This window comes from Fringilla coelebs (assembly GCF_963513975.1).
Source record: "Fringilla coelebs genome assembly, chromosome: 3".
Classification (NCBI taxonomy): domain Eukaryota; kingdom Metazoa; phylum Chordata; class Aves; order Passeriformes; family Fringillidae; genus Fringilla; species Fringilla coelebs.
Genome location: NC_140030.1, coordinates 46648 through 108216, shown reverse-complemented (window position 1 = coordinate 108216; position 61569 = coordinate 46648). Strand labels below are relative to the sequence as shown.

Below are 61569 nucleotides of genomic sequence, written 5' to 3'. Positions count from 1 at the left end.
GTTTTTTGGTTAGTTTGTTTTTTTGTTCTTTTTTTTATCCTATTGGGTTAGAGGCAGAGTTTTTTCTCTTCCAGGTTGTTTTTGGCATTTATTTCGGAGGAGTTTTTGGCGGGGTTCGCTTCTGTTCTGTTTTGCCGCCTTCCCTGCCTGCAGCCCCAAGGCGCGCGGCAGCCCCCGGCTGGGGTGGGCAGCAGTGCTGCTGCCTTGTGGGCAGAGCGTGGTATTTGAGCTGTGCAGCAGCAGGCAGCTGCAAGGCCGCCATGTTGGGAGTGGCGTGTCGCGGACTGGCTTGACCTTCTCAAGGTGGCGGCGAAAAGGGCGGAAAAAGTTTAAGCCCTCCCGGTCTAACTAGACTGCCTGCACCGCACCCCCAAGCCGGCGCGGTCCCCATGGAATTTCTGTGGCGTTTCAAGTGCCCCAGACACGGGCTGTGAGCTCAGCAGCGTGGCGGGCGGGCGTCCTTTGGCGGGTTTCTGACTGGCATCGGCGACAACGCCTCTCTCTGCCGGGATCCTCTCATGGCCGCCTGGTTGGGAGTGGCGTGTCGCGGATGTCGCGGACTCGCTTCACCTTTTCAAGGTGGTGGCAAAAAGGGCAGGAAAATCGAAGACCATGGTAAGTCTGCTGCCTTGGGGACAGAGAGCGGTATACTGTGCTCTGGGCCAGGCCTTTGGCCTCTGGGCCCTGCAGCAGCAGGGTGGGGTTGCAGCGCCAGGGCGGTGTTGGCACTGCAGCTGTCCACGGCTTCCCAGCACAGCCTTGTATTCCACACAGGCCAGGAGAATGTGTTATCTGTCTCCAAGCCTTCTGGAGCTGCTGGATGATGCAGATGGAGAGGTGGTCAGCATGACCCTCCGTGTTTTCACTAATCTGCTCCAGCACAAAGACATCTTGGTATCCAGCACCACTGCCCCAAAGCTGGCTGAGGCACTCCTGCTGCTCTTTGACCATGTAAGGCTCTACATCCTGAGCCACAGGCATCGGGTGCTTCCCAGAAACTTTGTGGCCTCTGGATTTTCAGGCCTTTGCCCAGGTTGGCCTGGAGCAGTTGATGGAGGTATTTTTCTTTCCTCTAGGACAACAGCCATGTGCAGGTGCTCTCCATTCAACTCTTCCGTAAGGTGATGGAACTGGTAGTGGATGAGGGAAAAAAGTCCCTGAACACAATTGTGAACAAGAGCCTGTATGCACTTTTAATTCACTATCATGATGAGAACTGGGATGTGGCAAAAGTGAGGTTTTCTGTGATGCTGGAGGATCTCTGGGAGGGGGCTCGGCTGCCTCTTGCTCTGTTGCCTCGCAGGCTGCAGCCTGCTCCAGGCCTTGGCACAGGGATGTGGGTCATGTGCCCTGGGCTGTGGGGCCATCTCTGGGTCTCTGCTGCTCTCCAGGCCTCCCGGGAAACGCTGCGTTGTGCGGCCGGGTTCCTGAAGAGGAGAGATCTTGAACAGCTGCTGAAGAAGGAGCTGCCGTTGAATATCGCTGAGTGCCTGGTAAGGAGGGCCTGCACGCACCAGCCTCAGCCTGGAGAAGGCCCCTGAGGGCGGCGCTCAGTATGCGGGGTGGGCAGCTGTGCCCCTGCCCGGAGCTGCACCCAGAGGCAGGCCGCGTGGGCTCTTCTCCAGGCTCCTGTGGGCCCGAGCCGGGTGCCCATGGAGCTCCCGCCCGGCGGGGCTGCGGGGCGGGCCGGCACACGCGGCTCCCTGGGCAGCAGCCGGCCCTCTGCCGCCTCCCCGCGGGAGCCCGGCGCCAGCGGCTACTGGCCGCGCCTGAGGGCTATGCGGGCAGGGGAGGCCGGGGCTGGGCGCAGGTAGCGCCCGGCCGAGGGGCAGAACCCGCACCAACCCTTCCCTCCTGCCACTCTCTCCAGCTGGTAGAGGACAGGAGCCAAGCGATCGAGAACTTGCGCCGGGCCCTGCCCAACCTGGAGAGCCCACAGGAGCCCCGGCGAGGGGCGGCCGTCAGATTCATGGGTGAGCCACGAGCCCGGGCTCCCTCCCCCGCCCCCCGCTGCTCGGCCCCAGCCCCGCCTGGTGCCCCGGCAGCGCCGCCCGGGCCCGGCGCCGTGGAGCCCAGCCCGGGCCGGGCGGCGCCGCTGCCGCCCTCTGGCAGCCGTGCCCTTGGGCGGCAGCGTGCGGCAAGGGCCTGGGCTGAGCCCTGCCGGGCTAGCAGGGCGTGCGGCCACAGCGCCGGCAGCGCCGCTGGCAGGGAGTTGTGCCGCTGGGGCCGTGACAGGCTTTGTGTTCACAGGCATGGCTGGGCGCTGCCTGAGGAGGCAGCAGGAAGAGCTCCAGCTGATCTGGAGAGGTGAGTGAGGACAGCGGGCTGACAGCGGGGGCTGGCAGCGGTGGGAGCTGCAAGCCCTGCCCCGGCTTTGGAGGGCTCCGCTCATTGTGCGGACGAGGGGTGATGTGGGCAGAGCACAGAGAGATTTCAGGGACACGTGGGGGAGTCATGGCAGGTACCTCCCAACTGATTCCAGTGTCTCCTACTCCCTTCTGCATCACATGGTCCTGTTCTGAAGGTCTTGTAGGATTCCCACAGAACCGCGCTGTTGCCATGGTTCCGTTCCTCTCTCTTTCAGCCCTTCAAGCCCGGAGGCAACGTGCCAGCCCATCCTGCTCTGACCTGGGAAAACAAGCCCAGTTTCACCAAAGATCTCAAGACTTAGGGACGTCTTCTGGATACAGTAGACCAGTGTCCCAAGAACAGAACCAGGAGACGCCAAAGAGGACATCAGTTCTCAGCCCTGCTGGAAGTCCTGGCACAGCTGATGCTGGGCACGCTTCTCATGGCTTCAGCGCTCTCCCTCCCTATTGACAGCTCCCTCCCTGCAGCCCTCAGACACTGCCCATCCCCACTTTTCCTCTCCTCTATTCCTCCCTTTAGTAGATAGCTCTGCCCCACCAGCCCTCAGACTGTCACCTTTTTTCCCCTCCACTCTTCCTCCCTATTGACAGCTCCCTCCCTGCAGCCCTCAGACAGTGCCCATCCCCTTTTCTCCCCCCCAGCTCATCCCTTTGCTTTGCCTTATATTAATAAACAGTTTGGCTTCTTCACTTTGCTTGCATCTCTGTGGAGGTGAAGCAAATCCTGGGCTCTGGGACATATGGGCCCCTGCTGCCGTTCTCTTCCACGCCGTGTTTTGTGCACAGACACAGAGGAACGAGGGCAGGTCAGGCTGGGAATGTCCCTGTGCTGAAGGTGCAGTTCCACAACACTGTGCAGTTCCAGATCTTGCAGAGCACCCTGGAGCCCCTGGATTTTGGAAGAATCAACCTGGGTTCCCTCTGAACCCAGCTGTGAGGGATCCCAGGGCAAGCGCCCACAGAGGGCAAAGGAGCTTGGAATGCTGTAAATTTTCAAGAATAGCTTCCTGAAAGCACAGCAGTGCTCCATCCCTGCACTGGATGAGGAAGAGGGCAGAACCAGAGACCATCCGGGCTTAGCAGTGAGCTTTCGGTGTGCCTAAGAGCAAATGAAGCAGCAGCACGGTGCCCGAGACTTGGACACACGACCGTGCCAGTGCCTGGAGTGCTGTCAGGTAGTGCTGGGATACTGGGTGTGGTTCTGGTTCCCACAAGTGAGGAATGGCAGCCCCAGGCTCAGACCCAGTCAGAAAGCCAACCAGGGGAGACCAGAGGGAGGGCACCCTTCCAGTCTCTCTTGGGCATGGCAGCAAAACAACCCCTACTGCTTCTTTCTCCGCCTGTGTTTGGGGTGTGCTGGTGGCAGAGCCAGCCAGGTTGTGCTCTCTGTTCCCAAGCCTGTTGGGAGTGGGCATGAAAAGCGCTGCATGCACAGCAGAGCATCCCGGAAGGTGCTGGCAAGAGCATCCTGCTGGAACAGGGCTCTGGTTCCTGGCCAGGAACAGCCTGGTTTTGGCGCCGTGAGTGCAGGCAGGAGCTGAGGCAGGTGAAAAGGCAGCGGGCAGCTTGTGTTTGTAGAGGGCCTGGGGCTGCACCTCTGAACCTCCACCTGGAAACCCACTTGGGGGAATATGAGCTACAGCTGGAGTGCCTGTCCTGAAAGGACCTGAAGTCATTCAGCTGTGCCAACATCTCTAAAGGGTGTGTGTTGGTGTTCCCCAGGAAAGCTGCACATTTGGGGAAACACCTTTGGAGGAAAGGGGCTTGCTTCTCAAGGAAAGTGCTTCCCAGGGAGCTCCCAGCGAGGAAGTTGCAGGTGTCCTCCTTTGGCCCTCTGTGCTCCTTTCAGTCCTTGAGGCCTGTTGCACTTGGCAGAGGGGCAGAAGGGAGAAGGCAGGGAAGAATGAGAAAATAATTCCAGCATGGAGTAAGAGCTTCTGACAGAGACCAAGTGTTGCCAGCAGTTGCTCCAGGTGCTCCTGCCAACAGCCACTGCAGGAAGGAGCACAGCCCCCAATGCAAGTGGGCTTTGGCTCCCTCTGGCACAGAAGCCCTCCGGGGACACAGGTCTCTGGGGCAGGAGATGGGCACCAGCGCTGCCAGGGCTCGGGGCGTGGGAAGTCTGCTTGGGCAGGGACTCTGCCACACCTGCTGATGTCAGCGCTCCCTGGGCCCCAGGGCTCAGAGCAGCATTCGTGCCCGGGCCCACCCATTCCTTATGGGTGTCACACCCGCAAGTTTAGGATGGCCACCGGCCGGGACGTGTCCCTAGGAGGCCGCGCCAGCTTCCCTGGAAGGCCCTGTGCCCTTCCCAGCGCGGCTGCGTCGGCAGCCCTGGGGGCTCCTTCTGCTGCCCTGAGCCCGCAGAGCAGGGCAGTGTTTGCTGATGCTCTCAGCCCTTCCTGTTGGGCTGGCTTAGACACCTGGGGCCACTTTGGGTGGGCTGGGGGTGGCCCCAGGGCAGGTGGCAGTGTGTGCAAGGGCCCTTTGTGACACGGTGCAGCACGGTCACCGTGGCATGGAATGGGACAGGGTATGCAAGGGCCCTTTGTGACACGTGGTGACATAGGAGCTGGTGGTGACAAGAGCGTGCCAGAGTGCTCGGAGCACACAACGGGACAGGACGGGACAGAGCGGTGCCGTGAGGAGCCCCTGCACAGCGCGCTCATTTGTGTCCGACCCGGAGCTTTTCCAAGGCGTTGTTTCCTACAGGTGACCTCGTGGCAAGACTGCGGGCCTTGGTCACCCGCGGCCTTCCCGAGGCTTCTCTTTTGCAGGTGCCTTTGAGGACTTGTTGACTTGGAGCTTTCTGGGGCCGTCCTTCTGGTGGGTGCCCTTGAGGCCAGACTCTGGAATGGCGGGTAGATTCCCTACCCCCTTCAGAGTTTACAGACGGAGAAAAAAGAGAAGGCCTGAAACTGCCCCCGCACAACAGCGTGAAAAACTGGAGCAGTTCCAGCCACAGCAGGATGGTGAGTGGCAGAGCTGGGCCACAGGGCTGATGGGCCATGCCATCCGGTCCGGGCCCATCCCATGCCGTCCCCTGGGGACACGCCCTCAGACAGGATGGAACAGGGGCTGGGCAGACACCCCGCAGTGGCCCTGCTCCATCGCCTAGGGCATCCCAGGGCTCTCCCTGCCTGGGGAGCGCAGGCCTGGGCTGTGTTCTCCGGCCTCTCCCGCAGCCCCTCAGCTCTGGCTGCACTTGCTCTTTGCCAGATGCAGCCCTGGACAAGACACAAGAGCAGGAACCCGGCTGTGGCCACTTCTGCAACACCCTGAAGGTACCTGCAGCCACCCCCAGCTGGGCTGGGCCTGCTGTCCCTGCTCAGCCAAGCACCACCAGGCTTGGAGCACGCATGGAGCATCCCTAGCTTCCCTGTCTTTTGTTCTGCAAATGTTGATGAAATTCCTGCCCATTCAGCATAGAAAGACCAGCACCACAGCAGCTGAGGTCCCAGCCCAGCCTGAGTCCCGTCTGACCAAGTTCCAGGCAAAGTCTCATGCCAGCCCAAAATCGACAGCACACTCCAGAAACAATTCAATGAATTATCAAAGGGTGAAGCCTGTTCACATGGCAATGACTGAGAGGATGGCCGTCAGAAACACTGACGCCAGAATGATTCAGGGCATCACAAATACTGGCACCATGCCTGTTCCCACTGCGATTCCTGCTCGCACTAAGGATTTTTTTGAGGAGAGTGCTGTTCCTCCTCAGCAGCAGGTAAGCCGTTTGGGGCCAGGCCTCGAGGCCTCCCTGGATCGTGTGTCCTCTCAAGCCATGGTTACTGGGCCCCCTCAGCCTTTGAGGCCAGCAGAGTGTGGTGGGAAGGGAAGCACTTCTCGGGGAAGCTGGGGAAGTTGCTCCCTTGGACAGTGCTCCAAGTCTCCCCCCTGGCTCCTGCAGGTGCCAGCCATCATAAGGAGAATTCACCAGAGGCTGGTGTCCCACATGACTTTGGATGCCAGGCTGCAAATTGACATTGTGTGGCTGGCTGAAGAACACCCTGCTGATCTGGTGCTGACCCTCCTGCGCTGTGCCCCAACATGCGACAGGTACAGGGCCCATATGCCTGGAGAGCTCAGGGCTCACCAGCCTTTATGGCTAATGGCCCTGCACAGCCTGCGCTGTGGGGTGTGCCAGACAGGCAGAGAGGTCCAGGACCCTCCGGCCCCTCTGTTTCCCAAGCCTGCTGCCAATGCTCCCTCCCAGCCCATCAGGGCACTGGGGCACTGTCACTTGTGCCCCCACAGCTGCACAGGGCGTGGTACTGTGACTGAGATGCCCCTGACACAGATATCTGATCCCACAGAGCTGCTACCATGATATGGAGAACCATAGGATCATCAGGAGCAGCAGTGGAGAAAGTACTGCCAACACTGCTCTGCGTGATGGAGGATTGGCCACTGCACAGCACATGCACCTCTGATGGAGACAACAGGGATGTTTTTGCCCTGACTGTGAGTTTCTGGAACTGGCCTTTGCTTGCCCCTCAGTCACCTCTCCAGCAGCTCTCTGTTCTCTCCATGCTTCAGTCACTGGGCTGAAACCTGGGCTAGGGACAGGCTCAGGGGATACCAGGCCTGCTGCTCCTCCTACATCTGCCCTTGGGCCCTGCCCCACGGACACCTTGGCACTGAGTGCTGTCTTGGGCTGCTTCTTTTGCAGGCAACTCTGGTGATCCGGGTGATTGTCCAGATGCCTGAGTGCCATGAGGCCATGATCCTTTATTCCTCCCGCCTGTTTGTGGCTCTGCTTTTCCATGTTGTCATCACCACGCAGCAGATGCCACCAGTGGAAGCTAGTAACTTGTGGAGAGCATGCCAGGAAGAACACCGCCTGCCTAGCAAGCCCAACAGGTCCCAGTCCTCCTATCCTTCCCATGCCCTTGTTTCCAGAGCCAGTGCTCCCAGTGTGACCTGGGCTTTGCTATGCACACAGGTTTGCAGTGCAGACCATGAAGGCTCTGCTCTGCCGACTGCGGTGTGATAATGAGGTGATGGCTATGGAGCGCAAGCGTGGTTGGGACACGCTGCTGTGTGCCGACACCCAGCACTATGCCATGGGTCTGCTGGCCAGGTGAGACCCCCTTCTCCCCACGAGCCCCGGCATTTGTGCTCTGTGCCCCACGCAGTCCCTGTGATCATGGGCCAGAGGGCCTCATCACTGAGGGATGGCCAAGGAGACTGGAAAAGGCTGGGAGAGGAGGGGGCCCAGAAGGGGCCACCTCCCAGAGCACCCACATCCCCTCCAGGGATGCTGGGGAAAGACCAGACCATTGTGAGTCAGTCCTGGGAGAGGTTTGCCTCCCCACCTCAGGGTCTTGGTGCCTTTTTCCTCCTTCCAGGGAGATGCGCCGCAACTTGATCCCTCTGTGTTCTCGCATCGCGCACCACTTGCTCCGGCAGCTCAGCAGGAAGGACCCATACTGGGATCTGCCCTTCCTGGCATTCCTTGTGGAGGTGAGCCTCAAGGCCAGCACTGCCTCACTGAGCTGCCTTCCAACTCTCTGCCCTCTCACAGTCCCAGCTGCCTGGGCCCAGCCCTGTGCGGTTCCGGGCTCCTGCAGGCCGGGTTCCCTGTCACTGCCCTGTGCCTTTCAGGTCCTCGAGTGCCTGGACTTGAGTGAATGTGGTGGCAGTGTCCTGAAGATCTTGTCGAGGTTTCTGCACAGCAAGTGCAGGGAGCGCCGTCGCCTGGCGCTCAGAGGCCTTGTGGTGGTCAGCAAGGATCCCTTGATGGTGAGAAGGGGGCAGCAGCTGAAGCTGCGCTGAGGAAAGCAGCCCCTTGGGCTGGCAGGGCTTCAGGAGCTGAGGCAGCTGCTCCCAGCTCTCCTGCCTCACCTGCCCCAGTGCCCTGGGTCAGGCCTTTGGCCTCTGGGCCCTGCAGCAGCAGGGTGGGGTTGCAGCGCCAGGGCGGTGTTGGCACTGCAGCTGTCCACGGCTTCCCAGCACAGCCTTGTATTCCACACAGGCCAGGAGAATGTGTTATCTGTCTCCAAGCCTTCTGGAGCTGCTGGATGATGCAGATGGAGAGGTGGTCAGCATGACCCTCCGTGTTTTCACTAATCTGCTCCAGCACAAAGACATCTTGGTATCCAGCACCACTGCCCCAAAGCTGGCTGAGGCACTCCTGCTGCTCTTTGACCATGTAAGGCTCTACATCCTGAGCCACAGGCATCGGGTGCTTCCCAGAAACTTTGTGGCCTCTGGATTTTCAGGCCTTTGCCCAGGTTGGCCTGGAGCAGTTGATGGAGGTATTTTTCTTTCCTCTAGGACAACAGCCATGTGCAGGTGCTCTCCATTCAACTCTTCTGTAAGGTGATGGAACTGGTAGTGGATGAGGGAAAAAAGTCCCTGAACACAATTGTGAACAAGAGCCTGTATGCACTTTTAATTCACTATCATGATGAGAACTGGGATGTGGCAAAGGTGAGGTTTTCTGTGATGCTGGAGGATCTCTGGGAGGGGGCTCGGCTGCCTCTTGCTCTGTTGCCTCGCAGGCTGCAGCCTGCTCCAGGCCTTGGCACAGGGATGTGGGTCATGTGCCCTGGGCTGTGGGGCCATCTCTGGGTCTCTGCTGCTCTCCAGGCCTCCCGGGAAACGCTGCGTTGTGCGGCCGGGTTCCTGAAGAGGAGAGATCTTGAACAGCTGCTGAAGAAGGAGCTGCCGTTGAATATCGCTGAGTGCCTGGTAAGGAGGGCCTGCACGCACCAGCCTCAGCCTGGAGAAGGCCCCTGAGGGCGGCGCTCAGTATGCGGGGTGGGCAGCTGTGCCCCTGCCCGGAGCTGCACCCAGAGGCAGGCCGCGTGGGCTCTTCTCCAGGCTCCTGTGGGCCCGAGCCGGGTGCCCATGGAGCTCCCGCCCGGCGGGGCTGCGGGGCGGGCCGGCACACGCGGCTCCCTGGGCAGCATCCGGCCCTCTGCCGCCTCCCCGCGGGAGCCCGGCGCCAGCGGCTACTGGCCGCGCCTGAGGGCTATGCGGGCAGGGGAGGCCGGGGCTGGGCGCAGGCAGCGCCCGGCCGAGGGGCAGAACCCGCACCAACCCTTCCCTCCTGCCACTCTCTCCAGCTGGTAGAGGACAGGAGCCAAGCGATCGAGAACTTGCGCCGGGCCCTGCCCAACCTGGAGAGCCCACAGGAGCCCCGGCGAGGGGCGGCCGTCAGATTCATGGGTGAGCCACGAGCCCGGGCTCCCTCCCCCGCCCCCCGCTGCTCGGCCCCAGCCCCGCCTGGTGCCCCGGCAGCGCCGCCCGGGCCCGGCGCCGTGGAGCCCAGCCCGGGCCCGGGCGGCGCCGCTGCCGCCCTCTGGCAGCCGTGCCCTTGGGCGGCAGCGTGCGGCAAGGGCCTGGGCTGAGCCCTGCCGGGCTAGCAGGGCGTGCGGCCACAGCGCCGGCAGCGCCGCTGGCAGGGAGTTGTGCCGCTGGGGCCGTGACAGGCTTTGTGTTCACAGGCATGGCTGGGCGCTGCCTGAGGAGGCAGCAGGAAGAGCTCCAGCTGATCTGGAGAGGTGAGTGAGGGCAGCGGGCTGACAGCGGGGGCTGGCAGCGGTGGGAGCTGCAAGCCCTGCCCCGGCTTTGGAGGGCTCCGCTCATTGTGCGGACGAGGGGTGATGTGGGCAGAGCACAGAGAGATTTCAGGGACACGTGGGGGAGTCATGGCAGGTACCTCCCAACTGATTCCAGTGTCTCCTACTCCCTTCTGCATCACATGGTCCTGTTCTGAAGGTCTTGTAGGATTCCCACAGAACCGCGCTGTTGCCATGGTTCCGTTCCTCTCTCTTTCAGCCCTTCAAGCCCGGAGGCAACGTGCCAGCCCAGTGTCCCAAGAACAGAACCAGGAGACGCCAAAGAGGACATCAGTTCTCAGCCCTGCTGGAAGTCCTGGCACAGCTGATGCTGGGCACGCTTCTCATGGCTTCAGCGCTCTCCCTCCCTATTGACAGCTCCCTCCCTGCAGCCCTCAGACACTGCCCATCCCCACTTTTCCGCTCCTCTATTCCTCCCTTTAGTAGATAGCTCTGCCCCACCAGCCCTCAGACTGTCACCTTTTTTCCCCTCCACTCTTCCTCCCTATTGACAGCTCCCTCCCTGCAGCCCTCAGACAGTGCCCATCCCCTTTTCTCCCCCCCAGCTCATCCCTTTGCTTTGCCTTATATTAATAAACAGTTTGGCTTCTTCACTTTGCTTGCATCTCTGTGGAAGTGAAGCAAATCCGGGGCCCTGGGACATATGGGCCCCTGCTGCCGTTCTCTTCCACGCCGTGTTTTGTGCACAGACACAGAGGAACGAGGGCAGGTCAGGCTGGGAATGTCCCTGTGCTGAAGGTGCAGTTCCACAACACTGTGCAGTTCCAGATCTTGCAGAGCACCCTGGAGCCCCTGGATTTTGGAAGAATCAACCTGGGTTCCCTCTGAACCCGGCTGTGAGGGATCCCAGGGCAAGCGCCCACAGAGGGCAAAGGAGCTTGGAATGCTGTAAATTTTCAAGAATAGCTTCCTGAAAGCACAGCAGTGCTCCATCCCTGCACTGGATGAGGAAGAGGGCAGAACCAGAGACCATCCGGGCTTAGCAGTGAGCTTTCGGTGTGCCTAAGAGCAAATGAAGCAGCAGCACGGTGCCCGAGACTTGGACACACGACCGTGCCAGTGCCTGGAGTGCTGTCAGGTAGTGCTGGGATACTGGGTGTGGTTCTGGTTCCCACAAGTGAGGAATGGCAGCCCCAGGCTCAGACCCAGTCAGAAAGCCAACCAGGGGAGACCAGAGGGAGGGCACCCTTCCAGTCTCTCTTGGGCATGGCAGCAAAACAACCCCTACTGCTTCTTTCTCCGCCTGTGTTTGGGGTGTGCTGGTGGCAGAGCCAGCCAGGTTGTGCTCTCTGTTCCCAAGCCTGTTGGGAGTGGGCATGAAAAGCGCTGCATGCACAGCAGAGCATCCCGGAAGGTGCTGGCAAGAGCATCCTGCTGGAACAGGGCTCTGGTTCCTGTCCAGGAACAGCCTGGTTTTGGCGCCGTGAGTGCAGGCAGGAGCTGAGGCAGGTGAAAAGGCAGCGGGCAGCTTGTGTTTGTAGAGGGCCTGGGGCTGCACCTCTGAACCTCCACCTGGAAACCCACTTGGGGGAATATGAACTACAGCTGGAGTGCCTGTCCTGAAAGGACCTGAAGTCATTCAGCTGTGCCAACATCTCTAAAGGGTGTGTGTTGGTGTTCCCCAGGAAAGCTGCACATTTGGGGAAACACCTTTGGAGGAAAGGGGCTTGCTTCTCAAGGAAAGTGCTTCCCAGGGAGCTCCCAGCGAGGAAGTTGCAGGTGTCCTCCTTTGGCCCTCTGTGCTCCTTTCAGTCCTTGAGGCCTGTTGCACTTGGCAGAGGGGCAGAAGGGAGAAGGCAGGGAAGAATGAGAAAATAATTCCAGCATGGAGTAAGAGCTTCTGACAGAGACCAAGTGTTGCCAGCAGTTGCTCCAGGTGCTCCTGCCAACAGCCACTGCAGGAAGGAGCACAGCCCCCAATGCAAGTGGGCTTTGGCTCCCTCTGGCACAGAAGCCCTCCGGGGGCACAGGTCTCTGGGGCAGGAGATGGGCACCAGCACTGCCAGGGCTCGGGGCGTGGGAAGTCTGCTTGGGCAGGGACTCTGCCACACCTGCTGATGTCAGTGCTCCCTGGGCCCCAGGGCTCAGAGCAGCATTCGTGCCCGGGCCCACCCATTCCTTATGGGTGTCACACCCGCAAGTTTAGGATGGCCACCGGCCGGGACGTGTCCCTAGGAGGCCGCGCCAGCTTCCCTGGAAGGCCCTGTGCCCTTCCCAGTGCGGCTGCGTCGGCAGCCTTGGGGGCTCCTTCTGCTGCCCTGAGCCCGCAGAGCAGGGCAGCGTTTGCTGATGCTCTCAGCCCTTCCTGTTGGGCTGGCTTAGACACCTGGGGCCACTTTGGGTGGGCTGGGGGTGGCTCCAGGGCAGGTGGCAGTGTGTGCAAGGGCCCTTTGTGACACGGTGCAGCACGGTCACCGTGGCATGGAATGGGACAGGGTATGCAAGGGCCCTTTGTGACACGTGTTGACATAGGAGCTGGTGGTGACAAGAGCGTGCCAGAGTGCTCGGAGCACACAACGGGACAGGACGGGACAGAGCGGTGCCGTGAGGAGCCCCTGCACAGCGCGCTCATTTGTGTCCGACCCGGAGCTTTTCCAAGGCGTTGTTTCCTACAGGTGACCTCGTGGCAAGACTGCGGGCCTTGGTCACCCGCGGCCTTCCCGAGGCTTCTCTTTTGCAGGTGCCTTTGAGGACTTGTTGACTTGGAGCTTTCTGGGGCCGTCCTTCTGGTGGGTGCCCTTGAGGCCAGACTCTGGAATGGCGGGTAGATTCCCTACCCCCTTCAGAGTTTACAGACGGAGAAAAAAGAGAAGGCCTGAAACTGCCCCCGCACAACAGCGTGAAAAACTGGAGCAGTTCCAGCCACAGCAGGATGGTGAGTGGCAGAGCTGGGCCACAGGGCTGATGGGCCATGCCATCCGGTCCGGGCCCATCCCATGCCGTCCCCTGGGGACACGCCCTCAGACAGGATGGAACAGGGGCTGGGCAGACACCCCGCAGTGGCCCTGCTCCATCGCCTAGGGCATCCCAGGGCTCTCCCTGCCTGGGGAGCGCAGGCCTGGGCTGTGTTCTCCGGCCTCTCCCGCAGCCCCTCAGCTCTGGCTGCACTTGCTCTTTGCCAGATGCAGCCCTGGACAAGACACAAGAGCAGGAACCCGGCTGTGGCCACTTCTGCAACACCCTGAAGGTACCTGCAGCCACCCCCAGCTGGGCTGGGCCTGCTGTCCCTGCTCAGCCAAGCACCACCAGGCTTGGAGCACGCATGGAGCATCCCTAGCTTCCCTGTCTTTTGTTCTGCAAATGTTGATGAAATTCCTGCCCATTCAGCATAGAAAGACCAGCACCACAGCAGCTGAGGTCCCAGCCCAGCCTGAGTCCCATCTGACCAAGTTCCAGGCAAAGTCTCATGCCAGCCCAAAATCGACAGCACACTCCAGAAACAATTCAATGAATTATCAAAGGGTGAAGCCTGTTCACATGGCAATGACTGAGAGGATGGCCGTCAGAAACACTGACGCCAGAATGATTCAGGGCATCACAAATACTGGCACCATGCCTGTTCCCACTGCGATTCCTGCTCGCACTAAGGATTTTTTTGAGGAGAGTGCTGTTCCTCCTCAGCAGCAGGTAAGCCGTTTGGGGCCAGGCCTCGAGGCCTCCCTGGATCGTGTGTCCTCTCAAGCCATGGTTACTGGGCCCCCTCAGCCTTTGAGGCCAGCAGAGTGTGGTGGGAAGGGAAGCACTTCTCGGGGAAGCTGGGGAAGTTGCTCCCTTGGACAGTGCTCCAAGTCTCCCCCCTGGCTCCTGCAGGTGCCAGCCATCATAAGGAGAATTCACCAGAGGCTGGTGTCCCACATGACTTTGGATGCCAGGCTGCAAATTGACATTGTGTGGCTGGCTGAAGAACACCCTGCTGATCTGGTGCTGACCCTCCTGCGCTGTGCCCCAACATGCGACAGGTACAGGGCCCATATGCCTGGAGAGCTCAGGGCTCACCAGCCTTTATGGCTAATGGCCCTGCACAGCCTGCGCTGTGGGGTGTGCCAGACAGGCAGAGAGGTCCAGGACCCTCCGGCCCCTCTGTTTCCCAAGCCTGCTGCCAATGCTCCCTCCCAGCCCATCAGGGCACTGGGGCACTGTCACTTGTGCCCCCACAGCTGCACAGGGCGTGGTACTGTGACTGAGATGCCCCTGACACAGATATCTGATCCCACAGAGCTGCTACCATGATATGGAGAACCATAGGATCATCAGGAGCAGCAGTGGAGAAAGTACTGCCAACACTGCTCTGCGTGATGGAGGATTGGCCACTGCACAGCACATGCACCTCTGATGGAGACAACAGGGATGTTTTTGCCCTGACTGTGAGTTTCTGGAACTGGCCTTTGCTTGCCCCTCAGTCACCTCTCCAGCAGCTCTCTGTTCTCTCCATGCTTCAGTCACTGGGCTGAAACCTGGGCTAGGGACAGGCTCAGGGGATACCAGGCCTGCTGCTCCTCCTACATCTGCCCTTGGGCCCTGCCCCACGGACACCTTGGCACTGAGTGCTGTCTTGGGCTGCTTCTTTTGCAGGCAACTCTGGTGATCCGGGTGATTGTCCAGATGCCTGAGTGCCATGAGGCCATGATCCTTTATTCCTCCCGCCTGTTTGTGGCTCTGCTTTTCCATGTTGTCATCACCACGCAGCAGATGCCACCAGTGGAAGCTAGTAACTTGTGGAGAGCATGCCAGGAAGAACACCGCCTGTCTAGCAAGCCCAACAGGTCCCAGTCCTCCTATCCTTCCCATGCCCTTGTTTCCAGAGCCAGTGCTCCCAGTGTGACCTGGGCTTTGCTATGCACACAGGTTTGCAGTGCAGACCATGAAGGCTCTGCTCTGCCGACTGCGGTGTGATAATGAGGTGATGGCTATGGAGCGCAAGCGTGGTTGGGACACGCTGCTGTGTGCCGACACCCAGCACTATGCCATGGGTCTGCTGGCCAGGTGAGACCCCCTTCTCCCCACGAGCCCCGGCATTTGTGCTCTGTGCCCCACGCAGTCCCTGTGATCATGGGCCAGAGGGCCTCATCACTGAGGGATGGCCAAGGAGACTGGAAAAGGCTGGGAGAGGAGGGGGCCCAGAAGGGGCCACCTCCCAGAGCACCCACATCCCCTCCAGGGATGCTGGGGAAAGACCAGACCATTGTGAGTCAGTCCTGGGAGAGGTTTGCCTCCCCACCTCAGGGTCTTGGTGCCTTTTTCCTCCTTCCAGGGAGATGCGCCGCAACTTGATCCCTCTGTGTTCTCGCATCGCGCACCACTTGCTCCGGCAGCTCAGCAGGAAGGACCCATACTGGGATCTGCCCTTCCTGGCATTCCTTGTGGAGGTGAGCCTCAAGGCCAGCACTGCCTCACTGAGCTGCCTTCCAACTCTCTGCCCTCTCACAGCCCCAGCTGCCTGGGCCCAGCCCTGTGCGGTTCCGGGCTCCTGCAGGCTGGGTTCCCTGTCACTGCCCTGTGCCTTTCAGGTCCTCGAGTGCCTGGACTTGAGTGAATGTGGTGGCAGTGTCCTGAAGATCTTGTCGAGGTTTCTGCACAGCAAGTGCAGGGAGCGCCGTCGCCTGGCGCTCAGAGGCCTTGTGGTGGTCAGCAAGGATCCCTTGATGGTGAGAAGGGGGCAGCAGCTGAAGCTGCGCTGAGGAAAGCAGCCCCTTGGGCTGGCAGGGCTTCAGGAGCTGAGGCAGCTGCTCCCAGCTCTCCTGCCTCACCTGCCCCAGTGCCCTGGGTCAGGCCTTTGGCCTCTGGGCCCTGCAGCAGCAGGGTGGGGTTGCAGCGCCAGGGCGGTGTTGGCACTGCAGCCATCCACGGCTTCCTAGCACAGCCTTGTATTCTACACACAGGCCAGGAGAATGTGTTATCTGTCTCCAAGCCTTCTGGAGCTGCTGGATGATGCAGATGGAGAGGTGGTCAGCATGACCCTCCGTGTTTTCACTAATCTGCTCCAGCACAAAGACATCTTGGTATCCAGCACCACTGCCCCAAAGCTGGCTGAGGCACTCCTGCTGCTCTTTGACCATGTAAGGCTCTACATCCTGAGCCACAGGCATCGGGTGCTTCCCAGAAACTTTGTGGCCTCTGGATTTTCAGGCCTTTGCCCAGGTTGGCCTGGAGCAGTTGATGGAGGTATTTTTCTTTCCTCTAGGACAACAGCCATGTGCAGGTGCTCTCCATTCAACTCTTCCGTAAGGTGATGGAACTGGTAGTGGATGAGGGAAAAAAGTCCCTGAACACAATTGTGAACAAGAGCCTGTATGCACTTTTAATTCACTATCATGATGAGAACTGGGATGTGGCAAAGGTGAGGTTTTCTGTGATGCTGGAGGATCTCTGGGAGGGGGCTCGGCTGCCTCTTGCTCTGTTGCCTCGCAGGCTGCAGCCTGCTCCAGGCCTTGGCACAGGGATGTGGGTCATGTGCCCTGGGCTGTGGGGCCATCTCTGGGTCTCTGCTGCTCTCCAGGCCTCCCGGGAAACGCTGCGTTGTGCGGCCGGGTTCCTGAAGAGGAGAGATCTTGAACAGCTGCTGAAGAAGGAGCTGCCGTTGAATATCGCTGAGTGCCTGGTAAGGAGGGCCTGCACGCACCAGCCTCAGCCTGGAGAAGGCCCCTGAGGGCGGCGCTCAGTATGCGGGGTGGGCAGCTGTGCCCCTGCCCGGAGCTGCACCCAGAGGCAGGCCGCGTGGGCTCTTCTCCAGGCTCCTGTGGGCCCGAGCCGGGTGTCCATGGAGCTCCCGCCCGGCGGGGCTGCGGGGCGGGCCGGCACACGCGGCTCCCTGGGCAGCAGCCGGCCCTCTGCCGCCTCCCCGCGGGAGCCCGGCGCCAGCGGCTACTGGCCGCGCCTGAGGGCTATGCGGACAGGGGAGGCCGGGGCTGGGCGCAGGTAGCGCCCGGCCGAGGGGCAGAACCCGCACCAACCCTTCCCTCCTGCCACTCTCTCCAGCTGGTAGAGGACAGGAGCCAAGCGATCGAGAACTTGCGCCGGGCCCTGCCCAACCTGGAGAGCCCACAGGAGCCCCGGCGAGGGGCGGCCGTCAGATTCATGGGTGAGCCACGAGCCCGGGCTCCCTCCCCCGCCCCCCGCTGCTCGGCCCCAGCCCCGCCTGGTGCCCCGGCAGCGCCGCCCGGGCCCGGCGCCGTGGAGCCCAGCCCGGGCCGGGCGGCGCCGCTGCCGCCCTCTGGCAGCCGTGCCCTTGGGCGGCAGCGTGCGGCAAGGGCCTGGGCTGAGCCCCGCCGGGCTAGCAGGGCGTGCGGCCACAGCGCCGGCAGCGCCGCTGGCAGGGAGTTGTGCCGCTGGGGCCGTGACAGGCTTTGTGTTCACAGGCATGGCTGGGCGCTGCCTGAGGAGGCAGCAGGAAGAGCTCCAGCTGATCTGGAGAGGTGAGTGAGGACAGCGGGCTGACAGCGGGGGCTGGCAGCGGTGGGAGCTGCAAGCCCTGCCCCGGCTTTGGAGGGCTCCGCTCATTGTGCGGACGAGGGGTGATGTGGGCAGAGCACAGAGAGATTTCAGGGACACGTGGGGGAGTCATGGCAGGTACCTCCCAACTGATTCCAGTGTCTCCTACTCCCTTCTGCATCACATGGTCCTGTTCTGAAGGTCTTGTAGGATTCCCACAGAACCGCGCTGTTGCCATGGTTCCGTTCCTCTCTCTTTCAGCCCTTCAAGCCCGGAGGCAACGTGCCAGCCCAGTGTCCCAAGAACAGAACCAGGAGACGCCAAAGAGGACATCAGTTCTCAGCCCTGCTGGAAGTCCTGGCACAGCTGATGCTGGGCACGCTTCTCATGGCTTCAGCGCTCTGCCTCCCTATTGACAGCTCCCTCCCTGCAGCCCTCAGACACTGCCCATCCCCACTTTTCCGCTCCTCTATTCCTCCCTTTAGTAGATAGCTCTGCCCCACCAGCCCTCAGACTGTCACCTTTTTTCCCCTCCACTCTTCCTCCCTATTGACAGCTCCTTCCCTGCAGCCCTCAGACAGTGCCCATCCCCTTTTCTCCCCCCCAGCTCATCCCTTTGCTTTGCCTTATATTAATAAACAGTTTGGCTTCTTCACTTTGCTTGCATCTCTGTGGAAGTGAAGCAAATCCGGGGCCCTGGGACATATGGGCCCCTGCTGCCGTTCTCTTCCACGCCGTGTTTTGTGCACAGACACAGAGGAACGAGGGCAGGTCAGGCTGGGAATGTCCCTGTGCTGAAGGTGCAGTTCCACAACACTGTGCAGTTCCAGATCTTGCAGAGTGTCGTGGGGTGACAGCTTTTATCCCAATATCGTGTGTTGTGTCTAGCATTTGCGCCTTTCCCCCTCCCTCCCCCGGCCGTCTTGCTGCGGCGGGGCGGGGAGGGAGGGGGTGAGGGTGACCGGGCACTTTAGCTTTTCGTGTAGCTGCTAGCGTAGCTGCTTGCTTGCTTGCTCCTGCTGCTTGCTTTGGCCGGCCGCTGCTCGCTTGCTTTCTGCGCTGTTTTTTTTTCCCTTTTCTTTCGTTCCCTCTTTCTTACCCTCCCCTGAAGATACTGTACCGGCTCCAGACCTGACCTGGGACGTCCAGGACTCCTGGAGTCTGCGAGAGAAGCTCAGCGCCCTCCACAGCACCGCCTGGTTTCTTTTTCTTTTCTTGTGTTGGGGAGTGTTCCTTTATTATTTGTCAATAAATAGGTTTTGTTTTCCACTTTGCTCCTCCGAGGAATTCCTTCCCGAACCCGGTATTGGAGGAGGAGTGGTTGGAGGTTTGTTTTTAGGGGACTCCCTTTTGGAGATTTCCCCTTACTTGTCCTAAACCAGGACAGTTAACTTTTTGGTGCATTGGCCGGGAAACGGAAGCCAAAGACAGTGGAAAAAAAACCTATAACAATAATATTTTGGTTTTGGTTTTTGTGGGCATATTGGTATTTCATAATGTCATTTGGGGTGGAAGCCTGCCGTTATTTCTGGTCCCTAGGGGTTTTTGAAGTGTTAATACCTTTGTGGTCCCTAGGGTTATTCCCTTACCCAAAAATAGCTCTGGTGTTATCTCTAATAAGTTATTTTTGTAGGAGAGGGGCATTAACCAGAATAGTCAGTGGGCTGGCCTTATGTGTGATGATTTGTCGGGGGTTTAAAATGCTGGACTTTATTTCAGGAATGTATAGATTGTTGTCATGGCTGTGTACTGAGGTTGTTTGGGGAGAAGAAGGGGAAGGCGCTTTTCAGCTTTCGTCTTCCTTCTTCTCCTCTGAGTTGTTGACATCTCTATTAGAAAATATTGAATTTCCCCTGAGTTTAAAAGAAACCATCTTTCTGGCATTTAATTTATTAAGCTTTTCCTATACTGTCTGGAGTGTATATAAAATGAAAGCTGAGATTTCGAGAGGGGTTAGAGAGACTCCTGATTCAGGAGTAAAACAAAGCAGGAAAAATCTTGACTGGAGTGGAAAATGGGAGGATATGGGCCAGACTTTAAAGGAATTTTCGGACCCTGTAGACTGAGACTTTCCATCTAATCAAATTCAGAACCCAGTCGAGGTGGCAAAGTATTTGAGGGAGAAGTGCCATGGTAATACTAAGGAGGAAAGGATCACTGCAGTGAGCTGAGCCTTGGCGTTTGTTTACCGTACTCTGCTAGATACTGTGGAGCAGCAGATAGCAGAAAGGGAACAGGGAGATAAGTTAGTTACTATCCCAGTGACCCAGGCTGCAGCTAACATCCCAGGCTCCAGGCTAGCAGCTGAATCAGACAATAGGCCTCAACCTATAGCTGTTGCAGCTAATACAAGAGGTAGAAAGTGTAAAAGCAAAACCGATCGAAAGGTGGAGGATGATGATGATGATGCAGGAGAAGGACCCTCACCAAAATCAGAGGCCACATCAAGGGCCACAGATTCTGGAGCTAATATTGACTCCTTTTCTCTGAAGGACCTCAGAGGCTTAAGAAAAGATTACAGACAAACCCATCCGTAGGATTGTCTTTGCTCAAAGACCAGGTTATACATAGTAGATAATGCAGAAAGATGGAACAACACGGTGTGTACCTCAAGGAGACCTGATTGTAGGATGAGACTCATGTATGAATGTCATTATTTGTTGAATGTGAGACAGAAAGAAACTGTGTCAAAGGTGTGAGTAAGTGAAATGAAAGTTTTTACTGTATGTTCACGATATGGGATAAGGGGTGGAGTGTCGTGGGGTGACAGCCTTTATCCCAATATCGTGTGTTGTGTCTAGCATTTGCGCCTTTCCCCCTCCCTCCCCCGGCCGTCTTGCTGCGGCGGGGCGGGGAGGGAGGGGGTGAGGGTGACCGGGCACCTTAGCTTTTGGTGTAGCTGCTAGCGTAGCTGCTTGCTTGCTTGCTCCTGCTGCTTGCTTTGGCCGGCCGCTGCTCGCTTGCTTTCTGCGCTGTTTTTTTTTCCCTTTTCTTTCGTTCCCTCTTTCTTACCCTCCCCTGAAGATACTGTACCGGCTCCAGACCTGACCTGGGACGTCCAGGACCCCTGGAGTCTGCGAGAGAAGCTCAGCGCCCTCCACAGCACCGCCTGGTTTCTTTTTCTTTTCTTGTGTTGGGGAGTGTTCCTTTATTATTTGTCAATAAATAGGTTTTGTTTTCCACTTTGCTCCTCCGAGGAATTCCTTCCCGAACCCGGTATTGGAGGAGGAGTGGTTGGAGGTTTGTTTTTAGGGGACTCCCTTTTGGAGATTTCCCCTTACTTGTCCTAAACCAGGACACAGAGCACCCTGGAGCCCCTGGATTTTGGAAGAATCAACCTGGGTTCCCTCTGAACCCGGCTGTGAGGGATCCCAGGGCAAGCGCCCACAGAGGGCAAAGGAGCTTGGAATGCTGTAAATTTTCAAGAATAGCTTCCTGAAAGCACAGCAGTGCTCCATCCCTGCACTGGATGAGGAAGAGGGCAGAACCAGAGACCATCCGGGCTTAGCAGTGAGCTTTCGGTGTGCCTAAGAGCAAATGAAGCAGCAGCACGGTGCCCGAGACTTGGACACACGACCGTGCCAGTGCCTGGAGTGCTGTCAGGTAGTGCTGGGATACTGGGTGTGGTTCTGGTTCCCACAAGTGAGGAATGGCAGCCCCAGGCTCAGACCCAGTCAGAAAGCCAACCAGGGGAGACCAGAGGGAGGGCACCCTTCCAGTCTCTCTTGGGCATGGCAGCAAAACAACCCCTACTGCTTCTTTCTCCGCCTGTGTTTGGGGTGTGCTGGTGGCAGAGCCAGCCAGGTTGTGCTCTCTGTTCCCAAGCCTGTTGGGAGTGGGCATGAAAAGCGCTGCATGCACAGCAGAGCATCCCGGAAGGTGCTGGCAAGAGCATCCTGCTGGAACAGGGCTCTGGTTCCTGGCCAGGAACAGCCTGGTTTTGGCGCCGTGAGTGCAGGCAGGAGCTGAGGCAGGTGAAAAGGCAGCGGGCGGCTTGTGTTTGTAGAGGGCCTGGGGCTGCACATCTGAACCTCCACCTGGAAACCCACTTGGGGGAATATGAGCTACAGCTGGAGTGCCTGTCCTGAAAGGACCTGAAGTCATTCAGCTGTGCCAACATCTCTAAAGGGTGTGTGTTGGTGTTCCCCAGGAAAGCTGCACATTTGGGGAAACACCTTTGGAGGAAAGGGGCTTGCTTCTTAAGGAAAGTGCTTCCCTAGGAGCTCCCAGCGAGGAAGTTGCAGGTGTCCTCCTTTGGCCCTCTGTGCTCCTTTCAGTCCTTGAGGCCTGTTGCACTTGGCAGAGGGGCAGAAGGGAGAAGGCAGGGAAGAATGAGAAAATAATTCCAGCATGGAGTAAGAGCTTCTGACAGAGACCAAGTGTTGCCAGCAGTTGCTCCAGGTGCTCCTGCCAACAGCCACTGCAGGAAGGAGCACAGCCCCCAATGCAAGTGGGCTTTGGCTCCCTCTGGCACAGAAGCCCTCCGGGGGCACAGGTCTCTGGGGCAGGAGATGGGCACCAGCGCTGCCAGGGCTCGGGGCGTGGGAAGTCTGCTTGGGCAGGGACTCTGCCACACCTGCTGATGTCAGCGCTCCCTGGGCCCCAGGGCTCAGAGCAGCATTCGTGCCCGGGCCCACCCATTCCTTATGGGTGTCACACCCGCAAGTTTAGGATGGCCACCGGCCGGGACGTGTCCCTAGGAGGCCGCGCCAGCTTCCCTGGAAGGCCCTGTGCCCTTCCCAGCGCGGCTGCGTCGGCAGCCTTGGGGGCTCCTTCTGCTGCCCTGAGCCCGCAGAGCAGGGCAGCGTTTGCTGATGCTCTCAGCCCTTCCTGTTGGGCTGGCTTAGACACCTGGGGCCACTTTGGGTGGGCTGGGGGTGGCTCCAGGGCAGGTGGCAGTGTGTGCAAGGGCCCTTTGTGACACGGTGCAGCACGGTCACCGTGGCATGGAATGGGACAGGGTATGCAAGGGCCCTTTGTGACACGTGGTGACATAGGAGCTGGTGGTGACAAGAGCGTGCCAGAGTGCTCGGAGCACACAACGGGACAGGACGGGACAGAGCGGTGCCGTGAGGAGCCCCTGCACAGCGCGCTCATTTGTGTCCGACCCGGAGCTTTTCCAAGGCGTTGTTTCCTACAGGTGACCTCGTGGTAAGACTGCGGGCCTTGGTCACCCGCAGCCTTCCCGAGGCTTCTCTTTTGCAGGTGCCTTTGAGGACTTGTTGACTTGGAGCTTTCTGGGGCCGTCCTTCTGGTGGGTGCCCTTGAGGCCAGACTCTGGAATGGCGGGTAGATTCCCTACCCCCTTCAGAGTTTACAGACGGAGAAAAAAGAGAAGGCCTGAAACTGCCCCCGCACAACAGCGTGAAAAACTGGAGCAGTTCCAGCCACAGCAGGATGGTGAGTGGCAGAGCTGGGCCACAGGGCTGATGGGCCATGCCATCCGGTCCGGGCCCATCCCATGCCATCCCCTGGGGACACGCCCTCAGACAGGATGGAACAGGGGCTGGGCAGACACCCCGCAGTGGCCCTGCTCCATCGCCTAGGGCATCCCAGGGCTCTCCCTGCCTGGGGAGCGCAGGCCTGGGCTGTGTTCTCCGGCCTCTCCCGCAGCCCCTCAGCTCTGGCTGCACTTGCTCTTTGCCAGATGCAGCCCTGGACAAGACACAAGAGCAGGAACCCGGCTGTGGCCACTTCTGCAACACCCTGAAGGTACCTGCAGCCACCCCCAGCTGGGCTGGGCCTGCTGTCCCTGCTCAGCCAAGCACCACCAGGCTTGGAGCACGCATGGAGCATCCCTAGCTTCCCTGTCTTTTGTTCTGCAAATGTTGATGAAATTCCTGCCCATTCAGCATAGAAAGACCAGCACCACAGCAGCTGAGGTCCCAGCCCAGCCTGAGTCCCATCTGACCAAGTTCCAGGCAAAGTCTCATGCCAGCCCAAAATCGACAGCACACTCCAGAAACAATTCAATGAATTATCAAAGGGTGAAGCCTGTTCACATGGCAATGACTGAGAGGATGGCCGTCAGAAACACTGACGCCAGAATGATTCAGGGCATCACAAATACTGGCACCATGCCTGTTCCCACTGCGATTCCTGCTCGCACTAAGGATTTTTTTGAGGAGAGTGCTGTTCCTCCTCAGCAGCAGGTAAGCCGTTTGGGGCCAGGCCTCGAGGCCTCCCTGGATCGTGTGTCCTCTCAAGCCATGGTTACTGGGCCCCCTCAGCCTTTGAGGCCAGCAGAGTGTGGTGGGAAGGGAAGCACTTCTCGGGGAAGCTGGGGAAGTTGCTCCCTTGGACAGTGCTCCAAGTCTCCCCCCTGGCTCCTGCAGGTGCCAGCCATCATAAGGAGAATTCACCAGAGGCTGGTGTCCCACATGACTTTGGATGCCAGGCTGCAAATTGACATTGTGTGGCTGGCTGAAGAACACCCTGCTGATCTGGTGCTGACCCTCCTGCGCTGTGCCCCAACATGCGACAGGTACAGGGCCCATATGCCTGGAGAGCTCAGGGCTCACCAGCCTTTATGGCTAATGGCCCTGCACAGCCTGCGCTGTGGGGTGTGCCAGACAGGCAGAGAGGTCCAGGACCCTCCGGCCCCTCTGTTTCCCAAGCCTGCTGCCAATGCTCCCTCCCAGCCCATCAGGGCACTGGGGCACTGTCACTTGTGCCCCCACAGCTGCACAGGGCGTGGTACTGTGACTGAGATGCCCCTGACACAGATATCTGATCCCACAGAGCTGCTACCATGATATGGAGAACCATAGGATCATCAGGAGCAGCAGTGGAGAAAGTACTGCCAACACTGCTCTGCGTGATGGAGGATTGGCCACTGCACAGCACATGCACCTCTGATGGAGACAACAGGGATGTTTTTGCCCTGACTGTGAGTTTCTGGAACTGGCCTTTGCTTGCCCCTCAGTCACCTCTCCAGCAGCTCTCTGTTCTCTCCATGCTTCAGTCACTGGGCTGAAACCTGGGCTAGGGACAGGCTCAGGGGATACCAGGCCTGCTGCTCCTCCTACATCTGCCCTTGGGCCCTGCCCCACGGACACCTTGGCACTGAGTGCTGTCTTGGGCTGCTTCTTTTGCAGGCAACTCTGGTGATCCGGGTGATTGTCCAGATGCCTGAGTGCCATGAGGCCATGATCCTTTATTCCTCCCGCCTGTTTGTGGCTCTGCTTTTCCATGTTGTCATCACCACGCAGCAGATGCCACCAGTGGAAGCTAGTAACTTGTGGAGAGCATGCCAGGAAGAACACCGCCTGCCTAGCAAGCCCAACAGGTCCCAGTCCTCCTATCCTTCCCATGCCCTTGTTTCCAGAGCCAGTGCTCCCAGTGTGACCTGGGCTTTGCTATGCACACAGGTTTGCAGTGCAGACCATGAAGGCTCTGCTCTGCCGACTGCGGTGTGATAATGAGGTGATGGCTATGGAGCGCAAGCGTGGTTGGGACACGCTGCTGTGTGCCGACACCCAGCACTATGCCATGGGTCTGCTGGCCAGGTGAGACCCCCTTCTCCCCACGAGCCCCGGCATTTGTGCTCTGTGCCCCACGCAGTCCCTGTGATCATGGGCCAGAGGGCCTCATCACTGAGGGATGGCCAAGGAGACTGGAAAAGGCTGGGAGAGGAGGGGGCCCAGAAGGGGCCACCTCCCAGAGCACCCACATCCCCTCCAGGGATGCTGGGGAAAGACCAGACCATTGTGAGTCAGTCCTGGGAGAGGTTTGCCTCCCCACCTCAGGGTCTTGGTGCCTTTTTCCTCCTTCCAGGGAGATGCGCAGCAACTTGATCCCTCTGTGTTCTCGCATCGCGCACCACTTGCTCCGGCAGCTCAGCAGGAAGGACCCATACTGGGATCTGCCCTTCCTGGCATTCCTTGTGGAGGTGAGCTTCAAGGCCAGCACTGCCTCACTGAGTTGCCTTCCAACTCTCTGCCCTCTCACAGCCCCAGCTGCCTGGGCCCAGCCCTGTGCGGTTCCGGGCTCCTGCAGGCCGGGTTCCCTGTCACTGCCCTGTGCCTTTCAGGTCCTCGAGTGCCTGGACTTGAGTGAATGTGGTGGCAGTGTCCTGAAGATCTTGTCGAGGTTTCTGCACAGCAAGTGCAGGGAGCGCCGTCGCCTGGCGCTCAGAGGCCTTGTGGTGGTCAGCAAGGATCCCTTGATGGTGAGAAGGGGGCAGCGGCTGAAGCTGCGCTGAGGAAAGCAGCCCCTTGGGCTGGCAGGGCTTCAGGAGCTGAGGCAGCTGCTCCCAGCTCTCCTGCCTCACCTGCCCCAGTGCCCTGGGTCAGGCCTTTGGCCTCTGGGCCCTGCAGCAGCAGGGTGGGGTTGCAGCGCCAGGGCGGTGTTGGCACTGCAGCCATCCACGGCTTCCCAGCACAGCCTTGTATTCCACACACAGGCCAGGAGAATGTGTTATCTGTCTCCAAGCCTTCTGGAGCTGCTGGATGATGCAGATGGAGAGGTGGTCAGCATGACCCTCCGTGTTTTCACTAATCTGCTCCAGCACAAAGACATCTTGGTATCCAGCACCACTGCCCCAAAGCTGGCTGAGGCACTCCTGCTGCTCTTTGACCATGTAAGGCTCTACATCCTGAGCCACAGGCATCGGGTGCTTCCCAGAAACTTTGTGGCCTCTGGATTTTCAGGCCTTTGCCCAGGTTGGCCTGGAGCAGTTGATGGAGGTATTTTTCTTTCCTCTAGGACAACAGCCATGTGCAGGTGCTCTCCATTCAACTCTTCCGTAAGGTGATGGAACTGGTAGTGGATGAGGGAAAAAAGTCCCTGAACACAATTGTGAACAAGAGCCTGTATGCACTTTTAATTCACTATCATGATGAGAACTGGGATGTGGCAAAGGTGAGGTTTTCTGTGATGCTGGAGGATCTCTGGGAGGGGGCTCGGCTGCCTCTTGCTCTGTTGCCTCGCAGGCTGCAGCCTGCTCCAGGCCTTGGCACAGGGATGTGGGTCATGTGCCCTGGGCTGTGGGGCCATCTCTGGGTCTCTGCTGCTCTCCAGGCCTCCCGGGAAACGCTGCGTTGTGCGGCCGGGTTCCTGAAGAGGAGAGATCTTGAACAGCTGCTGAAGAAGGAGCTGCCGTTGAATATCGCTGAGTGCCTGGTAAGGAGGGCCTGCACGCACCAGCCTCAGCCTGGAGAAGGCCCCTGAGGGCGGCGCTCAGTATGCGGGGTGGGCAGCTGTGCCCCTGCCCGGAGCTGCACCCAGAGGCAGGCCGCGTGGGCTCTTCTCCAGGCTCCTGTGGGCCCGAGCCGGGTGTCCATGGAGCTCCCGCCCGGCGGGGCTGCGGGGCGGGCCGGCACACGCGGCTCCCTGGGCAGCAGCCGGCCCTCTGCCGCCTCCCCGCGGGAGCCCGGCGCCAGCGGCTACTGGCCGCGCCTGAGGGCTATGCGGGCAGGGGAGGCCGGGGCTGGGCGCAGGCAGCGCCCGGCCGAGGGGCAGAACCCGCACCAACCCTTCCCTCCTGCCACTCTCTCCAGCTGGTAGAGGACAGGAGCCAAGCGATCGAGAACTTGCGCCGGGCCCTGCCCAACCTGGAGAGCCCACAGGAGCCCCGGCGAGGGGCGGCCGTCAGATTCATGGGTGAGCCACGAGCCCGGGCTCCCTCCCCCGCCCCCCGCTGCTCGGCCCCAGCCCCGCCTGGTGCCCCGGCAGCGCCGCCCGGGCCCGGCGCCGTGGAGCCCAGCCCGGGCCCGGGCGGCGCCGCTGCCGCCCTCTGGCAGCCGTGCCCTTGGGCGGCAGCGTGCGGCAAGGGCCTGGGCTGAGCCCTGCCGGGCTAGCAGGGCGTGCGGCCACAGCGCCGGCAGCGCCGCTGGCAGGGAGTTGTGCCGCTGGGGCCGTGACAGGCTTTGTGTTCACAGGCATGGCTGGGCGCTGCCTGAGGAGGCAGCAGGAAGAGCTCCAGCTGATCTGGAGAGGTGAGTGAGGGCAGCGGGCTGACAGCGGGGGCTGGCAGCGGTGGGAGCTGCAAGCCCTGCCCCGGCTTTGGAGGGCTCCGCTCATTGTGCGGACGAGGGGTGATGTGGGCAGAGCACAGAGAGATTTCAGGGACACGTGGGGGAGTCATGGCAGGTACCTCCCAACTGATTCCAGTGTCTCCTACTCCCTTCTGCATCACATGGTCCTGTTCTGAAGGTCTTGTAGGATTCCCACAGAACCGCGCTGTTGCCATGGTTCCGTTCCTCTCTCTTTCAGCCCTTCAAGCCCGGAGGCAACGTGCCAGCCCAGTGTCCCAAGAACAGAACCAGGAGACGCCAAAGAGGACATCAGTTCTCAGCCCTGCTGGAAGTCCTGGCACAGCTGATGCTGGGCACGCTTCTCATGGCTTCAGCGCTCTGCCTCCCTATTGACAGCTCCCTCCCTGCAGCCCTCAGACACTGCCCATCCCCACTTTTCCGCTCCTCTATTCCTCCCTTTAGTAGATAGCTCTGCCCCACCAGCCCTCAGACTGTCACCTTTTTCCCCTCCACTCTTCCTCCCTATTGACAGCTCCCTCCCTGCAGCCCTCAGACAGTGCCCATCCCCTTTTCTCCCCCCCAGCTCATCCCTTTGCTTTGCCTTATATTAATAAACAGTTTGGCTTCTTCACTTTGCTTGCATCTCTGTGGAAGTGAAGCAAATCCGGGGCCCTGGGACATATGGGCCCCTGCTGCCGTTCTCTTCCACGCCGTGTTTTGTGCACAGACACAGAGGAACGAGGGCAGGTCAGGCTGGGAATGTCCCTGTGCTGAGGGTGCAGTTCCACAACACTGTGCAGTTCCAGATCTTGCAGAGCACCCTGGAGCCCCTGGATTTTGGAAGAATCAACCTGGGTTCCCTCTGAACCCAGCTGTGAGGGATCCCAGGGCAAGCGCCCACAGAGGGCAAAGGAGCTTGGAATGCTGTAAATTTTCAAGAATAGCTTCCTGAAAGCACAGCAGTGCTCCATCCCTGCACTGGATGAGGAAGAGGGCAGAACCAGAGACCATCCGGGCTTAGCAGTGAGCTTTCGGTGTGCCTAAGAGCAAATGAAGCAGCAGCACGGTGCCCAAGACTTGGACACACGACCGTGCCAGTGCCTGGAGTGCTGTCAGGTAGTGCTGGGATACTGGGTGTGGTTCTGGTTCCCACAAGTGAGGAATGGCAGCCCCAGGCTCAGACCCAGTCAGAAAGCCAACCAGGGGAGACCAGAGGGAGGGCACCCTTCCAGTCTCTCTTGGGCATGGCAGCAAAACAACCCCTACTGCTTCTTTCTCCGCCTGTGTTTGGGGTGTGCTGGTGGCAGAGCCAGCCAGGTTGTGCTCTCTGTTCCCAAGCCTGTTGGGAGTGGGCATGAAAAGCGCTGCATGCACAGCAGAGCATCCCGGAAGGTGCTGGCAAGAGCATCCTGCTGGAACAGGGCTCTGGTTCCTGTCCAGGAACAGCCTGGTTTTGGCGCCGTGAGTGCAGGCAGGAGCTGAGGCAGGTGAAAAGGCAGCGGGCAGCTTGTGTTTGTAGAGGGCCTGGGGCTGCACCTCTGAACCTCCACCTGGAAACCCACTTGGGGGAATATGAGCTACAGCTGGAGTGCCTGTCCTGAAAGGACCTGAAGTCATTCAGCTGTGCCAACATCTCTAAAGGGTGTGTGTTGGTGTTCCCCAGGAAAGCTGCACATTTGGGGAAACACCTTTGGAGGAAAGGGGCTTGCTTCTTAAGGAAAGTGCTTCCCTAGGAGCTCCCAGCGAGGAAGTTGCAGGTGTCCTCCTTTGGCCCTCTGTGCTCCTTTCAGTCCTTGAGGCCTGTTGCACTTGGCAGAGGGGCAGAAGGGAGAAGGCAGGGAAGAATGAGAAAATAATTCCAGCATGGAGTAAGAGCTTCTGACAGAGACCAAGTGTTGCCAGCAGTTGCTCCAGGTGCTCCTGCCAACAGCCACTGCAGGAAGGAGCACAGCCCCCAATGCAAGTGGGCTTTGGCTCCCTCTGGCACAGAAGCCCTCCGGGGACACAGGTCTCTGGGGCAGGAGATGGGCACCAGCGCTGCCAGGGCTCGGGGCGTGGGAAGTCTGCTTGGGCAGGGACTCTGCCACACCTGCTGATGTCAGCGCTCCCTGGGCCCCAGGGCTCAGAGCAGCATTCGTGCCCGGGCCCACCCATTCCTTATGGGTGTCACACCCGCAAGTTTAGGATGGCCACCGGCCGGGACGTGTCCCTAGGAGGCCGCGCCAGCTTCCCTGGAAGGCCCTGTGCCCTTCCCAGCGCGGCTGCGTCGGCAGCCCTGGGGGCTCCTTCTGCTGCCCTGAGCCCGCAGAGCAGGGCAGCGTTTGCTGATGCTCTCAGCCCTTCCTGTTGGGCTGGCTTAGACACCTGGGGCCACTTTGGGTGGGCTGGGGGTGGCCCCAGGGCAGGTGGCAGTGTGTGCAAGGGCCCTTTGTGACACGGTGCAGCACGGTCACCGTGGCATGGAATGGGACAGGGTATGCAAGGGCCCTTTGTGACACGTGGTGACATAGGAGCTGGTGGTGACAAGAGCGTGCCAGAGTGCTCGGAGCACACAACGGGACAGGACGGGACAGAGCGGTGCCGTGAGGAGCCCCTGCACAGCGCGCTCATTTGTGTCCGACCCGGAGCTTTTCCAAGGCGTTGTTCGTGCAGCTGATCGAGCATGCCAGAGTGCTCAGAGGACATGACGGGACAGGAAGGGACAGAGCAGTGCCATGAGGAGCCCTCACACAGCACGCTCATTTGTGTCTGACCCGGAGCTTTTCCAAGGCGTTGTTCCTGCAGCTGACCTTGCAGCCAGACTGTGGGACTTGGTGGATTGTGGTCTTCCAGAGGTATTTGTCTTGCAATTAGCCATGATTCTAATCAGTGACATTAAGCAGAAACCCCCGAGAGTGCCCAAGCTGGTCTGGGTGGAGGAGCAGGAAGATGACCCTGAACCTGACCCAGGACTGGAGACTGAAGAGGTGCTGCCGTTCCAGCCACTGCAGGAGGGTGAGTGGCAGAGCTGGGCTACAGGGCTGATAAGCTGCTGCCAGCTTGGCCCCATCCCATCCCATCCCATCCCATCCCTGGTGCTCAAAGGCTGATTTTGATAGAGTTTGGATTTGAAGGTCCAAGTTTGGATTTGGTGGTGAGCAGTTGGATTTATTGGTCAAAAGTATGATTTGATGGTCAAAATTTGGATTTGATGGTCCAGGGTTGCATTTGGTGGGCAACATTGCGATGCCATGGAATAACAGCATTCCAGGCATCGGGAATTTCAAATCCTCCAGTTCCCCTCACAAATTCCCATGGAATCATGTCATTCTGGGTGTCAGGAATTTATAAAAACGGCACATTTGGTGCTCCAAAATGGACACGTGTGACGGCATCGGATACTACAGGTGGGAAGGAAAACTGGGAATGGCTCCAGCAGCTCCACAATCTCCACCAAGCTCAGCATCCTGTCTGGAGAACTCTACAAATCAGGACTACACCAAAAAACATGGAAAAATCAAGACACTCAGGTGCACATTGGAAACAAACCTTTTTTTGCTTGCTTTTTATATTTTTATATTTATATTTTTATATTTTTAAGAGATTTTCCCCTTGTTTTTCACTTTTTTCCTGCTTTTTCCCCCTTTTTTTCTTTCTCCCCACCTTTTAAAATTTTTAACACCTTTTAATTTTCAACCAGAAAAATTTCCAGCAACTCAAGGGAAGAAACCCAAAGAACCCAAGAAAGCAAAGCAGTTTTTATCTCCAGGATGACACATGGCAAAATAACATCTTTTAAATAGTAAAAGAAAACACTAAACTTTTCATCCACAAAAGAATCTGCAAAGAAGAAATTATCAGAAAATTGACAACTTACTTATTACAATTATTATTACTATTTTATTGGTAATATCAATATTAATAATATTATTAATATTTCTTCTTTTTAAAAATCCTTTTCTATTTTTTATTCTTTAATTTTTAATTCAGGAATGAAGATGGGCATAACAAGCACAGCATGAACAGGAGGCGACTTCCAGTTGATTCAGAAAGGAAAAGTAGGATTCTCTTTGAAAAAAATCCAGTAACATTCAAAGACACTCTCCAAACTGTTCCTAAATAAAATAAAAAATTTGGGCCCTCCCAGGCCCTGGTAGCCTGTTGTGTTGGAATTTCTCCTATTGTGCCTTCAGGTTATTCTTTACCAGTGGATTCATTTGGATATTTACCCTTATTTTCCCCCATTTTTCCTTCTTAAAAATTCTTTTTTTTCCAGTTCCTTTGTGCTTGTTTCTACCAAGTTCTCCTCATTTTCAGTGCTATATGGGATTTTTCCACACCTGGATTGGGTCCTGCTACCTCCTCCCATCCCAGCCCCCTGAAATCCCCAAAAATTATCCCAAAAAACCTCAGAAGACTGAATCACCACATCAGCACTGTCATTAGAGTGTTCCTAGATGAATGGGCAGAAAATTTGGGATGAACATTCCCTATCCAGCAGACCCATGAATTCCTGTAACGTGGAGGTGGAAAAAGCTGCTAAAATTGGGATCTTGCCTTTCTGGGAGCATTTTTGAACCTGGTTTTATTCATTATCCTGTTGACGTGCACCACTGTGGACCAAATATGGCAGGGCCTTAGACAGGACTTTTGTCCTGACACCCAGGCTCCTTGTTCCACTGCTGGCCTTTGTGTTCTCAGCAAGATCTGGAACTGCACAGTGTTGTGGAACTGCACCTTCCACACAGAGACCTTTCCATCCGGACCTGCCCTCGTTCCTCTGTGTCTGTGCACAAAACACGGCGTGGAAGAGAACGGCAGCAGGGCCCTATGTCCCAGGGCCCCGGATTTGCTTCAGCTCCACAGAGATGCAAGCAAAGTGAAGAAGCCAAACTGTTTATTAATGGAAGGCAAAAAAAAGGGGGGAAATGGGAGGTAAGAAAAGGGAATGGGCAGTGTCTGAGGGCTGGAGGGAAGCAACTGTCAAAAGACAAGAAGAGTGGAGGGAGGAAAAGGTGACGGACAGTCTGAGGGCTGGTGGGGCAGAGCTATAAAAAGGGAGGAAGAGTGGAGGAAAAAAAAAGGTGATGGGCAGTGTCTGAGGACTGGAGGGAGGAAACTAGCTACAGGCAGGAAGAGTGCAGCACTGAGAGGCACTGTCCTCTTCAGTGTCTCCTGGTGCTCTTCTTGGGACTCTTGATTCCCTGGGTCCAGGAGCTGACCCCGCTTCTTCAGCTCTTAGGGCTAATATAGCATGAATTTCAATGTTAGAGCAGGATGGGCTGGCATTGTTCTTTGGGGCTTCAAGTTCCTGGAACAGAGAGCAACAGAGCCATAGTCAAAGCCTGGATCTGCAGTGACCTGAGGGGACTGTCCTGCCAGGGCCACCCACCCATCTCTTGCCATGGCCAGCAGGGAGGAGTTGCCAACAGGATCAGCCAGAATGTGCTGGCCACGAATCCCCCACGTGTCCCTTAAATCTCTCTGCGCTCTGCCCATGCCACCCCTCATCCACACAGGGAGTGAAGCCCAGCGAAGCCTGTCCCTCCCTTCAGGCACCGCCCGGCCATCCCTGTGAACACAGAGCCTGTCACAGCCCCAGCGGCACAACTCCCTGCCATCGGCGCTGCCGGCGCTGTGACCACATGGCCTGCTGGCCCGGCAGGGCTCAGCCCGGGCCCTAGCCACACGCCGAGGCCTGGGTGGCGCTGCCGGGGCAGCAGGCAAGGCTGGAGCCGAGCCACGATGGGCTGGGGAGGGGTGGGGCAGGGTGGGGCAAGGTTGGATGGGGCTTTGTGAGGCTGGGTGGGGTGAGGTAGGGCTGGGCGAGACAGGGTGGGGTGGGCAGGGGATCCCAGGCTCGTGGCTCACCCGTGAACTTAATGGCCACCTCTCACAGGGGCTCCTGTGGGCTCTCCAGGTAGGGCTGCCCGTGCTGCACACTGAGCACCATGCTCAGAAGGCTTCTCCAGGCTGAGGCTGCTGCTTCAAGGCCATCCTTGCCAGGCAGTTGGCACCAGCTGCTTGAACTTCCTCCTCTTCAGGAACTGAGCCACAGGAATCAGCGTCTCCCAGGAGGACTGGAGAGCAGCAGAGACCCAGAGATGGCCCCACAGCCCAGGGCACAGGACCCACATCCCTGTGCCTGGAGGAGGCTGCAGCCTGCGAGGTGACCCGGACAGGAGGCAGCCAAGCCTCCTCCCAGAGATCCACCAGCATCACACAAAACCTCACCTTTACCATGCACTGGTTCTCATCATGGCAGGAGAAGAAGAGTGGGAGCAGGCTTTGGCTCAAAATCTTCTCAAGAGGCTTTTGTCCCCTCATCCACTACCAAGTCCATCCCCCTGAAGAAGAACTCAAGGGAGAGCAGCTGCACATAGCTGTTGTCCTGGAGGAAAGGAAGAGGATGAGGCCTTTAGACCAAATATTCCAGGCTCCCCTGGCCAACGTTTCTGGGCAGCAACCAGTGCCTGCAGCTGGGAACACAGAGCCTTACATGGTCAAAGAGCAGCAGGAGTGCCTCAGCCAGCTTTGGGGCAGTGGTGCTGGATACCAAGATGTCTTTGTGCTGGAGCAGATTAGTGAAAACACGGAGGGTCATGCTGACCACCTCTCCATCTGCATCATCCAGCAGCTCCAGAAGGCTTGGAGACAGATAACACATTCTCCTGGCCTGTGTGGAATACAAGGCTGTGCTGGGAAGCCGTGGACGGCTGCAGTGCCAACACCGCCCTGGCGCTGCAACCCCACCCTGCTGCTGCAGGGCCCAGAGGCCAAAGGCCTGACCCAGGGCACTGGGGCAGGTGAGGCAGGAGAGCTGGGAGCAGCTGCCTCAGCTCCTGAAGCCCTGCCAGCCCAAGGGGCTGCTTTCCTCAGCGCAGCTTCAGCCGCTGCCCCCTTCTCACCATCAAGGGATTCTTGCTGACCACCACAAGGCCTCTGAGCGCCAGGCGATGGCGCTCCCTGCACTTGCTGTGCAGAAACCTCGACAAGATCTTCAGGACACTGCCACCACATTCACTCAAGTCCAGGCACTCGAGGACCTGAAAGGCACAGGGCAGTGACAGGGGACCCGGCCTGCAGGAGCCCGGAACCGCACAGGGCTGGGCCCAGGCAGCAGCACAGGGCGCGGGCACCGTCCCAGGCAGCTGAGGCTGTGAGAGGGCAGAGAGCTGAGTGGCCGTCTGCCTCCTGGAATTCCGCACAGCACAGGATGCCTCCCAGACCCAAGCTGCCACCACCCACAACTCCGTCTGCTTTGACAGTGCCTCCTGCAAAGTGACATCAGGAACCTGGACTGGTGAATTTTGTTTCCCATGGGAAAGGGCTAGTGTTGGTGTTCAGGGGCCTGTGGTGATGAGTGGCTGGCTGCCTGCTAGGGTTGTGAAAACCACAAGTCCCAGAGGTCCAAGCACACTGTAGTTATAACAGGCATCCCAAGGGGAACACAGAACTGCCACAATATAGCATCCTCTCCACTGCTCCCCACTCAGGCCCACAGGCCCCTGGAGACCAACTTCCGTTGTTTTCCCTGAGAAACGATCTCACCAGCCCAGGTTCCTGATGGCAGTTTACAGGAGGCGTTTGACTCTGCCAGGGAAACTGATTTATTTTACTGCAGCTTTGGTCTGGGAGATATGGGGTTGCCCCCTCTTAACCCTTACCCCCTCCCCTCAGCCCTCTTTTGTGGGAAGATAGGGACAGGCTGTCGGAAGACTGCGTGCTGTACGGAAAGATAGGATCCCCCCTTTTACTGTGAAGTTACGTTAGCAGATGGAAGTGATGTAACCCCAAGTTATATAGTGCCGCGCAACGTGGAAATAAATGCCATTTTACCGTCCACCACATTGGTGTCTGCGAGTAATTGGCCCGAGCAGTCTGAGGTGACTGCCGTGCCATTCCCGAACCAGGTCGTCACACCTCGGAGGAGGCAACACTCTTCTCTAATGTCTCCTTCTCATTCCTCACCCCTATTTGAACTTCCAGCCCATCCCTGCCCCATCCCTCACTCTGCCCTTCACCCCTCCCCATCCCGCCCCTGCCCCATCCCTCTCTCCCCCTACCACCCACTCCCTGCAGCAGCACGTGGCGGCCTGAACATGGGGACAGTGCGGCCCTCACAACAGGACAACACCCAAATAAGACAGCAGAGGCAGAGACAACATCTGGGCTGCAGGGTGTCACCAGGGGCTGGGGGCTGAGGGGAGGGGGCTGGAGGGTGACACAGAGCATGGGGGAAGCTGAGAAGCAGAAGGGGCCTTTAGAAGATAAGGGGGGCTCCAGGGTGGCACAGAGATGCTGAGGGGCTGCAGTGGGTAACTTAAGGGTGACACAGAGAGGCTGAGGGGCAGGGGGTGCCTTGAGGGGCAAAGTGGGGGTGCCTGAGGGTGACAGGTGAACCAGCCCTCACACCACCCCTAAACTCACCCTAAAAAGCACTCCTAACCAGGTGGAGAGTGCACAGTGGAGGTCAGGGGGCCAAGGGACAGTGTTGGGGGGCTTGGGGTGACACACAGACATTGTGGGAGGGGGGGCCTTGACAGGTGGAGAGCTGACACTGAGGGTTAGGGGTAGAAAGGATACAGGGTAGCAGGTAGGGTTTGGGTACAGGTGCAACCCTGATGCTGGAACAGCCCCAGAACCCTTCCAGCAGGTGCAGGCTGTTACCCCAATTAAAGGCAGAGATGATGTTTGGAGGCTACAGAGTTGCAGGGAGGGCTTGAGCAGTTTTTTAGGGTTTTTTTTTTGTTTGTTTTTTGCAGGGATTTTTCAGGATATTTTAGGAGGTTTTTTTTGGAGGAATTTTTTAGGAATTCTCTGGGAATGTTTAAGATACCTTTAGGGCTTTTTCAGGGCTTTTGAAAGTATTTTTTAGGGTATTTTAAGGGCTGTCTTACTAATAATTGGAATTGTTAGGGTTTTTTTGGGGTATTCTTGGGGCTTTTTTAGGACTACTTAAAAGTTTTTAAGGCTTTTTGAGGAGTATTGAGGGTATATGGAGGACTTTTTTAGGACTAGGGTATTTCTAGGGTTTTTTGAGAGAATTTTTTAGGGTTTCTTTTAAGGTCTTATCAGGGCATTTTAAAGACTTTAGAGGTATTGTTAGAGCTCTTTTAGGACTCTAGGGATTTTTTAAAGGTTCTTTGGGGATTTTTAAGGGGTATTTTAGAGGCTTTTTAAAAGTAGGGCGTCGTTAGTGTGTTCTGAGGCTATTTTTAGATTTTTGTGGGGTGTTCAGGACACTTTTGAAAACTAGGGCTTTTTTAGGGAATTGATAGGGTTTTTTTAGGGTCCTTTTGGGGCATGACAAAGGCTGAGGGGCACCTAGAGGGGCACTGTAAGGGCCTGAGGGTGGCAGAGGCTGGGAGCTGAGGGAGGAGCAGGGAGAGGGGACAGTGGGTGACACACAGAGATGCTGTGGGTGGCAGGGGAAGCTGAAGGGGGACACCGAGAAGCTGGGGGAAGAGGGGCTAAGGAGAGGGCTTAAGGGTGACACACAGGAGCTAAGGGGCAGCAGAGAGGGGGCTTGAGGGGCATAGGGGGGGCTTGGGGGTGACAGACAGAGCCTGAGGGCTGGGGGGCAGAGGGAGGGCTGGAGGGGAAAAGGGAGAGGGCTTGAGGGCTGGACAGTCCTGTGGAGATCAGGGCTACAGAGTACAGCTTAGGAGGCAAGTTAGGGTACAGGTGCCTCACCCCTGAGCCCAGCTCTAACCTCAGTCTAACCAGCCCCCCTAACAACAGCCTTTTGCCCCAACAGCAGCACAACACAGCGACCCTAACAGCGAGATCACCCTGGAACCCGACCAGTGGGACAATACAGCAACCGTCACACCAGGACAATGACAGAATCCTCAGAGGCCATGACCCCCTGCAAAAAGGTAGGGACGACATCTGAGGGCTAGAGAGCAAGAGGTGGGGCTTGGAGGCTGAGCATGTCTTTTTGAGTTTTTTTCCAGGACTTTTAAAGATATTTAGTGGATTTTGGGAGGTTTCTTAGGACTTTTCTGAGATTTTTTAGGGTATTTTTGGGGCTTTTTCAAAGCCATTTTAGGATTCTTTAGCAAATTGCGACGATTATGGTCAGGGTCAGAGGAAACACCCTCTGAAAAGGCAAAGTTTTTGGACTGCAGTGGAATGCTTTAGAAAGGGGCCAGTGGTGGCACGTGGGTTGGGTCCCACACTGCCAGTCCGAAGGCTGTAAGTTTTAGACTCAGCTAAGTTGTTGTGGTTAGGATTAGATGCTCTCAGCTTTGGTCTGGGAGAACTTCTGCACAGACAAACTCACCCCCTGAGTTTCCTGAGGCCAGTTTGCAGGAGGTGCTTGGTACTGCCAGGGCAGCCCGAGTTCTCAGCGGGGGCAGCTTCGCTCCGGGAGAAATCCTGCCCTGGCCCTCTTCCCTGTAAAGCCAAACTCGCCCCTGCTGTGTGTTGGTGTCTTTTCACAGGAGGCATGTGGCACTCCAAGGGCAGCAAGAGTTCTTGGTGTTGGCAGCTGCGGTCTGTGAGAAATTGTTCTCTGTCTGCATGTTTGGAAGCAGAATCCCTGCTTTCGCCATGGGCACGCAGAGAGGAAAGACCATTTATTTCCTTGGAAAGGAAAGTCTGGCACCCCGTTGTTTAAGGGGCAGACAAAGGGCTGTGTAGGGGAGGGAACTGCCCACAGGACCTGTCTTCACCTCACCCCCCACTCTAAGGTCTAGCAGTCCCCCTCGTGTGACCAGGTGCTTTCAGAGGGCTACCCGGGCACACCTGCACAAGGAGCCACCAGTCCAGAGGGGCTAACGGGGGTATCCCAAGTGTCCCTCCAGGAGCTATGGTTGGAGCATCCAGCAGGGACTAGGGAGCAGCCAGACCCACCTGGGCACAGAGCATTGCTTTGAGGAAATGCCAAGGGAAGAACCCTCTTGCCAAGGGGCAGCTCCTGAGCGGGCTGGGCAGCATGTGGGGTTCCAGGGGAGAGCTTTCAACTTTTCCCTTTTACTGCGTCAGTCCTTCCCTAGAGCCCCAGATCTTCCACAGCACTCCCAGAAAACAGAGGGGTTATTAGGAGAAAAAGGGTTAAAAAAAAAAGGGAAAAAAGCTTCCTTTTCTATTATTTTTTGTGTTCAAATTGTGAGGGTCTCTGCTTCCCCTGCAATTTTAATGGTCTCAGTTGAAAGAATCCCTGTCTTTTCTATGCTGTTAGGGGTGCTAATTGACAGGGTGTCCACATTTTCTATTATTTTCCAGGTTAATTATAGAAGGGGAAAACCTTGATGATGTTTCTAATGGGTTTGAGTTAAGGGTAACTGCCCCGTTTTTGTTGTCCTAAGGCCTAAATTAAGGGGGAAGGCCAGCTGTCCCTCCATCTTAAGGGTTTGAATTGAGGGAAAAATCCCTCTTTTTTCATCACTGGAGAGTGATTTTCCCAATAGTTTAGGAGATTAAATTAAAGGGCAGAAGCTATTTATTTGCCAATGTATTTGTTTCAGTAGAGGTAGCTGCCCCCTTTCCTCATTTTAAGGGGTCCACTTGAAGGAAGCTCTGCCTTTTTCATCATTTCAAGGGTTTAAAACTACATTTCAGGGCACTTCTTTCTGTGCCCTAGTACCAGCTATGTCAGAGAACAGTGAGCATAGCATGTGCTTAACCCTTTCACTACCCAGGAGGCCATTATTTTTCTAATTTTTATTAAGAATGTAGATAGCCCTAATTAGAGATCCCAAGGAAACTTAGACTATTCATATCATTAGAATTCTTCTCCACCCTACTTAGTCACATGCAAAGTACTACATAGGAAGTGCTACACTAAGGAATAGCTATGTAAATTAACAGCAAATTACCCAGCTTATCTAGTTATGCTGCCTAAACATAAAGTTTTATTTCTTACCAGTTTTCTGCCCTTTTGCTCCAAGTGGTTGTAGTAAAAAAGAAAACGTTGTAATTTCCCTGAAGAGTTTTCTCCTTCATCAAGCCCTTTACTCCCCTCCAATGCAAGTCAGAGGAGCCAAACAGCTGCAGCTGCTCTGAGGGCTTTTATACCTGGTGGGATTTGCCCCCTCCCTTTTCCTGGGTGTCATGGGAAAGAGAGGCGGGCACAATCAGGGGTATATTAACCCCAGCCTTTATTCCCCTCTCTGGGATCATCCAGGATAAGAGGTCTGCTCTCATTTCCATGGTGAGGCTCTTTCAGTTTATGTTAGCTTGTTTCTAGCAGGTGCTTCTAGGCCTCTAAAGCAGCAGAGGCTTTGAAGATACTGTGAAGAAAACCACATTAAACACAGGTGTATTTAGGTTCCTGTTTTTTTGTTGCGTGTTCAGGAGTGGCAAAGTGCTTTTGTAATTTCTGGTTTTGCTCTTGTTTTTTTTGTTTGTTTGGGTTTTTTGTTTGTTTTTTTTTTTGTTTGTTTTGTTTTTGTTTTGTTGGGTTTTTTGGGGATTTTTTTTTTTTGAGGAGTGCAGCTCCCTGAAATTCCAGGTTACGTCAAGTACAACACTTTTTTTTTTAGCAGATTTGTTATGTCACAAAAAGGATCTTCCCGGTATCAGAAATTACATTTGAGATTCAGGCTTCAGGTGAGTTGACGATTGTGTCAAGGAGAGGGAGGGTGAGCAGGTGTCTGGTTAGGAGTTATTGGTGGGGGGGGGGGTGAAGGCAGCAGGGTGAATGGTGCTTATTTGAGGGGCCCCCAAGGTGTTTTTACACATGTAGTAGAGGCATTCCCAGGTCTTACAGCACACAAGCTCATCCTTTGCATTCAGAGAAATGCCATATAATTTGCCTCTCTCAAACCCAGGTGCCACTTATAATAACAGGCACAGCCATGGACTCAGGATGAAGCTGGAACCTCAAGGACCCAGGTACACTCAGGAGAGGGCAAGTAGCTGACTTGGTGGGATTTGGCCCACATAACTCTAAACTCATACATTGTTTTTGGTTTTCTTTATTGAAGCTGAGTGAGAGGCTAACAGGTGATCATGGGGCCCTCTGAGGCAGACTCATTTCAGGTCCAACATGGATTCACATCACTGGTCATCCAAAAGATAAGTCAGGGGCCATGGCCTGGGGATGGGATGATAGGGGAGTAGTGGGTTGGAAATTCCTGGGATTAGCAGAGGGTAAAGGGATGTCCTCTAAGGGGACAGCTAAGGGGAGAGGCTCTGCTTTTGATTACAGCTGTAGGGTGCGCAGTGCAGAACAGTTTCAGTCTATGTTGTGTTGTGTGGTGTACTGTGTTACTTAGTATGTCTTTGGGATCAGATATCTCTGCCTTTTCCCCTTGTCACAGGTGTCAGCCATCATTTCTAGCTTCTTGAACTCTTGTACTTCTCAGCACGTGCCAATACCATTTTTTATTTTACCAGTGGGTTTGGCTGCATCTCTGAGTCACATCTGAGAAGCATCAAGTTGAACGTCTTTTGAGGCCTGGTTCCCAGCTGTATCACCATCCCTTCTTTCCAGCCTTGAGCTGTAACATCCAGGGGCTTATAAGATTGTATGATATAGAGAGCATTCTGAATGTAGCATTTTCTCACAGCCATCTTGATCATTGTGACCAGCAGTTCTTATAAAAAGTCACTCTGTTCCAGTCTTTTCTTCTACTCCTTAGAGGAGCCCCCTGCATCCACTGCTGTGCTAGCAGCAGTCATCTTTTCTGGCATCCTCTTGGCACTTGCCATTATTAGTCTTGCCAGGAACTCTTCTCTCGTCCTTGTGCCACACTGCAGCATAATGTGTTTGTGTCTAGCATCCCCTTGTTTGTCACCTTCTGTGTCACGGGTGTCTGCACATATTTGTGCCGGAGCTGCTCTGCCCTGCTCCATAGCCTGGTAGAGTAGGACAAGACTCAGGGACTTGAAATTCGTAATGTGGAGTATAGTTGTACTCTAGATGGTATTCCTAGATGGATACAAGATGTTTGGAGCTGTGAAATTTTGACTTTTATCCAAACTTTTTTCCAGATGCAGAAGGATAAAATGTGTGGCAGAGTGACCCATCCTGGGTAAGGGGCTTCCCCTGAGCAGGTCAGTCACTGTTTGTCTCTGCAGCAGAAGTGTAAATGGTGACTCTGTCAGAGCACTGGTCTTTGTCTTTGTTTTTAGGATGTATAGCTGGATATCAGCAGTCAAGGTCAGGTGGGCAAGGTGAGCGGTGATCAGCAGAGAGAAGTAGTGATTATCGCTGAGGTCTCAATTTCTGGTGCAGTTCTAAGTCTCCATTCTCGTTTGTGTGCTTTGGGCAATCCAGTCGGAGTATGCCAAGTCCGCATCACCAACCAGCTGATGCACCGAGTTTGCTGCTCTTCGGAGTCCTCCGTAAGTATTACGGGACTCTGTGATGAAGCCTTTGCTTTTTCTATTCAAAGGTGTTACGCGGGTAGGCTTTGGCCACAGCCAAGTGAGTCAGGGAAGTAGAGAGGAAGAGTGCGGGTCCCCTCAGGTTTCAGCCGTGTCTCATCAACCTTGTCTCCTCTTAACTCAGGTGTGCCAGGCAGAGAGCAGCAGTCAAGGCCGAGTGGGCAAGGTGAGCACCGAGTAGTGTACAGAAGCAGTTGTTATTGCTCAGGTCTCAGTTTCTGCTGCAGCTGTAAGCATCGATTCTCCTTTGTGCACTGTAGGCAATCGACTCGGCGTATGTCCAGCTCCCGTCACCAACCAGCCGATGCGCTGGGTTTGCTGCACGTGTGAGCCCTGTGGAAGTATTACAGGACTCTGTGATGAGGAAGCCTTAGTATTTTCTATCTCATGGTGCAATCTGGGTAGACCTCAGGAATGGCCAGGGAGTTCTGGTGAGTCGGGGAGGTAGGGGAGGTGGAGTGAGTGCCCCCTTAAGTCTCAGAAGTGCCAAATCACCTTGTCTCTGCTTAACCCAGGCAGACCCCACAACAACGGCATTGGCCTCTGAGCCCGGCCGTAGCGTACAGCCCGAGGAGTCAGGCATTCTTAAGAGAATGCTGAGTAGCAGACTTGTTGGGCTTTGGCCAATGTGCTGCTAAGCTTGTGCCCTGATGTTTGGTTTTCTTGACAGAGTAAGAGGCAAAAGCCTGGAGACAGCAGGGACTTCCGAGATGGCGCGGCCGCTTTCTTTTGCACCTGTCATGGATTGGCATGCCTACCTGTCTGAGAGATAAGTAAAGGACTGTGGCCTGCAGAGGGGATGAAAGTGGGGTGCTGGGTTGGGAGTCACCGGGAGGGGTTTTTGAGTCTGCTTTGGAGACAGAGATGTCCAAGCAGTGTCCGCTTACGCACCATCAGGTGTAGATTCTGATCACACTGCTGAGGTGCGCAGAGCAGTACTGGTGTGTGTCGTGTCACTTGTCCATCGTGCATTGTGTATCTGGGTGTCTCATGTCCTTTACCTTAGCTGTTTGAGGGGCCTGTCAAAAACCTTGGCACCATTCCTAGCAACTGTGATCTATGTGTTCCTTGGCCTGGCACCTGTGCCATAGAACTTTTCACTCAGGAGCTCAGCCAGGCATAAGGCTTGCATCACTATTTGGAAGCATCCAGTCAGTTGGCTTTTCAGGTCTTGTTCTGAGCTGTATGGACAGCTGTACCCTGCAAGGATCCATTATGGCTGATTAGGACTAGTAAGAATGTGAGGACAGGTAGAGGATTCTGACTGTAGGATTCATGGGCATCCATCTTTGCAGTACTTATAATAAATCATTCAGTTAGCATCTTGTTCCTCCAGGGTTCTTTGAGCCTCATCAGCTTGCAATTGGTCCCCCTCTGTCATCTCATTTTACATTCGCTCAGTCCTTGCTGTCATTCTTGTTGCAAAACAATTTCTCCCTGTCATGTCTCCATTGTCTGTCATGTCTTGTGTGTCCTGTGTCATGGGTGTCTGCACAGATTTGTGCTGCAGCTGCCCTGCCCAGCTGCATAGCCTGGTATAGTAGGAGAATCCTCAGGGGCCTGAAATTTGTAATGTGGGGTGTAGTTGGACTAGATGGTATTCCAAAATTGATACAAAATGTTTGGAGCTGTGAAGTTTTGACTCTTGTCCTAACTTTTTTTTAGGTGCAGAAGGATAAAATCCATGCTGGAGTGCCCCATCCTGGGTGAGGGGGTTCCCCCGAGCAGGTCAGTCAGTGTTTGTCTCTGCAGGAGGAGTGTCAAGTGGGACTCTGTTACAGCACTGTTCTTTGTCTTTCTTTTTAGGAAGTAAAGCTGGATGTCAGTTGTCCAGGTGAGGTGGGCAAGGTGAGCATTGAGTAGCGTACAGAAGCAGTTGTTATTGCTCAAGTCTCCCTTGGTGGTGCGACTCTAAGCCTCGGTTCTTGTTGGTGTGCTTTAGGTGGTCCCCTGGGAGTATGCCAAGCGCCGTCACCAAGCGGCCGATGCACTGGGTTTGCTGCTCCTGTGAGCCCTCTGGAAGTCTTAGAGGAGTTGGCGATGAAGCCTCTGGCTTTTCCCTTTCAAGGTGTCACCCGGTTGGCCTTTGGCAACCGCCGTGAAGGTGCGGTGAGTCGGGGAAGTAGGGAGAAGGAGCGAGGGTCCCCTCAGGTTTCAGCAATGCACCGTCACCTTGTCTCCCCTTAACCCAGGTGCACCCTGCCACAGTGGTGTCTGCCTCCGAGCAAGCCTGAAGTGTGGGGCCCGAGGAGCGTGGCATTCTTAGGAGAATGGTGAGTATCAGAATTGTTGGGTTTTGGCCCCTGTGCTGCTGAGATCGTGCGCTGATGTTAGGTTTTCCTTAATGTAGCTGAGTAAGAAACAACAGGAAGTTGTTGAAGAAGAGTGCCAGCAGGAGCTTCCCAGATGTGGAGGCTGCCTTCTTTTGCAGCTGGCATGGATTGGCATCCCCAGATGTCTGAGAGATAAGTAGAGGGTTAAGACCCACAGAGGGGAAGAAAGTGGGATGTGGGGTTGGGACCCATCAGGAGGGGGTTTTAAGTGCACTTTGGAGATGGAGGTGTCCCTGAAGTGGCTCCTAAGGCCACATAAAAAGAAAGTCTGGCTTTTGATGACAGAGCTGAGGTGCGCAGGGCAGAGCAGTCCTGGTGTGTGTGGTGTCACTTGTCTATCGTGCCTTCTGTGTTGTTTGGGTATGTCCTGTTTCTTACCTTAGTCTTTTGAGGGGCCTATCAGAAACGCTGGCATCGTTCTTAGGATCTGTGATCCCCGCCTTCCTTAGCCTGGTACCAGTGCCATAGAACTTTTGACTGGGGAGCTCAGGCAGGTATCAGACTTGCATCACTCTTCAGAACATTTGGTCAGATGTCTTCTCCGGTCTTGTTCTGAGCTGTATGGGCAGCTGCGCTCTGCAAGGATCCATTATGGCAGATTAGGACTTGTTAGAATGTGAGGTCAGGTAGAGGTTTCTGAGCTTAGGACTCTCGGGCATCCGTCTTTGCAGTCCTTGGAATGAATCATTCAGTTAGCATCTTTTTCCTCCAGGGTTCTCTGAGCCTTATCAGCCCACCATCAGTCTCACCTGGGTCATGTCAGTTAGCTTTCTCTCAGTCCTTGCAGTCCTTTTCCTTGCCAAGAGATTTGGGTTCCTGTTGTGTCCCCGTTGTTTGTCCCGTCCTGTCCTGTGTCACGGGTGTCTGCACAGGTTTGTGCTGGAGCTGCTCTGCCCTGCTGCATAGCCTGGTTCCAAAGGGGAAGTCCTGGGGACTTGGAGTTTGTAATGTGGGGTGTAGTGGGTCTCTAGATGGGATTTGTAGATGGACACAAGATATCTGGAGCTCTTAAGTTACCCTGCCACACTTTGACTTTTCTCCTAACATTTTTTTCAGATTCATATGGACTAAATCTGTGCCAGAGCGCCGAATCCCGGGTGAGGAGGTTCCCCCGAGCAGGTCAGTCTGTGTTTGTCTCTGCAGGGCGAGTGTCAAGTGGGACTCTGTTACAGCACAGTTCTTTCTTTCTTTTTAGGAAGTAAAGCTGGTTATCAGTTGTCCAGTTGAGGTGGGCAAGGTGAGCATTGAGTAGCGTACAGATGCAGTTGTTATTGCTCAAGTCTGCCTTGGTGGTTCAACTCTAAGCCTCGGTTCTTGTTGGTGTGCTTTAGGTGGTCCCCTGGGAGTATGCCAAGCCCATTCACCAAGCGGCCGATGCACCGGGTCTGCTGCTCCTGTGAGCCCTCTGGAAGTATGACAGGAGTTGGCGAGGAAGCCTCTGGCTTTTCTCTTTCAAGGTATCACCCGGGTAGCCTTTGGCAACTGCCGTGAAGATGCGGTGAGTCGGGGAAGTAGGGAGAAGGAGCGAGGGTCCCCTCAGGTTTCAGCAATGCACCGTCACCTTGTCTCCCCTTAACCCAGGTGCACCCTGCCACAGTGGTGTCTGCCTCCGAGCAAGCCTGAAGTGTGGGGCCCGAGGAGCGTGGCATTCTTAGGAGAATGGTGAGTATCAGAATTGTTGGGTTTTGGCCCCTGTGCTGCTGAGATCGTGCGCTGATGTTAGGTTTTCCTTAATGTAGCTGAGTAAGAAACAACAGGAAGTTGTTGAAGAAGAGTGCCAGCAGGAGCTTCCCAGATGTGGAGGCTGCCTTCTTTTGCAGCTGGCATGGATTGGCATCCCCAGATGTCTGAGAGATAAGTAGAGGGTTAAGACCCACAGAGGGGAACAAAGTGGGGTGCGGGGTTGGGACCCATCAGGAGGGGGTTTTAAGTGCACTTTGGAGATGGAGGTGTCCCTGAAGTGGCTCCTTAGGCCACATAAAAAGAAAGTCTGGCTTTTGATGACAGAGCTGAGGTGCGCAGGGCAGAGCAGTCCTGGTGTGTGTGGTGTCACTTGTCTATCGTGCCTTCTGTGTTGTTTGGGTATGTCCTGTCTTTTACCTGAGCCCCTTGAGGGGCCTATCAGAAATCCTGGCCTCATTCTTAGCACTTGTGATCTCTGCATTCCATGGCCTGGTATCAATGCCATAGAACTCTTGACTCGGGAGCTCAGACTGGCATCAGAATCTCTTCTCTCTTCAGAAGCATCTGGTCAGATGTCTTCTCCGGTCTTGTTCTGAGCTTTATGGGCAGCTGCGCTCTGCAAGGATCCATTATGGCAGATTAGGACTTGTTAGAATGTGAGGTCAGGTAGAGGTTTCTGAGCTTAGGACTCTCGGGCATCCGTCTTTGCACTTCTTGGAATAAATCATCCAGTTAGCATCTTTTTCCTCCAGGGTTCTCTGAGCGTCATCAGCCCACCATCAGTCTCACCTGGGTCATGTCAGTTAGCTTTCTCTCAGTCCTTGCAGTCCTTTTCCTTGCCAAGAGGTTTCTTTCCCTGTTGTGTCCCCATTGTTTGTCTTGTCCCGTCCTGTGTCACGTGTGTCTGCACAGGTTTGTGCTGGAGCTGCTCTGCCCTGCTGCATAGCCTGCAATTGGAGAAGTCGTGGGGCCTTGACATTTGTAATGTGGGGTATAGTTGCACTCTAGATGGGATTTGTAGATGGACACAAGATGTTTGGAGCTCTTAAGTTATTCTGCAGCACTTTGACTTCTGTCCTCACTTTCTTCCAGGTGCAGAAGCATAAAATCCAGGGCAGCGTGCTCCATCCTGGGTGAGGGGTTTCCCTGCGCAGGTCAGTCACTGTCTCTGCAGCAGAAATGTAAATGGTGACTCTGTTATGGCACTGTCCTTTTTCTTTCTTTTTAGGAAGTCACAGCAGAGAGAAGCAGTCAAGGCCGAGTGGCCAAGGTGAGCATTGAGTAATGTGCAGAAGCAGTTTCTATTGCTCAAGTCTCACTTTCTGGTACAACTCGAAGCATCTGTTTTGGTTTGTGTGCTTTAGGCAATCCCCTCAGAGTATGCCAAGCGCCGTCACCGACTGTCTGATGGACTGGGTTTGGTGCTTTTGTGAGCCCTCTGGAAGTATTATGGGACTTGATGATGAAGCCTCTGCCCTTTCTATTTCATGGTCCCGTCCAGGTAGCCCTCAGGAATGGCTGAGGAGTTGGGGTGAGTCGGGGAGGTAGGGAGGAGGAGCGAGGATCCGCTCAGGTCTCAGCAATGCCACGTCACCTTGTCTCCCCTTAACCCAGGTGCACCCTGCCACAATGGTGTCGGCCGCCGAGCAAGCCTGAAATCTGCGGCCCGAGGAGCGGGGCATTCTCAGGAGAGCAGTGAGTAGCAGAATTGTTGGGTTTTGGTCCCTGTGCTGCTGAGATTGTGCACTCATGTTTGGTTTCCTTTCTCTTGGCAGACTGAGAGACAACAGCCTGGTGTCAGCAGGGACTTCCGAGACCGCTCGTTCGCCTTCTTTGGCACCTGACATGGATTGCAACGCCCAGATGTCTGAGAGTTAAGTAGAGGGCTGTGACCCACTGAGGGGATGGCTCATGCCTCACCGGGAGGGGATTTGGATTCAGCTGTGGAGCTGGAGGTGTCCATGAAGTGGCCCCTTAGGCCACATAAAAAGAAAGTCTGGCTTTTGATGACAGAGCTGAGGTGCGCAGGGCAGAGCAGTCTCGGTGTGTGTGGTGTCACTTGTCTATCGTGCCTTCTGTGTTGTTTGGGTATGTCCTGTCTTTTACCTTAGTCTTTTGAGAGGCCTATCAGAAACGCTGGCATCGTTCTTAGGATCTGTGATCCCCGCCTTCCTTGGCCTGGTACCAGTGCCATAGAACTTTTGACTCGGGAGCTCAGACAGGTATCAGACTTGCATCACTCTTCAGAACATTCGGTCAGATGTCTTCTCCGGTCTTGTTCTGAGCTGTATGGGCAGCTGCGCTCTGCAAGGATCCATTATGGCAGATTAGGACTTGTTAGAATGTGAGGTCAGGTAGAGGTTTCTGAGCTTAGGACTCTCGGGCATCCATCTTTGCAGTCCTTGGAATGAATCATTCAGTTAGCATCTTTTCCCTCCAGGGTTCTCTGAGCCTCATCAGCCCACCATCAGTCTCACCTGGGTCATGTCAGTTTGTTTTTTCTCAGTCCTTGCAGTCTTTTTCCTTGCCAAGAGATTTGTGTTCCTGTTGTGTCCCCGTTGTTTGTCCCGTCCTGTCCTGTGTCACGGGTGTCTGCACAGGTTTTTGCTGGAGCTGCTCTGCCCTGCTGCATAGCCTGGTTCCAAAGGGGAAGTCCTGGGGACTTGGAGTTTGTAATGTGGGGTGTAATGGGTCTATAGATGGGATTTGTGGATGGACACAAGATAGCTGGAGCTCTTAAGTTATCAAGCAACACTTTGACTTTTCTCCTAACATTTTTTTCAGATCCATATGGACTAAATCTGTGCCAGAGTGCGGAATCCCGGGTGAGGAGGTTCCCCCGAGCAGGTCAGTCAATGTTTGTCTCTGCATGGGGAATGTAAATGGTGACTGTGTCACAGCACTGTTCTTTGTCTTTCTTTTAAGGAGGTAAATCTGGATACCAGCAGTCAAGGTGAGCATTGGAGAGAAGCAGTTGTTATTTCTCTGGTCTCAATTTCTGGTGCAACTCTAAGTTTCCATTCTCATTTGTGCCCTTTAGGCAATGCTCTCTGCCAGGCCCCCATCCCTAGCTGGCCGATGGATCGGGTTTGCTGCTCCTGTGAGGACTCTGGATGCATTTAGAGGGCTCTGTGATGCCACCTCAGCCTTTTCTATTTGAAGGTGTCACCCAGGAAGATTTTGGCAACTGCTGAGGAGATGCGATGAGTCCGGGAGGTAGGGAGAAGGGGTGAGGCTCAACTCAGGTGTCAGCAGTGCCACATCACCTTGTCTGCCCTTACCTCAGGTGCACCCTGTGATAATGGTGTTGGCGTCCGAGCACCCCTGAAGCCTGGGGCCCGAGGAGCTGGGCATTCTCAGGAGAATGGTGAGTAGCAGAATTGTGTTTTGGTCTCTGTGCTGCTGAGGTTGTGCATTGATGTTTGGTTTCCTTTCTCTAGGCAGACTGAGAGACAACAGCCTGGTGTCAGCAGGGATTGCCCAGATGGCGAGGTGGCCTTCTTGTGCACCTGACACAGACTGGCATGCCCAGATGTCTGAGAGATAAGTAGAGGGCCAAGACCCACAGAGGGGATGAAAGTGAGGTGTTGGGGTAGGACCCACCACGAGGGGAATTTGATTTGGCTTTGGAGATGGGGGTGTCCACAAAGTGGCTCCTTAGGCCACATAAAAGGAAAGTCTCACTTTGGATGACAGAGCTGAGGTGCGCAGGGCAGAGCAGTCCTGGTGTGTGTGGTGTCACTTGTCTGTCGTGCATTCTGTGTTGTTTGGGTATGTCCTGTCTTTTACCTTAGGCATTTGAGGGGCCTGTCAGAAACCGTTCTTGGAATCTGTGATCTCTGTGTTCTTTATGTTCTTTTTCCTGGCATCATTGCTATAGAACTCCTGACTCAGGGGCTCAGACTGGCATCAGAATCTCTTCTCTATTTAGAAACATCCACTCCCATGTTTTCTCAGGTCTTTTTCTGAGCTCTATGGAGAGCTGCGCTCTGCAAGGATCCATTATGGCAGATTAGGACTTGTGTCAAATGTGAGGTCAGGTAGAGCATTCTGACCATAGGACTCTAGGGCATCCATCTTTGCAGTTCTTGGAATCAATCATTCAGTTAGCATCGTCTTCCTCCAGGTTCTCTGAGCTTCATCAGCCCCCCATCGGTCTCATCTCAGTTATCTCATTTTGCGTTGTTTCGGTCCTTACAGTCATTTTCCTTGCCAAGAGTTTTGTGTTCCTGTTGTGTCCCCGTTGTTTGTTCTGTCCTGTGTCACGGGTGTCTGCCCTGGTTTGTGCTGGAGCTGCTCTGCCCTGCTGCTTAGCCTGGTTCAAAAGGAGAAGTCCTGGGGACTTGGAGTTCGTAATGTGGGGTGTAGTGGGTCTCTAGATGGGATTTGTGGATGGACACAAGTTATCTGGAGCTCTTAAGTTATCCTGCAACATTTTGACTTTTCTCCTAACTCTTTTTTCAGATTCAGATGGATTAAACCTGCGCCAGAGGGCTGGATCCCAGGTGAGGAGGTTCCCCTGAGCAGGTCAGTCAGTGTTTGTCTCTGCAGGAGGAGTGTCAAGTGGGACTCTGTTACAGCACTGTTCTTTGTCTTTGTTTTTAGGAAGTAAAGCTGGATATCAGTTGTCCAGGTGAGGTGGGCAAGGTGAGCATTGAGATGTGTACAGAAGCAGTTGTTATTGCTCAAGTCTCACTCGGTGGTGCAACTCTAAGGCTCGGTTCTTGTTTTTAGGTGGTCCCCTCCGCGTATTCCAAGCCCAGTCACCAAGCAGCGAGATGCACCAGGTTTGCTGCTCCTGTGAGCCCTCTGGAAGTATGACAGGAGTTGGTGAGGAAGCCTCTGCATTTTCTCTTTCAAGGTGTCACCTGGGTAGCCTTTGGCAACTGCTGAGGAGATGCGGTGAGTCGGGGAGGTAGGGAGAAGGGGCGAGGGTCCCCTCAGGTTTCAGCAATGCCCCGTCACCTTGTCTCCCCTTAACCCAGGTGCACCCTGCCACAGTGGTGTCTGCCTCCGAGCAAGCCTGAAGCGTGGGGCCCAGGGAGCGTGGCATTCTTAGCAGAATGGTGAGTATCAGAATTGTTGGGTTTTGGTCCCTGTGCTGCTGAGATCATGCACTGATGCTTGGTTTTCTTGAATGTAGCTGAGTGAGAAACAACAGGATGGTGTTGAAGAACAGTGCCAGCAGGAGCTTCGCTGATGTGGAGGCCGCCTTCTTTTGCAGCTGGCATGGATTGGCATCCCCAGATGTCTGAGAGATAAGTAGAGGGTTAAGACCCACAGAGGGGATGCAAGTGGGGTGCTGGGTTGGGAGCCATCAGGAGGGGGTTTTAAGTGCACTTTGCAGATGGGGGTGTCCACAAAGTGGCTCCTTAGGCCACATAAAAGGAAATTCTCACTTTGGATGACAGAGCTGAGGTGCGCATGGCAGAGCAGTCCCAGTGTGTGCGGCGTCACTTGTCTGTTGTGCATTCTGTGTTGTTTGGGTATGTCCTGTCTTTTACCTTAGGCCTTTGAGGGGTCTATCAGAAACCCTGGCATCATTCTTAGCATCTGTGGACTCTGTGTTCCTTGGCCTGGCACCAATGCCATAGAACACTTGACTCAGGAGCTCAGAGGCATCAGAATCTCTTCTCTCTTTAGAAGCATCCACTCCCATGTCTTTTCAGGTCTTGTTCTGAGCTGTCTGGACAGCTGCACCCTGCAAGGATCCATTATGGCAGATTAGGACTTGTTAGAATGTGAGGTCAGAGAGAGGATTCTGGCTTTAGGATTCTCAGGCATCCATCTTTGGTTTATTCCAAGAACTGCATTCAGTTAGCATCGTCTTCCTCCAGGGTTCTCTGAGCCTCATCAGCTCACCATCGGTCTCATCTCAGTTACCTCATTTTGCCTTCTCTCAGTCCTTGCAGTCTTTTTCCTTGCCAAGAGATTTCTGTCCCTGTTGTGTCCCCATTGTTTGTCTCGTCATGTCCTGTTGTGTGTCACGGGTGTCTGCACAGGTTTGTGCTGGAGCTGCTCTGCCCTGCTGCATAGCCTGGTGTAATAGGAAAACTCCTGGGTACTTGAAATTGGTAATGTGGGGTGTAGTTGGATTCTAGATGGGATTTGTAGATGGACACAAGGTGTGTGGAGCTTTTAAGTTATCCTGCAACACTTTGACTTTTCTCCTAACTCTTTTTTCAGATTCAGATAGATTAAAACTGTGCCAGAGCGCCGAATCCCGGGTGAGGAGGTTCCCCCAAGCAGGTCAGTCAGTGTTTGTCTCTGCAGGAGGAGTGTCAAGTGGGACTCTGTTACAGCAGTGTTCTTTGTCTTTGTTTTTAGGAATTTAAGACAGATATCAGCAGTCCAGGTGAGCAGTGGGCAAGGTGAGCATTAAATAGTGTGCTGAAGCAGTTGTTATTGCTCAAGTCTCATTTTCTGGTGCACCTCTAAGCATCTCTTCTCGTTTGTGTGCTTTAGGCAATGCACTTGGAGTCTGTCAAGCGCCGTCACCAATCGGCCGATGCTCCGGGTTTGCTGCTCCTGTGAGCCCTGTGGACGTATTAGAGGACTTGGTGATGAAGCCTTTGCCTTTTCAATTCACAGGTGCCACCCAGGTAGCCTTTGGCAATTACCTAAGAGTTGGGGTGAGTGGGGGAGGTCTTGAGGATGAGGAGCGAGGGTCCCCTCAGGTTCCAGCAATGCCCCATCACCTTGTCTGCCCTTAACCCAGGTGCACCCTGCCACAATGGTGTCTGCCTGAGAGCGAGCCTGAAGTCTGCAGTCCGAGGAGCCGGGCATTCTCAGGAGGATGGTGAGTAGCAGAATTGTGTTTTGGTCTCTGTGCTGCTGAGGTTGTGCATTGATGTTTGGTTTCCTTTCTCTTGGCAGACTAAGACACAGCAGCCTGGTGTCAGCAAGGATTTCCCAGATGGCGAGGTGGCCTTCTTGTGTCCCTGACACAGACTGGCTTGCCCAGATGTCTGAGAGTTAAGTAGAGGGCTGGGACCCACAGAGGGGATGAAAGTGGGGTGCTGGAGTAGGACCCACCAGGAGGGGAATTTGATTTGGCTTTGGAGATGGGGGTGTCCACAAAGTGGCTCCTTAGGCCTCATAAAAGGAAAGTGTCCCTTTGGATGGCAGAGGTGAGGTGCGCATGGCAGAGCAGTCCTGGTGTGTGTGGTGTCACTTGTCTGTCGTGCCTTCTGTGTTTCTTGGGTATGTCCTGTCTTTTACCTTAGGCCTTTGAGGGGCCTATCAGAAACCCTGGCATCATTCTTAGCATCTGTGGACTCTGTGTTCCTTGTTCTGGCACCAATGCCATAGAACACTTGACTCAGGAGCTCAGAGAGGCATCAGAATCTCTTCTCTCTTTAGAAGCATCCACTCCCATGTCTTTTCAGGTCTTGTTCTGAGCTGTCTGGACAGCTGCACCCTGCAAGGATCCATTATGGCAGATTAGGACTTGTTAGAATGTGAGGTCAGGGAGAGGACTCTGGCTGTAGGATTCTCAGGCATCCGTCTTTGGTTTATTCCAAGAACTGCATTCAGTTAGCATCTTCTTCCTCCAGGGTTCTCTGAACCTCATCAGCTCACCATCAGTCTCATCTCAGTTATCTCATTTTGCCTTCTCTCAGTCCTTGCTGTCTTTTTCCTTCCCAAGAGATTTCTGTCCCTGTTGTGTCCCCATTGTTTGTCATGTCATGTCCTGTCGTGTGTCACGGCTGTCTGCAGAGGTTTGTGCTGGAGCTGCCCAGTTCTGCTGCATAGCCTGGTGTAATAGGAAAATTCCTGGGTACTTGAAATTGGTAATGTGGGGTGTAGTTGAATTCTAGATGGGATTTGTAGATGGACACAAGGTGTGTGGAGCTTTTAAGTTATCCTGCAACACCTTGACTTTTATTCACACTTTTTTTCAGATTCATATGGATTAAATCTGTGCCAAGGGCTCCATCTCGGGTGAGGGGCATCCTCCGAGCAGGTCAGTCAGTGTTTGTCTCTGCATGGGGAATATAAATGGTGGCTGTGTTACAGCAGTGTTCTTTGTCTTTCTTTTCAGGAGGTAAATCTGAATACCAGCAGTCAAGGTGAGCATTGGAGAGAAGCAGTTGTTATTGCTCAGGTCTCAATTTCTGGTGCAGCTCTAAGTTTCCATTCTCATTTGTGCCCTTTAGGCAATCCTCTCCGCCAGGCCCCCATCCCCAGCTGACCGATGGATCGGGTTTGCTGCTCCTGTGAGGACTCTGGGTGCATTTAGAGGACTCTGTGATGACGCCTCAGCCTTTTCTATTTGAAGGTGTCACCCAGGTAGATTTTGGCAACTGCTGAGAGGACGCGGTGAGTCCGGGAGGTAGGGAGAAGGGGCGAGGCTCAACTCAGGTGTCAGCAGTGCCACATCACCTTGTCTGCCCTTACCTCAGGTGCACCCTGTGATAATGGTGTCGGCCTCTGAGCACCCCTGAAGCCTGGGGCCCGAGGAGCCGGGCATTCTCAGGAGGATGGTGAGTAGCATAATTGTGTTTTGGTCTCTGTGCTGCTGATGTTGTGCATTGATGTTTGGTTTCCTTTCTCTAGGCAGACTGAGAGACAACAGCCTGGTGACAGCAGGGATTTCCCAGATGGCAAGGTGGCCTTCTTGTGCACCTGACACTGACTGGCATGCCCAGATGTCTGAGAGATAAGTAGAGGGCCAAGACCCACAGAGGGGATGAAAGTGGGGTGATGGGTAGGTACCCTCCATGAGGGGATTTTGATTTGGCTTTAGAGATGGGGGTGTCCACAAAGTGGCTCCTTAGGCCACATAAAAGGAAATTCTCCCTTTGGATGGCAGAACTGAGGTGCGCAGGGCAGAGCAGTCCTGGTGTGTGTGGTGTCACTTGTCTGTTGTGCATTCTGTGTTGTTTGGGTAGGTCCTGTCTTTTACCTTAGTCCTTTGAGGGGCCTATCAGAAACCCTGGCATCATTCTTAGCATCTGTGGACTCTGTGTTCCTTGTTCTGGCACCTGTGCTAGGACCTTTTGACTCAGGAGCTCAGACTGGCATCAGAATCGCTTCTCTCTTTAGAAGCATCCATTCCCATGTCTTTTCAGGTCTTGTTCTGAGCTGTCTGGACAGCTGCACCCTGCAAGGATCCATTATGGCAGATTAGGACTTGTTAGAATGTGAGCTCAGGGAGAGGATTCTGGCTCTAGGATTCTCGGGCATCCATCTTTGGTTTATTCCAAGAACTGCATTCAGTTAGCGTTGTCTTCCTCCATGTTCTGAGCTTCATCAGCGCACCATCGTTCTCATCTCAGTTATCTCATTTTGCATTGTCTCGGTCCTTGCAGTCATTTTCCTTGCCAAGAGATTTGTGTCCCTATTGTGTCCCCGTTGTTTGTCCCGTCCTGTCCTGTGTCACGGGTGTCTGCACTGGTTTGTGCTGGAGCTGCTCTGCCCTGCTGCTTAGCCTGGTTCCAAAGGGGAAGTCCTGGGGACTTGGAGTTTGTAATGTGGGGTGTAGTGGGTCTCTAGATGGGATTTGTGGATGGACACAAGTTATCTGGAGCTCTTAAGTTATCCTGCAACATTTTGACTTTTCTCCTAACATTTTTTTCAGATTCAGATGGATTAAATCTGTGCCAGAGGGCTGGATCCCGGGTGAGGAGGTTCCCCCGAGCAGGTCAGTCAGTGTTTGTCTCTGCAGGAGGAGTGTCAAGTGGGACTCTGTTACAGCACTGTTCTTTGTCTTTGTTTTCAGGAAGTAAAGCTGAATATCAGTTGTCCAGGTGAGGTGGGCAAGGTGAGCATTGAGTAGCGTACAGAAGCAGTTGTTATTGCTCAAGGCTCACTTGATGGTGCAACTCTAAGCCTCTGTTCTCTTTCTTAGGTGGTCCCCTGGGAGTATGCCAAGCGCCGTCACCAAGCGGCCGATGCACCGGGTCTGCTGCTCCTGTGAGCCCTGTGGATGCATAAGAGGACTTGGTGATGAAGCCCCTGCCTTTTCTAGTTCAAGGTGTCACCCGGGTGGCTTTTGGCAGCTGCCGAGGAGATGCGGTGAGTCGGGGAAATAGGGAGAAGGGGCGAGGGGCCCCGTCAGGTTTCAGCAATGCACCGTCACCTTGTCTCCCCTTAACCCAGGTGCACCCTGCCACAACGGTGTCTGCCTGAGAGCAAGCCCGAAGTGTGGGGCCAGAGGAGCGTGGCATTCTTAGGAGAATGGTAAGTAGCAGTATTGTTGGGTTTTGGCCCCTGTGCTGCTGAGATCATGCACTGATGTTTGGTTTTCCTTAATGTAGCTGAGTAAGAAACAACAGGATGGTGTTGAAGAACAGTGCCAGCAGGAGCTTCGCTGATGTGGAGGCCGCCTTCTTTTGCAGCTGGCATGGATTGGCATCCCCAGATGTCTGAGAGATAAGTAGAGGGCTAAGAGGCGCAGAGGGGAAGAAAGTGGAGTGCTCGGTGTGCACCCATCCTGAGGGGGTTTTAGGTCTACTTTGGAGATGGAGGTGTCCTTGAAGTGGCTCTTTAGGCCACCTAAAAAGAAAGTCTCACTTTTGATGACAGAGCTGAGGTGCACAGGGCAGAGCAGTTCTGGTGTGTGTGGTGTCCGTTGTCTGTCGTGCCTTCTGTGTTGTTTGGGTGTTTCATGTCTTTTACTTTAGTCCTTTGAGGGGTCTATCAGGAATGCTGGCATCATTCTTAGCCTCTGTGATCCCTGCCTTCCTTGGCCTGGTATCAGTGCCATAGAACTTTTGACTCGGGAGCTCAGGCAGGCGTCAGACTTGCATCTTGCTTCAGCAGCATCCGGTCAGATGTCTTCTCCGGCCTTGTTCTGAGCTGTATGGACAGCTGCGCTCTGCAAGGATCCATTATGGCAGATGAGGACTTGTAAGAATGTGAGGTCAGCTATAGGTTTCTGACCATAGGACTCTCTGGCATCCATCCTTACAGTTCTTGGAATAAATCATCCAGTTAGCATCTTTTCCCTCCAGGGTTCTCTGAGCCTCATCAGCCCAGCATCAGTCTCACCTGGGTCATGTCAGTTTGCTTTCTCTCAGTCCTTGCAGTCACTTTTCCTTGCCAAGAGATTTGTGTTCCTGTTGTGTCCCCGTTGTTTGTCCCGTGTTGTCCTGTGTCACGGGTGTCTGCCCAGGTTTGTGCTGGAGCTGCTCTGCCCTGCTGCTTAGCCTGGTTCAAAAGGGGAAGTCCTGGGGACTTGGAGTTTGTAATGTGGGGTGTAGTGGGTCTCTAGATGGGATTTGTGGATGGACACAAGATAGCTGGAGCTCTTAAGTTATCCTGCAACACTTTGACGTTTCTCCTAACTCTTTTTTCAGATTCAGATGGATTAAATCTGTGCCAGAGGGCTGGATCCCGGGTGAGGAGGTTCCCCCGAGCAGGTCAGTCCGTGTTTGTCTTTGCAGGAGGAGTGTCAAGTGGCACTCTGTTACAGCACTGTTCTTTGTCTTTGTTCTTAGGAAGTAAAGCTGGATATCAGTTGTCCTGGTGAGGTGGGCAAGGTGAGCACTGAGTAGTGTACAGAAGCAGTTGTTATTGCTCAAGTCTCACTTTGAGGTGCAACTCGAAGCCTCCGTTCTTGTTGGTGTGCTTTAGGTGGTCCCCTGGGAGTATGCCAAGCCCAGTCACCAAGCGGCCGATGCACCGGGTCTGCTGCTCCTGTGAGCCCTCTGGAAGTGTGACAGGAGTTGGTGAGGAAGCCCCTGCCTTTTCTAGTTCAAGGTGTCACCTGGTTGGCCTTTGGCAGCTGCCGAGGAGATGCGGTGAGTCGGGGGAGTAGGGAGAAGGGGCGAGGGTCCCCTCAGGTTTCAGCAATGCCACGTCACCTTGTCTCCCCTTAACCCAGGTGCACCCTGCCACAATGGTTTCGGCCTGAGAGCGAGCCTGAAGCGTGGGGCCTGAGGACCTGGGCATTCTTAGGAGAACGGTGAGTATCAGAATTGTTGGGGTTTGGCCCCTGTGCTGCTGAGATCATGCACTGATGTTTGGTTTTCTTGAATGTAGCTGAGTGAGAAACAACAGGATGGTGTTGAAGAACAGTGCCAGCAGGAGCTTTGCCGATGTGGAGGCCACCTTCTTTTGCAGCATGCATGGATTGGCATCCCCAGATGTCTGAGAGATAAGTAGAGGGCTAAGACCCACAGAGGGGATGAAAGTGGGGTGCTGGGTGTGCACCCATCCTGAGGGGGTTTTGGGTCTACTTTGGAGATGGAGGTGTCCATGAAGTGGCTCTTTAGGCCACCTAAAAGGAAAAGTCTGGCTTTTGATGACAGAGCTGAGGTGCGCAGGGCAGAGCAGTCCCAGTGTGTGTGGTGTCCCTTGTCTATCGTGCCTTCTGTGTTGTTTGGGTGCTTCATGTCTTTTACTTTAGTCCTTTGAGGGGCCTATCAAACTCCCTGGCATCATTCTTAGCCTCTGTGATCCCTGCCTTCCTTGGCCTGGTATCAATGCCATAGATAGAACCTTTGACTGGTATCAATGCCATAGATAGAACCTTTGACTGGGGAGCTCAGGCAGGCATCAGACTTGCATCTCGCTTCAGCAGCATCCGGTCAGATGTCTTCTCTGGCCTTGTTCTGAGCTGTATGGGCAGCTGTGCTCTGCAAGGATCCCTATGGCAGATTAGGACTTGTTAGAATGTGAGGTCAGGTAGAGGTTTCTGAGCTTAGGACTCTCGGGCATCCATCTTTGCAGTTCTTGGAATAAATCATTCAGTTAGCATCTTTTCCCTCCAGGGTTCTCTGAGCCTCATCAGCCCAGCATCAGTCTCACCTGGGTCATGTCAGTTTGCTTTCTCTCAGTCCTTGCAGTCGTTTTCCTTGCCAAGAGATTTGAGTTCCTGTTGTGTCCCCGTTGTTTGTCCCGTCCTGTCCTGTGTCACGTGGGTCTGCACTGGTTTGTGCTGGAGCTGCTCTGCCCTGCTGCTTAGCCTGGTTCCAAAGGGGAAGTCCTGGGGACTTGGAGTTTGTAATGTGGGGTGTAGTGGGTCTCTAGATGGGATTTGTGGATGGACACAAGTTATCTGGAGCTCTTAAGTTATCCTGCAGCAGTTTGACTTTTCTCCTAACTCTTTTTTCAGATTCAGATGGATTAAACCTGTGCCAGAGGGCTGGATCCCGGGTGAGGAGGTTCCCCCGAGCAGGTCAGTCAGTGTTTGTCTCTGCAGGAGGAGTGTCAAGTGGGACTCTGTTACAGCACTGTTCTTTGTCTTTGTTTTTAGGAAGTAAAGCTGAATATCAGTTGTCCAGGTGAGGTGGGCAAGGTGAGCATTGAGTAGCGTACAGAAGCAGTTGTTATTGCTCAAGTCTCACTTGGTGGTGCAACTCTAAGCCTCTGTTCTCTTTCTTAGGTGGTCCCCTGGGAGTATGCCAAGCGCCGTCACCAAGCGGCCGATGCACCGGGTCTGCTGCTCCTGTGAGCCCTCTGGAAGTGTGACAGGAGTTGGTGATGAAGCCCCTGCCTTTTCTAGTTCAAGGTGTCACCCGGGTGGCCTTTGGCAGCTGCCGAGGAGATGCGGTGAGTCGGGGAAGTAGGGAGAAGGAGCGAGGGTCCCCTCAGGTTTCAGCAATGCCCCGTCACCTTGTCTCCCCTTAACCCAGGTGCACCCTGCCACAGTGGTGTCTGCCTGAGAGCGAGCCTGAAGCGTGGGGCCAGAGGAGGCGGGCATTCTCAGGAGAATGGTGAGTATCAGAATTGTTGGATTTTGGCCACAGTGCTGCTGAGATCATGCATTGATGTTTGGTTTTCTTGAATGTAGCTGAGTGAGAAACAACAGGATGGTGTTGAAGAACAGTGCCAGCAGGAGCTTTGCCGATGTGGAAGCCACCTTCTTTTGCAGCTGGCATGGATTGGCATCCCCAGATGTCTGAGAGATAAGTAGAGGGCTAAGACCCACAGAGGGGATGAAAGTGGGGTGCTGGGTTGAGACCCATCATGAGGGGGTTTTAGGTCCGCTTTGGAGATGGAGGTGTCCATGAAGTGGCTCCTTAGGCCACCTAAAAGCGAAGTCTGGCATTTGATGACAGAGCTAAGGTGCGCAGGGCAGAGCAGTTCTGGTGTGTGTGGTGTCCGTTGTCTGTCGTGCCTTCTGTGTTGTTTGGGTATGTCCTGTCTTTTACTTTAGTCCTTTGAGGGGTGTATCAGGAACGCTGACATCATTCTTGGCATCTGTGATCCCTGCCTTCCTTGGCCAGGTATCAATGCCATAGAACTTTTGACTGGGGAGCTCAGGCAGGCGTCAGACTTGCATCTCACTTCAGCAGCATCTACGGGTGTCTTCTCCGGCCTTGTTCTGAGGTGCATGGACAGCTGAGCTCTGCAAGGATCCATTATGGAAGATTAGGACTTGTAAGAATGTGAGGTCAGCTATAGGTTTCTGACCATAGGACTCTCTGGCATCCATCTTTGCAGTTCTTGGAATAAATCATTCAGTTAGCATCTTTTTCCTCCAGGGTTCTCTGAGCCTCATCAGCCCAGCATCAGTCTCACCTGGGTCATGTCAGTTTGCTTTCTCTCAGTCCTTGCAGTCATTTTCCTTGCCAAGAGATTTGTGTTCCTGTTGTGTCCTTGTTGTTTGTTCTGTCCTGTGTCACGTGGGTCTGCACTGGTTTGTGCTGGAGCTGCTCTGCCCTGCTGCTTAGCCTGGTTAAAAAAGGGGAAGTCCTGGGGACTTGGAGTTTGTAATGTGGGGTGTAGTGGGTCTCTAGATGGGATTTGTAGATGGACCCAAGATAGCTGGAGCTCTTAAGTTATCCTGCAACACTTATTTTTCTCCTAACTCTTTTCAGATTAAGATGGATTAGATCTGTGCCAGAGCGCCGAATCCTGGGTGAGGAGGTTCCCCCGAGCAGGTCAGTCAGTGTTTGTCTCTGCAGGAGGAGTGTCAAGTGGGACTCTGTTACAGCACTGTTCTTTGTCTTTCTTTTTAGGAAGTCAAGACAGATATCAGTTGTCCAGGTGAGCAGTGGGCAAGGTGAGCATTAAATAGTGTGCTGAAGCAGTTCTTATTGCTCAAGGCTGGTTTTCTGGTGCAGCTCTAAGCATCTCTTCTCATTTGTGTGCTTTAGGCAATGCACTTGGAGTCTGTCAAGCGCCGTCACCAATCGGCCGATGCTCCGGGTTTGCTGCTCCTGTGAGCCCTGTGGATGCATAAGAGGACTTGGTGATGAAGCCTCTGCCTTTTCAATTCACAGGTGCCACCCAGGTAGCCTTTAGCAATTACCTAAGAGTTGGGGTGAGTCGGGGATGTCTGGAGGATGGGGAGCAAGGGTCCCTTCAGGTTTCAGCAATGCCCCATCACCTTGTCTGCCCTTAACCCAGGTGCACCCTGCCACAGTGGTGTCGGCCTCCGAGCAACCCTGAAGTCTGCAGTCTGAGGAGCTGGGCATTCTCAGGAGGATGGTGAGTAGCAGAATTATGTTTTGGTCACTGTGCTGCTGAGGTTGTGCATTGATGTTTGGTTTCCTTTCTCTTGGCAGACATGAGAGACAACAGGCTGGTGTCAGCAGGGATTTCCCAGATGGCAAGGTGGCCTTCTTGTGCACCTGACACAGACTGGCATGCCCAGATGTCTGAGAGATAAGTAGAGGGCCAAGACCCACAGAGGGAATGAAAGTGGGGTGATGGGTAGGGACCCACCGAGAGGGGAATTTGATTTGGCTTTGGAGTTGGGGGTGTCCACAAAGTGGCTCCTTAGGCCACATAAAAGGAAATTCTCCCTTTGGATGGCAGAACTGAGGTGCGCAGGGCAGAGCAGTCCTGGTGTGTGTGGTGTCACTTGTCTGTTGTGCATTCAGTGTTGTTTGGGTATGTCCTGTCTTTTACCTTAGTCCTTTGAGGGGCCTATCAGAAACCCTGCCATCATTCTTAGCATCTGTGTGCTCAGTGTTCC

At 55.0% G+C, this 61569-nt stretch overlaps 4 protein-coding genes across 8 annotated transcripts; all 4 read left to right on the top strand.

Annotated features, from left to right (window-relative positions):
- Positions 1 to 1361: 1361 nt before the first annotated feature.
- On the top strand, positions 1362 to 10548 carry LOC311151425 (maestro heat-like repeat-containing protein family member 7). Of its 5 annotated transcripts, none has more exons than XM_084201870.1 (19): positions 1362 to 1493; positions 1871 to 1973; positions 2251 to 2307; positions 2594 to 3544; positions 4939 to 5341; positions 5589 to 5653; positions 5794 to 6093; positions 6277 to 6425; positions 6683 to 6830; positions 7039 to 7229; positions 7312 to 7449; positions 7718 to 7832; positions 7974 to 8111; positions 8344 to 8520; positions 8646 to 8801; positions 8961 to 9062; positions 9440 to 9542; positions 9821 to 9877; positions 10155 to 10548. In XM_084201870.1, exons 5-19 carry the CDS (start codon positions 5224 to 5226, stop codon positions 10307 to 10309), a joined length of 2112 nt encoding a protein of 703 aa, XP_084057996.1. In that variant the 5' UTR covers positions 1362 to 1493; positions 1871 to 1973; positions 2251 to 2307; positions 2594 to 3544; positions 4939 to 5223; the 3' UTR covers positions 10310 to 10548. The 5 variants fall into 5 exon arrangements, with proteins under 5 accessions (XP_084057996.1, XP_084057995.1, XP_084057993.1 ...); XM_084201869.1 differs by having other exon boundaries at positions 2585 to 3544; positions 5147 to 5341; XM_084201867.1 differs by having other exon boundaries at positions 2585 to 3544.
- Positions 10549 to 10909: 361 nt separating this feature from the next.
- On the top strand, positions 10910 to 20565 carry LOC311151427 (maestro heat-like repeat-containing protein family member 7). Its single transcript, XM_084201873.1, has 17 exons — positions 10910 to 11033; positions 12428 to 12635; positions 12742 to 12830; positions 13078 to 13142; positions 13283 to 13582; positions 13766 to 13914; positions 14172 to 14319; positions 14528 to 14718; positions 14801 to 14938; positions 15207 to 15321; positions 15463 to 15600; positions 15835 to 16011; positions 16137 to 16292; positions 16452 to 16553; positions 16931 to 17033; positions 17311 to 17367; positions 17645 to 20565. The coding sequence occupies exons 5-17, from the start codon at positions 13403 to 13405 to the stop codon at positions 17797 to 17799; spliced, it is 1809 nt and encodes a 602-aa protein (XP_084057999.1). The 5' UTR covers positions 10910 to 11033; positions 12428 to 12635; positions 12742 to 12830; positions 13078 to 13142; positions 13283 to 13402; the 3' UTR covers positions 17800 to 20565.
- A 193-nt stretch (positions 20566 to 20758) lies between these two features.
- On the top strand, positions 20759 to 24982 carry LOC311151289 (uncharacterized protein; the record flags this gene model as incomplete). The annotated part of the gene is made up of 9 exons (XM_084201639.1): positions 20759 to 20986; positions 22381 to 22783; positions 23031 to 23095; positions 23236 to 23535; positions 23719 to 23867; positions 24125 to 24272; positions 24481 to 24671; positions 24754 to 24891; positions 24967 to 24982. The coding sequence occupies exons 2-9, from the start codon at positions 22666 to 22668 to the stop codon at positions 24980 to 24982; spliced, it is 1125 nt and encodes a 374-aa protein (XP_084057765.1). The 5' UTR covers positions 20759 to 20986; positions 22381 to 22665.
- Positions 24983 to 25161: 179 nt separating this feature from the next.
- LOC311151750 (uncharacterized protein) lies at positions 25162 to 28184 on the top strand. The gene is made up of 8 exons (XM_084202383.1): positions 25162 to 25274; positions 25416 to 25553; positions 25788 to 25964; positions 26090 to 26245; positions 26405 to 26506; positions 26884 to 26986; positions 27265 to 27321; positions 27599 to 28184. Exons 1-8 carry the CDS (start codon positions 25164 to 25166, stop codon positions 27751 to 27753), a joined length of 999 nt encoding a protein of 332 aa, XP_084058509.1. The 5' UTR covers positions 25162 to 25163; the 3' UTR covers positions 27754 to 28184.
- Positions 28185 to 61569: the final 33385 nt, after the last annotated feature.

What these genes read in the sequence shown, in the direction of transcription:
- LOC311151425 (XM_084201870.1), top strand. Translation starts at nt 5,224, where the DNA reads ATGGCGGGTAGATTCCCTACCCCCTTCAGAGTTTACAGACGGAGAAAA. An exon ending in CTGTTCCTCCTCAGCAGCAG is followed by an intron (nt 6,094 to 6,276) that starts GTAAGCCGTTTG and finishes TGGCTCCTGCAG; the next exon opens with GTGCCAGCCATCATAAGGAG. An exon ending in GGGATGTTTTTGCCCTGACT is followed by an intron (nt 6,831 to 7,038) that starts GTGAGTTTCTGG and finishes CTTCTTTTGCAG; the next exon opens with GCAACTCTGGTGATCCGGGT.
- LOC311151427 (XM_084201873.1), top strand. Translation starts at nt 13,403, where the DNA reads ATGAATTATCAAAGGGTGAAGCCTGTTCACATGGCAATGACTGAGAGG. An exon ending in GGGATGTTTTTGCCCTGACT is followed by an intron (nt 14,320 to 14,527) that starts GTGAGTTTCTGG and finishes CTTCTTTTGCAG; the next exon opens with GCAACTCTGGTGATCCGGGT. An exon ending in TCCTGGCATTCCTTGTGGAG is followed by an intron (nt 15,322 to 15,462) that starts GTGAGCCTCAAG and finishes TGTGCCTTTCAG; the next exon opens with GTCCTCGAGTGCCTGGACTT.
- LOC311151750 (XM_084202383.1), top strand. Translation starts at nt 25,164, where the DNA reads ATGCGCAGCAACTTGATCCCTCTGTGTTCTCGCATCGCGCACCACTTG. An exon ending in TCCTGCTGCTCTTTGACCAT is followed by an intron (nt 25,965 to 26,089) that starts GTAAGGCTCTAC and finishes TCTTTCCTCTAG; the next exon opens with GACAACAGCCATGTGCAGGT. An exon ending in GGCGGCCGTCAGATTCATGG is followed by an intron (nt 26,987 to 27,264) that starts GTGAGCCACGAG and finishes TTGTGTTCACAG; the next exon opens with GCATGGCTGGGCGCTGCCTG.